Below are 72,089 nucleotides of genomic sequence, written 5' to 3'. Positions count from 1 at the left end.
TTTCTTTACGACTCAATGCATCAGCCACAACATTGGCCTTACCCGGGTGATACAAAAGGTCACAATCGTAATCATTCAACGTCTCAATCCATCTTCGTTGTCTCATGTTCAACTGTTTCTGATCGAGGATATGTTGAAGACTTTTGTGATCTGTGTACACAGTACTCTTGACCCCATACAAATAATGTCTCCAAATCTTAAGTGCAAAAACAACGGCCCCCAACTCTAAATCATGAGTTGTATAGTTCTGCTCGTGAATCTTCAACTGACGTGATGCGTACGCAATAACCTTCTTTCGTTGCATCAAAACGCAACCATAGCCTTGTCGTGATGCGTCACAATAAACAACAAAATCATCATTACCCTCCGGTAGAGACAATATCGGAGCGGTAGTCAGTTTCTTCTTCAAAATCTGAAAAGCATTCTCCTGTTCATCCTTCCACTCATACTTTTTCCCTTTATGCGTTAAAGCAGTCAGAGGTTTCGCTATACGAGAGAAATCCTGGATGAACCTTCGATAGTAACCTGCCAATCCTAAGAACTGACGAATTTGAGTAGGAGTTTTCGGGGTTTCCCACTTTTCAATCGCCTCAATTTTAGCAGGATCAACTTGTATTCCTTGTTTGCTAACAATGTGACCAAGGAACTGAACTTCTCTTAACCAAAAAGCACACTTAGAGAACTTAGCGTACAACTCTTCTTTCTTTAACAAATCAAGTACTAACCTCAAGTGTTCTTCGTGCTCTTCATCACTCTTAGAATAGATAAGAATGTCGTCGATGAAAACAATAACGAACTTGTCCAGATAGGGTCTACACACACGATTCATGAGGTCCATGAACACAGCAGGTGCATTTGTCAATCCGAACGGCATAACAAGAAATTCAAAGTGACCGTAACGGGTGCGAAAAGCAGTTTTTGAAACATCAGATTCTTTAACACGCAACTGATGATAGCCAGAACGAAGATCAATTTTTGAATAAACAGAAGAACCCTGAAGCTGATCGAACAGATCATCAATTCTCGGAAGAGGATAACGATTTTTAACAGTGAGCTTATTCAGTTCACGATAATCAATGCATAAACGAAAAGAACCATCCTTCTTCTTAACAAACAGAACAGGAGCTCCCCAAGGGGACGAACTAGGACGAATAAAACCTTTGTCTATCAACTCACGGAGTTGACTTGACAATTCTTGAAGTTCAGAAGGCGCAAGACGATAAGGAGCACGTGCTACAGGAGCAGCGCCAGGAACAAGATCAATTTGGAATTCTACCGCGCATTGCGGCGGAAGGCCAGGTAAGTCATCGGGAAACACCTCGGGAAAATCCCTAACTATATGAACGTCATCAACGTTCTTTACTTCCTTACTAGGATCAACAACATGAGCAAGGATAGCATGACAGCCCTTGCGGAGATGTTTACGAACTTTCATACAGCTAATAAGGTTTAACTGTGTGCATTTCTTATCTCCAAAGACCATCAGTGGCTCTCCAATCGCATCAGTAATACGAACAGCCTTATCATAACAGACGATCTCGGCACGGTTCGCGGACAACCAATCCATACCAATAACAATATCAAAACTACCAAGTTCAATCGGTATCAAATCTATCTCGAAATCCCTACCACCCAGATTAATGTTACACTTACGATGTACAGTCTTAGCAGTAAGTTCCTTACCATTAGCTACTTCAATAACATAAGTATTGTCTAAGAGAGCTAACGGCGTTTTGATTCTCGGACTTAATTTACTCGACACGAAACTTAAATCAGCCCCTGAATCAAATAACACATAAACTGATAAATCGTTGACTGAGAACGTACCAGTAACAAGCTTAGGATCTTCCTCCGCATCCTTAGCATTATTGTTGAACGCTCGGCCGCGTGCAGTCTCTGCAGTCTTCTTGTTGGGACAAGCATCTCGGAAATGCCCCGGCTTCCCACACTCATAACAAACCCTCGGATTACCTCCATTATTCGATTTCCCATTACCGTTACCGTTACCACCTCTATTACCAACATTATTATTATTACCACCAGTCGCGGGAGTAGCAGACCCCGGCAAAAGCACTGTACAATCTTTAGCAATGTGCCCTTGCTTAGAGCACCTCTTACAAGTAACTGTGCAGTAACCATCATGAACTTTATAGCAACGAGGACACACACGCTGATTCCTGTTGTTAGCACCTGAGGTATCCTGTTTCTTCTGCTGATTTTGGTTTTGATTGCGGTTGTTATCCCACTTTCGTTTCCCATTATCAGCCTTCTTGACAACCTCCTCACTACTTTCGACAACTGTAGTCTTGCTTCTTCTCAACACCTTGTCATTAAGTTTGTGGGCCATAGACATAGCTGCCTCAATAGTCTGGGGTTCACTGGACTCAACCCCGTGTTCAATCTTCTCGGACAAACCATCAATGTAAGCCTCAATTTTGCGGTCCTCATCCGCATAAACCCTAGGACACAGCAAAGTTAACTCGAAAAACCTTCGTTCATAGGCATCTAACTCGGTGCCATGCATTTTCAAATTCTTGAGCTCAACCTCTAGCTTCTTAAGCTCACCCCGAGGTCTATAGCGGGTGATCAATCTTTCCTTAAAATCATTCCAGGCCAAACCATAAGCTACATCGCTTCCCAAACTACTAACCAGATTGTTCCACCATGTCAAGGCACTATCCTTGAGAGTGCAACTAGCGAAACTAACCTTGTCCTCTTCACGGACCCGACTGACCCTGAAAATAGATTCGATTTTCTCGAACCAACGAGTAAGCCCTATTGGTCCTTCCGTACCACTGAATTCTTGGGGTCGACCAGCCATAAAAGTTTTGTGGGAGCATCCCACGTTGTTGTTCACATTGGCGTTAACATTAGCATTTGCTGCCATAGCAGCAGCAATTCCTTCATTGATCAGGCGTTGCATACGCGCTTCAGTGGACTCTCTTGGAGGCATGATCTTCAAAATAGAATAACACATCCGTTAGTACCAAAAATAATACTAGTGTCATAAAGGAATAGATCAAAACACGAAAAGACTAACCATTAAGATATTAGTCAACTAACACTATGAGTAATAACATGACAGTTATGATTGTTATAGAAATAACCATCACATGCATACATATTTTATGATAACATCATATAACATACATAGCACCTACATACATGAACATATATTACGCATAATATAACATGCCAAGAGCCACAACATCAGAAATAAAACATGATAATGATAATAGATGTCATAAAAATAACCATCCATACATAATGAAAAATATCCCATAACAAGATCTTAATAAAATCCTCGGCAAAACGCCGTACATAACCCAAAATGTATGTATAAATAGGACATTAAGTCTGATGAAATAGATAATCAATATGAATAATCACATCACATTCGCTTAGAGCGGGTGTGATAAGCTGGTCCAGCATGAGTCTCAGCAGGATCCTCATACTTACGCAACTTCCCTTTCACATCATCCAACTCTTCCTTCAACACACGAACAGTGCTCTCGAGAGCCTCGAACTTAGCATTAACTTCTCGATCACGCTTGCGGTTCGCATCCTCAACCCTATGCTTGAAAGTGATAAAGTTACCCATGTCGGCACGGATCTCGTCCATAACTTCATTATGTGGCAAGGTGCGCAAACAATCACTAAGGGCGTTAATACGTGTCACCTCATTATAAGCCCGGTTCATATGAGTAATGGTAGAAAAATAGTAATGAACAGGATCATCGATCTCCGGTTGATTAGCACGACGTCTAGCAGGAGACGGAGGAGCAGGAGCAGCAACAGAGTTATCGCTCGAGGTCGACATCTGCAAACAGCAAAACCGCAAACCATATACCAAAAGATATGAAAGCTAATAATATAACTTATACGAAATGAAATGCATAATAATGCTATAGCAAAAAGGTCGGGCTGTAGACTAGACTCTAATGCACCCTAATAACCACGGGTTGACCACATTAAGACCGCCTAGTTCCCTACAACCTGGCTCTGATACCACATGTGACGACCCCGTCAAAACACTTAACGGATCCGTCAGTTGGTCCCATAGCTTGATCGGACTTAAATGAATTAAATAAACAAAGTTGCATTCTTTTATTTCAAAATGTTACCCAAAAAGGAAACAAACCAAATTAAGTAGTTTGAAAACCAACCAACCATAATATTAAACCAAAAGTTGACACAAAACATTGCCAACAACCCACAATTTAAATTATCCAAAATAGAATGCAAACTTAAGTTTCATAAATAGTTTCATAAAATCTGCCCAAATGCATGCAGACTCTTCTAACGACAGCGGAAGCATCAAATAACTCAAGTACCTGTGAAAACATGCAAGTAAACTGTCAACACAAAGGTTGAGTGAATTATAGGTTTAAATAAATAAGTAAACTTTAGACCACAAGATTTAAAAATGTTAGAAAACATTAAACATTATTCCATTATCAATGAGCCACCTGGTAACCACTTAACCCTTTATTTACCCTTGCCAAACACAATAAAAATATACACTTGGACAGTGTATCTACAACAAATTACGAAGTACTAAACATTCCGATTATAAATTGCTAGCGCGACTAGCTCGAAATGGGGTTGTCAAACCCGATAGATCTATCCGTAGGATTCGCGTTCACCGGTAGAAACCAATGATTACAGTTACCAGACTAGGGAATATTTTTGTCCAACTCACAATGAATAATTAAATTTAACTGTTACTTGTGTCTAAACGTAAATAAAAATCTGCATGTAATCACATCCCAAAAATATACTTTGAAAAGTATGTAAAAACGGGACTATAACTCACCTTAAATAGCAACTGAAGAAATCTCACAAACAAGCGAACAGCAAGTAAAGTAATGTGATCAAGAAAGATCACAACGCCGACCTATAAATAAAGCAGGTCGAAATAAATAACTAACTTAGGCCAAGTCTTAGTATGATAGCTATTGTACATGTTGCAAGTAGGCATAGAACATTACTCAGCAAGCATCGGTTTGATTGGAACAGCATAAGGACACACACTTTCTATTTTTAGAAAGTTTCTATTTTTAGCAGGTTTCCATTTTTGGAAAGTTTCTATTTTTAGAAAGTTTCTATTTTTGGAAAGTTTCTATTTTTGGAAAGTTTCTATTTTTGGAAAGTTTCCAAATTTAGAAAGTTCTATTTTTAGAAAGTTTTGAAGTTAGGAAAGTTTCCTTATTTAGAAAGTCAACTGAAGTCAACTGGAAGTCAAAGTCAACCGAAAGTCAACTTAAAAGTCAACCTTGGTCAAACATAATCAATATTAATTTTAAAAGTGTAAGTTATAATAATAACATAGGTTATAATGTTATTTAAAGTCAAATGTGTATAATAAAGTCTTAACATAAGTTTAATTAAATAAAAATGAATTATTAAAGTTAATATAAGTTGAAATGTTATAATTAGTATAACATAAGTATTTAATTAATTAATTAAATATCAATCATAATATAAATATTATTAATTTATAATGAATTTTAAATCATATCATAGGTATTATTAATTAATAATGAATTATTAATCATATCATAAGTTTCTAATTAAAATTATTAAATCATAAGTATTTAATAATTAAGTCATAATTAAATAATAATTAAGTCATAATTAAATAATAATTAAGTCTTATAATAATTAAATAATTATTTAATATTTATTATAAGTCTTTTAATAATTTCTCAAAAACAAATTTAATACTTATCATAAGTATTTTCCTTTAATAATAAAAGTATTACTAATCATAAGTTTAATTAAAATGTTAATTAAATTATAATTAATAATTAAATGATATAATAAATATTTATATCATATGTTTTAAATAATAATAATTACTTCTTTTATCATAAGAAATTAATTAATAATGAATTCCATAAATTTTATCATAAGTTTAATCATTAACCATTAGTTTTAAGTTTAAAAGTTCGTCGGGTCGTATCTTGAGCCCCGGGTGTCGGTTTCGGGCAAGCCACATATGCAACTTCACCTACTCAAACCACCCGACACAATTATGAACTCAAAAACACTCCAAGAACAGTCCCTAGGTCGTGGATATCAGCCATGACAACATTTGGGAAATCAATTTACTCAAAACGGTAATTCGGGCACAACGGGTGAACCGTGGCTCGGATTTAGGTGACCCGAACATAAAAATTCGTCTCACCATCAGTCCTAACCAAATGACACACCCTAAAGACACCAAGGATGGTCACAAAGTCGGACCCAACCTTGTTCATGCCAAGAACACCTTTCAATCTTTAACAAAAACCAAATTAAGCATATCTAGGGCTCCGGGAATCGAAACGACATGAATCCGGAGTCTAAAATTAATGTCTTGACGAGAGGAACTCATTTATGTACTTTATTTTAACATTCATATCAGTTATATAGTCAGAATATACGAATCAAACTGCTGTCCAAAATTTACAAACCGAAATCATACGCAAACGAGTAATTCTACGCATCCAAACAACATTACAACAACTAATATACATCATACTAATAATATAAACTCAAAATACAGAAATATAAATAAATATGAAAAGTTCTAGGGTTAGGGTTTATACCCTAATCGAGAATCAAAGAATATAGATGTGTAGAGAAAGACGAGAGGAATCCGATTATGCAAGCCAATTGATGATCCAAGCAATAAAAAGTGGTGAAGATGGTGATGTATGGTGGTGGTGGCGACGGCCTAGAGGGGAGAGGGAGAGAGGAGAGCTCAAAATAGAATTAGGTTTTGTGTTTTTGTAAAATGAAGTGGAAAAAGAAAAATCAAGGGAGTATACTCCCTCCCTTGGTGAACTTCGGCCGAATGGGGGTCATGGGGGTGGGCCCCATGGCCCAATTTTGCTAAATGGTGAAATCCTTGTGGCCCGAGATCCCGTACGAAGCCCGAAACGCGAAAACACGCTTACGCGATTAAAAATCCGGAAAGATAACAAACGCGCGACGAAAAATAAATATAAATACACCTAATAATAATATGACCTTAAAATATCATATTTAAAATATTTAGGATTTAAAAATCCCGAAAGCTCGACCGTTGGTTTAAAAACCGAAAAGATTCGCCGGATGGAAATCCGCGGAACGTAGGAACGTATAATTTAAAATATGAATACATATATCCACATAACACATAATAATTATTATATATATATTATTACAAAAATAATAATATAGGTCATGGAAATGACGTGGCACACTAACAGTTAACGGTCGTTAAATAATTAACGGAAAAAGATAACGGAAAAAGTAGGGTCGTGACACATGATTGATGAAATCTTGTCTAGAGTCGGTCAGAATTCTTCGGCACAACTATTTAAGGCGAGATCAGTTTGTAAGACATTCGAAGAACGTTCCAAGAATGCCTTGGTTTATAAAAGGCTTTCGTTCGAAAGATGGGGGATATCACATTGGGAAATCCATAAGTTACGATGTGTTTACTTTGACGCATATATTGCGGGGGAACCCAAATGCTATTTTACGCAATGGGTTAAGAAATTATTTTGACTCAATATATCCGAATATTGGACTTCGTGATTTAGAAAAAGCGGCTAACATGCAACATAAAGAAGCATGTTATGCTTACGGATTAGTAATGTTCGCTTCTCACCAAAGTGAGAACAAGAACATCGGGCTACAACTATTAAACAAAACGTTTCCACAAGTGACGGAGTCGGTAATTGGGGTAAGAAATGAGGTTTTTAGATTGTTACGGGACTGTTGGACATTACGTAACCCTCGTCCCTTTGACGACGTTACAACACGCTGTCTTATCAACGGCCATAACGGTTATGTTCCACAAGACCAAGGATGGGAAGTAATCCTAGTAAAACCAGAATGCATGACTTGTTTCTGGACGTATGAATTACGTGTCTTTATTGCCTTTGCTGAACGACTTGTGTACTAGCTAGAATTATCTTCACAACCATCTTGTATCAAATTTATTGTGTGCTATATTTCATGCTATATGTAAAATAAGCGGTATTGTAAGTTTGTAAAATATTGTGTAAAAGTTTGAACGCGAAATATTATTATAATCAGTTTTTCATATAGAATTGTAGTAGTTGAATTGTATATTAGCTACTAAGTATGAACTTAACGGGTAGGTACTACCCGAATTTAAACTTATAAAACGCTAATATGAAGAAAAAGCTTTTATAAATGAGTTCATATTATGCTACGAAATACTATTAACTACTCTTAATATTCTGTATGATTAACTTGTTCCATTTGACTATTTTGAAGGAAATGGCACCGACTACTCGACACACCGTGAATATGAATGAAGAGGAATTCCGTACTTTTCTAGCTTCAAACATAGCTGCAGTACAGGCTGCGCTACATACCAACAATAACCTTGGATCTAGCAGTACAGGAAATCGTGTAGGATGCACCTACAAAGAATTCACTGCCTGCAAACCTTTGGAATTTGATGGAACCGAAGGACCGATCGGATTGAAACGGTGGACCGAAAAGGTCGAATCGGTGTTTGCCATAAGTAAGTGTACTGAAGAGGACAAAGTGAAGTACGCTACGCATACCTTCACAGGTTCTGCGTTAACATGGTGGAATACCTATCTAGAGCAAGTGGGACAAGACGATGCGTACGCACTACCGTGGTCAGCATTCAAGCACTTGATGAGCGAGAAGTACCGTCCCAGAACCGAGGTCAATAAGCTCAAGACAGAACTTAGAGGGTTACGAACCCAAGGATTTGATATTACCACGTACGAAAGACGATTCACAGAATTGTGCCTATTGTGTCTGGGAGCATTCGAAGATGAGGAAGAAAAGATCGACGCGTTTGTGAAAGGATTACCGGAAAGAATCCAAGAAGATATAAGTTCACACGAGCCCGCCTCCATACAACAGGCATGTAGAATGGCTCACAAACTAGTGAACCAGATTGAAGAAAGAATTAAAGAACAGACGGCTGAAGAGGCCAATGTGAAGCAAGTCAAAAGAAAGTGGGAGGAAAACGGTGATAAGAATCACCAATACAACAACAACAGCAATTACAATAATAATCGCAACAATTATCCCAACAATCGCAACATCAATCGCAACTACAACAAACGTCCCAACAACAACAACAACAACAACAACAACAACAACAACAACAACAACAACAGCAACTACAACAATCATCCCAACAACAATAATAACCGCAACAACAACAACAATCAGAAGCAGCTATGCCAAAGGTGTGAAAAGTATCACTCGGGGTTCTGCACCAAATTTTGCAACAAGTGTAAAAGAAATGGTCATAGCGCGGTAAAGTGTGAGGTCTACGGACCAGGGGTTAATAGAACGAAAGGAACAAATGGTGTCGGAACGAGTAATGGCGGAGCAAGTAGTGTCGGAGCAAGTTATTCCAATGTAGTTTGTTATAAATGTGGAAAACCGGGCCACATTATTAGAAATTGCCCGAACCAGGAGAACACGAATGGACAAGGCCGCGGAAGAGTTTTCAATATTAATGCGGCAGAGGCACAGGAAGACCCGGAGCTTGTTACAGGTACGTTTCTTATTGACAATAAATCTGCTTACGTTTTATTTGATTCGGGTGCGGATAGAAGCTATATGAGTAGAGATTTTTGTGCTAAATTAAGTTGTCCATTGACGCCTTTGGATAGTAAATTTTTACTCGAATTAGCAAATGGTAAATTAATTTCAGCAGATAATATATGTCGGAATCGAGAAATTAAACTGGTTAACGAAACATTTAAGATTGATTTGATACCAGTAGAGTTAGGGAGTTTTGATGTGATAATCGGTATGGACTGGTTGAAAGAAGTGAAAGCAGAGATCGTTTGTTACAAAAATGCAATTCGCATTATACGAGAAAAAGGAAAACCCTTAATGGTGTACGGAGAAAAGGGCAACACGAAGCTACATCTTATTAGTAATTTGAAGGCACAAAAACTAATAAGAAAAGGTTGCTATGCTGTTCTAGCACACGTCGAGAAAGTACAAACTGAAGAAAAGAGCATCAATGATGTTCCCATTGCAAAAGAATTTCCCGATGTATTTCCGAAAGAATTACCGGGATTACCCCCACATCGATCCGTTGAATTTCAAATAGATCTTGTACCAGGAGCTGCACCAATAGCTCGTGCTCCTTACAGACTCACACCCAGTGAGATGAAAGAACTGCAAAGCCAATTACAAGAACTTTTAGAGTGTAGTTTCATTCGACCAAGCACATCACCGTGGGGAGCTCCTGTTTTGTTTGTCAAGAAGAAAGATGGTACATTCAGGTTGTGTATCGACTACCGAGAGTTGAACAAACTTACCATCAAGAACCGCTACCCACTACCGAGAATCGATGACTTATTTGATCAACTACAAGGCTCGTCTGTTTATTCAAAGATTGACTTACGTTCCGGGTATCATCAAATGCGGGTGAAAGAAGATGATATTCCAAAGACTGCTTTCAGAACACGTTACGGTCATTACGAGTTTATGGTTATGCCGTTTGGTTTAACTAATGCACCAGCTGTGTTCATGGACCTTATGAACCGAGTGTGTGGACCATACCTTGACAAGTTTGTCATTGTTTTCATTGATGACATACTTATTTACTCAAAGAATGACCAATAACACGGTGAACATTTGAGAAAGGTGTTAGAAGTATTGAGGAAGGAATAATTGTACGCTAAGTTTTCAAAGTGTGCATTTTGGTTGGAAGAAGTTCAATTCCTCGGTCACATAGTGAACAAAGAAGGTATTAAGGTGGATCCGGCAAAGATAGAAACTGTTGAAAAGTGGAAAACCCCAAAAACTCCGAAGCATATACGTCAATTTTTAGGATTGGCTGGTTACTACAGAAGATTCATCCAAGACTTTTCCAGAATAGCAAAACCCTTGACTGCATTAACGCATAAAGGGAAGAAATTTGAATGGAATGATGAACAAGAGAAAGCGTTTTAGTTATTAAAGAAAAAGCTAACTACGGCACCTATATTGTCATTGCCTGAAGGGAATGATGATTTTGTGATTTATTGTGACGCATCAAAGCAAGGTCTCGGTTGTGTATTAATGCAACGAACGAAGGTGATTGCTTATGCGTCTAGACAATTGAAGATTCACGAGCAAAATTATACGACGCATGATTTGGAATTAGGCGCGGTTGTTTTTGCATTAAAGACTTGGAGGCACTACTTATATGGGGTCAAAAGTATTATATATACCGACCACAAAAGTCTTCAACACATATTTAATCAGAAACAACTGAATATGAGGCAGCGTAGGTGGATTGAATTGTTGAATGATTACGACTTTGAGATTCGTTACCACCTGGGGAAGGCAAATGTGGTAGCCGACGCCTTGAGCAGAAAGGATAGAGAACCCATTCGAGTAAAATCTATGAATATAATGATTCACACTAACCTTACTACTCAAATAAAGGAGGCGCAACAAGGAGTTTTAAAAGAGGGAAATTTAAAGGATGAAATACCCAAAGGATCGGAGAAGCATCTTAATATTCGGGAAGACGGAACCCGGTATAGGGCTGAAAGGATTTGGGTACCAAAATTTGGAGATATGAGAGAAATGGTACTTAGAGAAGCTCATAAAACCAGATACTCAATACATCCTGGAACGGGGAAGATGTACAAGGATCTCAAGAAACATTTTTGGTGGCTGGGTATGAAAGCCGATGTTGCTAAATACGTAGGAGAATGTTTGACGTGTTCTAAGGTCAAAGCTGAGCATCAGAAACCATCAGGTCTACTTCAACAACCCGAAATCCCGGAATGGAAATGGGAAAACATTACCATGGATTTCATCACTAAATTGCCAAGGACTGCAAGTGATTTTGATACTATTTGGGTAATAGTTGATCGTCTCACCAAATCAGCACACTTCCTGCCAATAAGAGAAGATGACAAGATGGAGAAGTTAGCATGACTGTATTTGAAGGAAGTCATCTCCAGACATGGAATACCAATCTCTATTATCTCTGATAGGGATGGCAGATTTATTTCAAGATTCTGGCAGACATTACAGCAAGCATTAGGAACTCGTCTAGACATGAGTACTGCCTATCATCCACAAACTGATGGGCAGAGCGAAAGGACGATACAAATGCTTGAAGACATGCTACGAGCATGTGTTATTGATTTCGGAAACAGTTGGGATCGACATCTACCGTTAGCAGAATTTTCCTACAACAACAGCTACCATTCAAGCATTGAGATGGCGCCGTTTGAAGCACTTTATGGTAGAAAGTGCAGGTCTCCGATTTGTTGGAGTGAAGTGGGGGATAGACAGATTACGGGTCCGGAGATTATACAAGAAACTACCGAGAAGATCATCCAAATTCAACAACGGTTAAAAACCGCCCAAAGTCGACAAAAGAGCTACGCTGACATTAAAAGAAGAGATATAGAATTTGAAATTGGAGAGATGGTCATGCTTAAAGTTGCACCTTGGAAAGGCGTTGTCCGATTTGGTAAACGAGGGAAATTAAATCCAAGGTATATTGGACCATTCAAGATTATTGATCGTGTCGGACCAGTAGCTTACCGACTTGAGTTACCTCAACAACTCGCGGCTGTACATAACACTTTCCACGTCTCGAATTTGAAGAAATGTTTTGCTAAAGAAGATCTCACTATTCCGTTAGATGAAATCCAAATCAACGAAAAACTTCAATTCATCGAAGAACCCGTCGAAATAATGGATCGTGAGGTTAAAAGACTTAAGCAAAACAAGATACCAATTCTTAAGGTTCGATGGAATGCTCATAGAGGACCCGAGTTCACCTGGGAGCGTGAAGATCAGATGAAGAAGAAATACCCGCATCTATTTCCAGAAGATTCGTCAACACCTTCAACAGCTTAAAATTTCGGGACGAAATTTATTTAACGGGTAGGTACTGTAGTGACCCGAACTTTTACATGTTTATATATATTAATTGAGAGTGATATTTACATGATTAAATGTTTCTAACATGTTAAGCAATCAAACTTGTTAAGACTTGATTAATTGAAATAGGTTTCATATAGACAATTGACCACCCAAGTTGACCGGTGATTCACGAACGTTAAAACTTGTAAAAACTATATGATGACATATATATGGTTATATATATAGTTAACATTATATTATGATAATTAAACATATCATTAAGTATATTAACAATGAACTACATATGTAAAAACAAGACTACTAACTTAATGATTTTGAAACGAGACATATATGTAACGATTATCGTTGTAACGACATTTAATGTATATATATCATATTAAGAGATATTCGTACATCATAATATCATGATAATATAATAATTTAAAATCTCTTTTGATATTATAAACATTGGGTTAACAACATTTAACAAGATCGTTAACCTAAAGGTTTCAAAACAACATTTACATGTAACGACTAACGATGACTTAACGACTCAGTTAAAATGTATATACATGTAGTGTTTTAATATGTATTTATACACTTTTGAAAGACTTCAATACACTTATCAAAATACTTCTACTTAACAAAAATGCTTACAATTACATCCTCGTTCAGTTTCATCAACAATTCTACTCGTATGCACCCGTATTCGTACTCGTACAATACACAGCTTTTAGATGTATGTACTATTGGTATATACATTCCAATGATCAGCTCTTAGCAGCCCATGTGAGTCACCTAACACATGTGGGAACCATCATTTGGCAACTAGCATGAAATATCTCATAAAATTACAAAAATATGAGTAATCATTCATGACTTATTTACATGAAAACAAAATTACATATCCTTTATATCTAATCCATACACCAACGACCAAAAACACCTACAAACACTTTCATTCTTCAATTTTCTTCATCTAATTGATCTCTCTCAAGTTCTATCTTCAAGTTCTAAGTGTTCTTCATAAATTCCAAAAGTTCTAGTTTCATAAAATCAAGAATACTTTCAAGTTTGCTAGCTCACTTTCAATCTTGTAAGGTGATCATCCAACCTCAAGAAATCTTTGTTTCTTACAGTAGGTTATCATTCTAATACAAGGTAATAATCATATTCAAACTTTGGTTCAATTTCTATAACTATAACAATCTTATTTCAAGTGATGATCTTACTTGAACTTGTTTTCGTGTCATGATTCTGCTTCAAGAACTTTGAGCCATCCAAGGATCCGTTGAAGCTAGATCCATTTTTTCTATTTTCCAGTAGGTTTATCCAAGGAACTTAAGGTAGTAATGATGTTCATAACATCATTCGATTCATACATATAAAGCTATCTTATTCGAAGGTTTAAACTTGTAATCACTAGAACATAGTTTAGTTAATTCTAAACTTGTTCGCAAACAAAAGTTAATCCTTTTAACTTGACTTTTAAAATCAACTAAACACATGTTCTATATCTATATGATATGCTAACTTAATGATTTAAAACCTGGAAATACGAAAAACACCGTAAAACCGGATTTACGCCGTCGTAGTAACACCGCGGGCTGTTTTGGGTTAGTTAATTAAAAACTATGATAAACTTTGATTTAAAATTTGTTATTCTGAGAAAATTATTTTTATTATGAACATGAAACTATATCCAAAAATTATGGTTAAACTCAAAGTGGAAGTATGTTTTCTAAAATGGTCATCTAGAAGTCGTTCTTTCGACTGAAATGACTACCTTTACAAAAACGACTTGTAACTTATTTTTTCGACTATAAACCTATACTTTTTCTGTTTAGATTCATAAAATAGAGTTCAATATGAAACCATAGCAATTTGATTCACTCAAAACGGATTTAAAATGAAGAAGTTATGGATAAAACAAGATTGGATAATTTTTCTCATTTTAGCTACGTGAAAATTGGTAACAAATCTATTCCAACCATAACTTAATCAACTTGTATTGTATATTATGTAATCTTGAGATACCATAGACACGTATACAATGTTTCGACCTATCATGTCGACACATCTATATATATTTCGGAACAACCATAGACACTCTATATGTGAATGTTGGAGTTAGCTATACAGGGTTGAGGTTGATTCCAAAATATATATAGTTTGAGTTGTGATCAATACTGAGATACGTATACACTGGGTCGTGGATTGATTCAAGATAATATTTATCGATTTATTTCTGTACATCTAACTGTGGACAACTAGTTGTAGGTTACTAACGATGACAGCTGACTTAATAAACTTAAAACATCAAAATATATTAAAAGTGTTGTAAATATATTTTGAACATACTTTGATATATATGTATATATTGTTATAGGTTCGTGAATCAACCAGTGGCCAAGTCTTACTTCCCGACGAAGTAAAAATCTGTGAAAGTGAGTTATAGTCCCACTTTTAAAATCTAATATTTTTGGGATGAGAATACATGCAGGTTTTATAAATGATTTACAAAATAGACACAAGTACGTGAAACTACATTCTATGGTTGAATTATCGAAATTGAATATGCCCCTTTTTATTAAGTCTGGTAATCTAAGAATTAGGGAACAGACACCCTAATTGACGCGAATCCTAAAGATAGATCTATTGGGCTTAACAAACCCCATCCAAAGTACCGGATGCTTTAGTACTTCGAAATTTATATCATATCCGAAGGGTGTCCCGGAATGATGGGGATATTCTTATATATGCACCTTGTTAATGTCGGTTACCAGGTGTTCACCATATGAATGATTTTTTATCTCTATGTATGGGATGTGTATTGAAATATGAAATCTTGTGGTCTATTGTTACGATTTGATATATATAGGTTAAACCTATAACTCACCAACATTTTTTGTTGACGTTTAAAGCATGTTTATTCTCAGGTGAATACTAAGAGCTTCTGCTGTTGCATACTAAAATAAGGACAAGATTTGGAGTCCATGTTTGTATGATATTGTGTAAAAACTGCATTCAAGAAACTGATTTTGATGTAACATATTTGTATTGTAAACCATTATGTAATGGTCTTGTGTAAACAGGATATTTTAGATTATCATTATTTGATAATCTACGTAAAGCTTTTTAAACCTTTATTTATGAAATAAAGGTTATGGTTAATATTAATTAATAATCGTACTAATCTGTATTTTTTACGTACTCCGTATCCGTATTTTTTTATTGCGGTAAAGAATTTGGAAGATGTGTTTGTTTGTTTGTTGTCGGTTCCTAATTTAGAGATCGCTGGAGCAGCCTGGATCCGACGACGACTTCTATTCCATTGCTGCAAATCACCAATTAAATTCAATTCGATTCACTCTCTTTATTCAATTCAATTCTAATCAAATCGAACTTCCAAAAACTGACCAATCAATTAAAAACCTCTTTCAGATCGATCGTGATTCGTTAAAAACAGATCTTCCTATTACGATTATGCGTTTATGACTTCGAATTCAATTTACTTTCACCAGTAAAGTAATTATTATTCGTAACTTTTAAAATAATTTATAATAGGAAAGAAGAAGAAATGGATCAATTCGAGTTGTATTTCAAAAGAGCAGATTTAGATGAAGATGGACGTGTTAGTGGTTCTGAAGCAGTTTCCTTCTTTCAAGCCTCTGGTTTACCTAAACCTGTTCTTGCTCAGGTTACCGATTCTAACTAACTAACTCATTTCTCAATTTTGCCCTAGTTTGATGTAACTTTATCATCATCACGATGATGATCATAGGTGTAAGTAAGTGTATAATCTTCGTGTATATATCTCCATATATATATATGTTCTATAAATCTTTTAGTAGTTTACATTTTGTTCGATGTTTGTGAGCTACTAGAATTCTGGTGGTGATACAGTTATTAGATATGTGTATGTATATACTCGCAATTCTAATTGCAATGTAAGATAGAGGTTAGTAAATGACCTTTTGTAGGTTAGAATACTGATGTAGTTTCATTTCTCGGATGCTTGTAATCTGTTTGGATGTGGATTATTTAACTTATTTATTCCAGATTTAGAATGGTCTATTTCAATACCGATTATAGTGGTTTTAAGTGTTGACAATAATTTTTGAGTGAGTGAGGGAAGTGCATATGATTGTGAGTTATTTGATTTAATCTAGGAAGGAGTTCTATTAGAAAATTGAACTTTGAGATTAAATAAAATTTCGAGCAACTGGTTATTTGATTACCTGGTTTCGGTTTTAAGTTTTGGTAGTCAATATTCACTTCTGACATACACAATTACACATGCCTTGAGTTGATACTTAATACTAATATACTATTGTGCTTTCTCATAAGCTGTAGTATGTTTAGTTGCATGAAATTGTCAAGAATTTACATTACTAGGAGCTTGAGATAAAAATTTATTCTAGGCTTATGCTTTGTTTGTGTTATGTGAATATATATTTATATGTATATATGTCATTAATTTGGGGTTGGAATATCCAGAATTTTTTCTAATATTGGCTACTACTTATAATGTCTTGTTTTTGTGCTCTAAGTTATCCCTACACATTTATTATCTCTATTGTTTGTTTTAATTTAATGTCAATTTCATGCTTATTGAAGTAGCGTGTACAAATAACTTGCAAACAAGTCCGTATACACTTCTTGATATTGTATGTATTCATGTTTTTAGAAGTTCTAGGGTGTGTATTAAACTCTCTCTTAGTATCTAATGTGCACATATGTTGATATTAGAGTACACACAATAGATACTTTCATTCACACATTAAAAAAGTTAATACAAATATTAGACATTTTTATAAAGTTCAATACATACAATAGAACTTATAAAACAGGAAGTCATACAATAGTAAAAAGTGTGAACTATATACATTTCCATACCACTAAACATAAGTAAAATAGTACTGTTTGTTAATGCAATAGAAAAAGAGACAATTGACAAGTTACTAAAAATCTGATATGTTGAGACATCAGAGTAGAGTTCTTTTGGATAAAGAGATATGGGATTAGAGTTCTCCACTCAAGCTAAAAAATTTGGAAAATGGAAATCCACATAAGCGAATAACCCTATGGGAGTGTTGCGTAGTCTTTTTAGTTGGTTTTTGTAACCTCATTTTATCTCTATACTGCTATACATTGCTACATGCACTTTTTTTTTTAGAACAGCGATTTTGGGATCACCCGAGGGGGACTTAACCACCCGTTGCGATCATCTCCCGTTTCGACTATGTCGATGCAGTGATATTAACCCGCCCCCTATCGCTGCCCGGGAGGAAACCTTGAACCGATCCAAGGGCACGGCCAAGTAAAACCCCCCTCCCCTTTACCCCCCCAACACAATGTGGGAAAGGTGCCATGGGTGGATCCTTACATGGCAGGGATAGAATTGCATTAATTGTTGCCCTGGAGTGGAGTCGAACTCCTGACCTCAAGTGTGTTAGAGGTTGGACACTCATATTAGTTATCTAAGATGTTTACTGAGCATTTTTGTTACACAATGTTGTTATGTCTCATATAACCTGCAATTTGCAATTTGCATCGATGCTCGAAAATTGCAGGCTAAATATATTTATGCCATTTTTACTTTGAGGATTGTAATTATATTAAGAAGATAAGGTTGCATAGTATATGCTACTGCATTTTTTATAGCAGTTTCATCTCTATATTCATTAAAGGTCCGTTCTTAATGTCAATTTGTTACTCATTCTGTAGATATGGACAATTTCTGATCAGAACGGAACAGGCTACCTTGGGCGAACAGAGTTTTACAATTATTTGAAGCTTGTAACTGTTGCACAAAGAAAGCGAGACCTTACTCCAGATCTTGTGAAGGCAGCTTTATATGGACCTGCTTCAGCTCAAATTCCTCCTCCCCAGATTGATCTTGGGGCCTTGCCTGCTTCCCAGTCAACTTTAAATGGGGGCCCACCTACTACACAGACCGGGGTCATTTCCCCTCCAGTATCTCAAGGTAATGGTACAAGTGGGCCCCAAGTCGCGAGACCATCTCAGTCTCCACATCCTAACACATCATTTCAATCGCAACATGGAGCCAATCATGTAATGCCAGGTGGCGGCATGATGTCAGCTTCTCGTTTTCCGGGTTCAACTAGCTCTGCACCTGGTGTACCTTCTCAACCTCCTACTAATGGAATTAATCCTTCCATGCCAATGGATGTATTTGGGCTTACATCATTAGGATCAGCTGTCCCTGCACAGCCTAGACCACAGGGACTTGTTAACCCAGTTCAAAATACTTCGCCCAAATCAAATGGGTCTAATATGCAACCTATTGTGACTGGAGCCAAAGATATTAGCACCACTGTTGCAGGAAATGGTTTTGCATCAAGCGAACCTTTTTCTGTAGCTGTTGGAACCCAATTACCAATTAAGTCAAGTCAACCGTTTCAAAATAATGTTTCTCACCAACCTACTATCGTTCAAAACCAGCAAATGCAGTCAACTTTTAGAAATGGTCAACAAGTTATGTCACATAATTCTTCTACATTGCCTGTGAGAGCTGAAAGTGTTTCTTCTGGTCAATCATCACAAGCGTGGCCAAAGATGACACAGCCAAGTATTCAAAAGTATACCAAGGTTTTTATGGAAGTTGACAAAGATCGAGATGGAAAAGTTACTGGTGAACAGGCAAGAAATTTGTTCTTGAGTTGGAAGTTGCCAAGAGGTTGGTTAAATTTCATTTTCTCTTTAGTATGTTTTGCAGTTATGAGCCTAACTTCAACACACACCACCTTAGATGAAATGAGATATTCTATTGTTTTCTTTTTTTCTAAAAAGTAGAATGCCCATAATAAGTTGTCCTGATTGACTTTAAGATTGAATCTATTTTCAACTACAACAGTTGATGCAAGTCGTATATATTTGCATCCACCCGAGACCATATTTGACACCCAAAAGTAGTTAGTGAATGGAACACAAAGATAAACTTAACCGTTAAAGAGTAGAGTTATAAGTCTATTTATTCTTGCCAGCAAAAGAAGAATTGTCACTCAATAAGCTAAATTTTTATGGTAGAAATAGTGGATGGAAGCAAAGAAGCTTTCATTTGTGCTATAACATGATTCAGCTAATACAAATTGCCGATTGAATAACTTTCAAATACTGTATATATAGTTAATATAGTTATTTCCGATTGAATTTTTTTAGAATCTAGACCAATTTGCACTACAAGAAAACACCAACACATGTAGAAAACATGACATAAACAAGTAACTATGAAGAAATTTTTCATTACTTGCTCTAGCCTCTAGGCAAGAACATATAGCTATCTTGGTTTAAAAAGGCGATAGATTATCTAAGGCCTAAGGGCCCGAGGCCAAGGCGCTAAGGCAAGAGTCTGACATAATTAAAATGCTTATAATGCATAAATTACCCATGAATTGCTGCTTCATAACATTTTTTAAAACTGAAGTTAAAGCCCTTTTGAAGTCCAAAATCGAAAAAATGACGTGAAAACCTAGAATCTCAATAAATCAATAATCCAGTCTCAATATTACATAACGGGCTCAAATAAAACTATATAGCCTCTTGCTTCTTATTACAATGGGCTGGCCATGCAAGTAATACTAGAAACAAGGTTCACTATAAGTGTATGCCTTATACTGTTATACAAAGCTGCTTTTAAAAACACCTAGATATTGTGTTTTACGAACAAAGTTTAAAGACATATTTATAGCAATTTCTAGCACACCTTTTTTCCAGAAACTGAGTTTTTTTTACCGGGCACATAAACTTTAATATCAGATTTCTATAAAACAAAAGGATTACGTATTTATTATTTTCTATCATACCCTTAGTCCAGAGAGTTGGGTTTTGTTACTTAATCACATAAACCTGAATATTGGGGCTGAGCTACTGGCACGAAGAGATTAATACCCACTTCCTTTATAGTGTTACCATGCTTTAGTTTAGTAAGCAATGACACTATATGAATACCCAGCTTTTACTTAAAAGATACTTGTTTTAGTCTCACCGACCTTAATGTTTTTTGGCATTTTGGATTATAACTCTGAATTTTTGGTATTACTGAAGACAGTCATAAACGGGTTATCCCGTGATTGGTTCCGACCCTTGCACTGCCCACCTCTAAGTTTTGAATCCGGGACTTCTTGTAAGAATATAAGGACACCAACCACTAGGCCATCTTGTGATGGTTTAGATATAGTCCATGTCATATATTTAGCTTGGTGAAGCTAAGACATTTTTCTTATTGGTGAGTAATCTTACCTTTTAATTTTTTTGTTGTTGTTGTTGTTGTTGTTTCTAACATTTTTTGAATGGTTAAATGAAATAACTCCTTTACCCTCTAAAAGACTTAATTATGTTTATATTTGTTTCAGAGATATTAAAGCAAGTCTGGGACTTGTCTGATCAGGACAATGACAGCATGCTTTCTTTAAAGGAATTCTGCATTTCTTTATATCTTTTGGAGCGGTTCAGGGAAGGCCGCCCTCTTCCGAAAGTGCTACCACCCAACATCTTTGAAGGGACACCGTTGCCGCCCCCATCTGGTCAAGCACCTGGTGCATACGGTGCCCCATCATGGAGACCTCAACAAGGTACATTTCGTCTGTTCAATATTCATACAAATGATATTATTTGTAGATTAATAATCAAATTTGTTCGAAGAGATGATTCAGGAGGTTATATACATTTGGGTGACTTTTGACCTGCTTAACCATTTGATCTCTTATGGAGTTGAAGTTAAACAAGAATTGACCCACATGTAACTATATAAGTGAATGGGTGTGGTGTACTCTTTCTTTATTGTGTATCAGTTAATATAATGGAATGCGTTCAAACTTTTTTGTAGGTGTCCAACAAGCACATGGAATGACAGGGCCACGGCAGGTTACGCCTGCTGCATCAAGACCACCTCGTCCAGTTCCAGTTCCACTTCCCGAGGCTGATGACCTGCCTAAACAACGTAAGCAGACAGTTCCTGTATTGGAGAAGCATCTAGTGGACCAACTTAGCAACGAGGAGCAAAAATCATTAAACTCTAAGTTTCAGGAGGCAACAGAGGCAGATAAAAAGGTAAAACCTGAAATTCTAGCTCTTAGCAAAGATCCTTACGTTGTAAAAGTGTCACATTATAATCTCCCGGTTATCTTCAGAGCGAGTATATTTTAATGCTCATATTTTTGACTACCTGGTTTCTCTTCTTCGAAACAGGTTTTGGAACTTGAAAAAGAGATATTGGAAGCTAAGCAAAAGATTGAGTTTTACCGAAACAAGATGCAGGAAATTGTGAGTTTTCTTTACACTTTATATAGTTTCTAGCCGTAATGTGTGTATTTGAACAATAATAAATAGATGATACCAACTTGATTTAGCATTAGCATTAGATATGAAAGATGGTTCTAGTTTCTGGATCTATAATTGTTAGGATGGTGTTTTGTGGCTGTGGATTTTATGTTGTTTGATGTGCTGAATGAAGTTCTTCTTTAAGGCAAAAAGATCTGGCAGGCAGGCACTACTGTTGAATCAATATCCTTCACTGAACTTTTTTTAATGTTTTGTTTACATTGCATTAATCTTTCCGGTCGAAGGAGTTCATTATATGTTTGTTGGAGACTTTTTGAATGAAATGAAGTTATATGGTTTCTAGATATCATTCATGTATTGTTTAGTTCCAAAGGGACAATGATCTTGCTACATGAACTTTGGTTGCATTTGTTTGGTTTTAAGTAATATACATCTGAAATTGTTTGTATAAGATTGTGACCCATAATTATGTTTTGTTATTCAATTACAGGTGTTGTACAAAAGCAGATGTGACTCTAGATTAAACGAGATCACAGAAAGGGTTTCCGCTGATAAAAGAGAAGTATGCCAATGTTCATGTTTGATTAAATGAACGCGCCTAACTGTTTTAATATTGATTACTGTGCAAATAATGTTTCAGGTTGAAGCACTGTCCAAGAAATATGAAGACAAATACAAGCAAGCTGGAGATGTAGCTTCTAAGTTGAGTATTGAAGAGGCCACTTTTCGCTATATTCAGGTTTATTCATAAGCTACTTTAATGATTTATTTTATTTTATCCTCAAATAATTCTCTTCTTCATTCTTATCATTTCTCCATAGTTATATGAAGCTGATGTGATATTTGATTTAATGTAATTAGGATAAAAAGATGGAGCTTTATCGAGCAATAGTCAAGTTAGAGCAGGATGGAAAACCTGATGAAATTCAGGTATCTTGTACTCTGATTAATTGTTTTATCGTTATTATTTGTTTTTCTTATTGACACTTATATGCCCGTGCTTCCTTAATAGGCCCGTGCTGATCACATTCAGGCAGATCTTGAGGAGCAAGTAAAAACATTAAATGAGCGCTGCAAAATGTATGGATTGCGTGGGAAGCCAATATCTCTGGTTGAGCTGCCATTTGGTAATCCCACATTTACCTATATAAATATAAATATAATGAATTTATTAGTAATACGAGGAGATAAAGCTGTGTAACTCTATACAACTCTTGCTATCACAGGCTTTTACACATATTCCCATTTACAACTTACACATACATATATATCGTTAAAGACATCAACATGTGTAATATCATGTATCGTCTTCTCAAGAGCGAATATCATAGTACCATCAAACATTGTCTGGGAATCTTTTGGCCATTTTAAACTTTTACGAGTTGTCTAGTTTAGTTGATAACCACTCTAAAGCAGTAAAACAATTAGTTAAATTGATCTGATATCAGCCCAATATTTTTCTGACATAGTAATTAATCAATACTCTGCAGTATATCAATACTCTGCAGTATATCTTATATATACACCATTTGTTCATAAACATGAATTTTACTGTTCCAAATAGGGGCAGGATCAATGGGGAAGTAACCAATCGGGGGAAGCGGGAAGCGGGGGGAAGCAAATTTTTTTTTTTTTTTTTCCGTTTTTTTTTTTGGAATTTTTTTTTTCCGGCATCAAGATCACATGAAAATATGAACATTTAGAAGAGACACTTCGTGATGAATGTTATTATTTAGGCGGGAAAATCGATAAAAATAACATTCAAGATAATATTGTTCGTGAAGAATATGAACGTTTTTTTTTCTTCATGTTTTGTGAAGTAAAATTTAGCCCGATTTAGAGTTTAGGGTTTAGGGTTTGGTGTGGAATAAACCCAAAACACCAAACCCTAAACCCTAAACCCTAAACTCTAAACCGTTCGTGTTAAAAACTCAATCTAAATCCTAAATCTAAACCCTAAACCCTAAATTTCTAAACCCTAATATCTAAACCCTATAAACCCTAATATCTAAACCCTAATATCTAAACCCCAATAGCTAAAACCTCAACATACGCTCGAAAAACACGATAATTGTTATATATTACTTCTTCGAGCGTTTTCCCGCTAAAATAAAAACATTTGTCACAAAGTGTCTCTATTAAATGTTCATATTTTCATCTCATCTATAATGTTCGTGAATAAAGTTTTTTCAAAAAACGAAAAAAAAAAAAAAAAAGTTTTTGCTTCCCCCCGCTTCCCCCCGATTGGTTACTTCCCTCTTGATCCTACCACGTTCCAAATATTTGTATTATGCATGCATACTGTATCCTAATGGTCTTCCTTGTTCACTAGACATCATGTATATGAATGACATTATAATAACGCAGTGTGCTAGAACTGTGACTACCTCTCAGGGCTTTAGCATTATCTTTGAATCTAAATTCTAAATAACACCTTTTCACCTCCAATAGCTATGTACAATACAATTTATCTACCAGTGTTCTAAAATTTATTTTACTTTTTTCGATACTTTCATTAGATGATGTTTATGATTGTATCTCCTTATTCTCTATAAAATTGTTCAGGTTGGCAGACTGGTATTCAACAAGGAGCAGCTGATTGGGATGAAGATTGGGATAAGTTTGAAGATGAAGGTAAACAGATTATCACGTATGATTTGGTCGTCGCAAATTATCGGCGAAAGTTGTAAAAAGTTTATGGAACTTGCAGGGTTTACATTTGTGAAAGAGCTCACACTTGATGTGCAAAACATTATAGCACCTCCCAAGCCAAAGTCCTTGCCGCCTGTTCAAAATAAACATACTTTCGGAGACAACGGCACAACTACAGATGCTAATCATCAACCTGAGAAGTTGACAGCGGCTGGGGATGGGACACTAGATGACGAATCAGATGATAAAAAGCGGACCGGGTCCGTTAAAAGTCCACCCGACAGCCCAGCTGGTATGAAGGCACCAGAAACTCCACCTAAGAAGATATTCAATGAAAAGTCTACTAGTGAAGATGGTTCACCCCATGCCGTAAAGACCCACAGGTATTTGATTATTCGTGGTGCATCTTCATATTTGTTTTTATTTCTAGATTTGGTCTACTCCAAGGTTGCAAAAATTGCTACATGGGGAGTACTCGTTCAGGACTTTCTAGGGAGTACTCAGATGTTGACCAAGTTTGACTCTGACTGATTTTGACAAAGTAATCCCGATTTTTACTGAGTTTTGACCGATTTTCCGAATAATCCTGAGTTTTGGCCGAGTAGTTTCCCGTTGCAAAAACGAGTACTCTCCGCACCGGGTAATTCCGAGTTCTGCAACACTGGTATACTCTGTGAGAGAACTATGGAGTGGCTAGAAAATTCTATTGCTTCCCCTCCAATTTTCGTAGTTAATAGAGGTGTCAAAGATTATTAAAAGTGTCAAAATGGGTTGGTTGCGTACCAGGTGGGTTGACCTGAAAGACTGTGACCTAGCTTTCAACATTTTTTTAGAGATTTTCTGTGTTAAACATGATTACAAGATATATTTTGTTATCATAATACACCGTTATATTCTACTATTATTTAAATAAACTGATTTAGTAGGTTGGCTGTAGTGTATACTTAGGGCTACTTTCAACGAGTTTCCTTTTCAATTCAGCTTTTTATTTCTACCCATAGATGAAACTCGAATCAACTTATTCAATCAATATCGATATTACCATCTCCGTGCTTTGGCATAAAATCACAGAAATAATTTCCGCTTCCTTCTAAGTAAAAAAGTAAATATAAGTATAATTCAATTTACATACTTAATTCCTTAATAGATTTGTTTGGCTACATTAGCTTGTTGGTTTAAATTGGCGCCCTCTAATAATATTCATGTCACTTTTGCAGTGAGTATTCAGATGGTCACTCGGGTGAGAAAGGTTTTGATGATGTTGATACAAGTTATGATACAGACGCAAATTGGGATTTCAATGCCACAACAAAACATAAGGTATATAAAACTTCTGGATCATATTCCTTTTTTGTCCATCATCTATTAAAATTTTGACCTGACTTTTTGACTCACTTTTTAGCGTTGACCGACTAATTACACATTTTTTGGGCTAACAATACAGGCTAGTCACCAAACCGACTAGCCGCCCGAGACGGCCGCCGTTTACAACAATGGGATTATATTTATATTTATATATTCTTAACATTGATGATGCTTGTATGATGTTGAAATTATGTTTCTTGGGGTTTTATTCATTCATGCTTCTAAATTACTCTTTTGTAGGATACCGATCGATCAAGTAAGCTTGAACTTCCTCTCTTTGATTCTGACGGATGGGGGGGTCTAAATCCTATTAAAACAGAGCTTCCAAAAAAGAGCACATTCGTATTTGATTCTGTTCCCGGCACACCCGCTTATAGTTACGCTGGCTCCCCACCTGGAAACAATTTGTTCCAAAATCCCACCCCGTTTTCCTCAACGTTTGCAGATTCAGTCCCTAGCACCCCTGCTTACAGTTACAACGGCTCCCCTAGAGGAACAACATTCCAACAACCGTTTGCTTCGGTTTTTGCAGATTCAGTCCCCAGTACACCTATGTATTCTACCAACTCACCTCGAAGGTACAGTGATGGACCCGATGAACAATCGTTTACCAATAATTTCTCGAGGTTCGATTCTTTTAGCAGCAATAATCCTAGTGATGGTGGACTTTTCCCGCCCCGTGACTCGTTTTCGAGATTTGATTCTTTCCGTAGCACGGCTCAAGATTCTGAGTACGATCAGCCGCAAACGCTTGCGAGATTTGATTCCATGCGAAGTACCGCAGATTCTGATTTTGGTCATTCACTGTTCCAATCTAAGGATCCATTCTCAAGATTCGATTCCATGCAAAGTAGGAATGATTCGTCTGATTTCAATCATGGTTTTTCGTCATTGGATGATGGTGACCCGTTTGGGTCTAGTGACCCGTTCAGATCACATGATCCGTTTAAGACGGGAGTTGAGAGTGAAACACCAAGAAGAGATTCAGTAGACGGTTGGAAAGCATTTTGATCGATTTTAGTATTCATGCTCGGTTTTGGGTGGTTATGTAGGTATATATAGATAAAGTTTGTTCGGTTTATTTGCGTGGTTTGATCGCTTGATTTGGAAATTGGAGATTGTATTTTAGATATGATCCTTTTCTTACACCCTTTGTTTGCATCTTGTTAATAATCCAATTCCTATTTCACCTTGTAAATTTTTGTGAGATTTATATTACCTATATGTATTCATATCTATTATTACTTTTAATTTAATAATAAAAGATGTATATAAGTAAAAAAAAAAAATATGTAAAAAGTAAAGGGTAGACTGAAAAGTAAATAAAAAATACACTATAAGTTCAGTGTAATCATGATTTTTCTTAAACTCTATTTTTATTAGGGGACAATTAAATTGGGATGGAGATTATTTATTTTATTAGAGGATATAAATTATACAATATAATAAAAATAAGTCTTAAAAAATAAATAATGATGATAATGATTACATAACCCGGCGTGTTTAGTTAAGATGATCTAACGTAACCGTGCTTAATTAGACCATTTTTAACCATCACTTTGACGTCAAAAAGGGTGATGTGGCTAGGTCAAGAAATGAAGTTTTTTAATGGAGAGACTTAAATTTGTGATGGGTGATGTGGTTAATATTATTGGAAGTTGGCTATAATATATATAATTTAATAATATATAAAAATTAATAGAGAAATCTGATTGGTCCACAAGAGCTGGAGCCGGTTGAGTGCTTACAGATATTCAAAGGCATAGATAACATCATAGTGCACGATGACGGCTATGTGTCACCAAATCCTAAGTATCCGGAACAATGGATCTAGGTCGGAACAACTCTGAGCGCTAACGCAAATGACACACTCTGCAAACTTCTAGCAGCAAATATTGATGTCTTTGCTTGGGGGCCATCCGACATGACCAGGATCCCACGCGAGATAGCACAACACCGGCTAAACGTGAACCCAAACATCACGCCCGTTGTCCAGAAAAAAAGAGCAATGACACTAGAACGAAGCAAATTCCTGGACGACGAGGTACAACGTCTGGTCGACGCCGGAATAATGAAGAAAGTGAAATATCAGACATGAGTAGCAAATCCCGTGATGGTAAAAAAGGCAGACGGCTCTTGGCGCATGTGTGTCGACTACAAAGACATCAACAAAGCTTGCCCAAAAGACAACTACCCCTTGTCGAAAATCGACTGAAAAGTTGAATCGCTGGCGGGTTTCAGGTTTAAGAGCTTCCTGGATGCGTACAGAGGCTACCAACAAATACCAATGGCAGAAGTTGATGAAGAAAAAATCACATTCTTCACAAACAAAGACATCTACCAAAATGCCATTCGGATTAAAAAAATGCTGGAGCAACGTATCAACAAGTGATCGACAAGGCATTCCAGGATCAAATCGGACGAAACATCGAAGCGTACGTAGACGAAATCGTCATCAAAAGTGACTCAGAAGAGCAGATGATTTTAGATATCATCGAAACATTCGAGTCACTACGCAAAATCAATATGAAGCTAAATCCGTCAAAATGCTCTTTTTGGATGGAAGAAGGTCGGTTCTTGGGGTTCACGGTTACCCCGAGAGGAATCAAGGCAAACCCAAAGAAAATTCAAGCAATCGAAAACATACAATCGTCCAGGAATAAAAAAGACGTGCAAAGCCTAAATGGGAAACTAGCGGCACTAATGAGATACCTGTCAAGCGCTGCCGATAGATCTTTGCCTTTCTTCCAGACATTAAAGGGTTGCTTGAGCAAGAAAGACTTCATCTGGACGGAGGGTGCCGAGAAAGCCTTCCAGGATATGAAAGCATTCCTAAAAGAACTACCCACACTAACGGTGTAGTGACCCGAACTTTTCCATGTTTATATATATTAATTGAGATTGATATTTATATGATTAAATGTTTCCAACATGTTAAGCAATCAAACTTGTTAAGACTTGATTAATTGAAATATGTTTCATATAGACAATTGACCACCCAAGTTGACCGGTGATTCACGAACGTTAAAACTTGTAAAAACTATATGATGACATATATATGGATATATATATAGTTAACATGATACTATGATAAGTAAACATATCATTAAGTATATTAACAATGAACTACATATGTAAAAACAAGACTACTAACTTAATGATTTTTAAACGAGACATATATGTAACGATTATCGTTGTAAAGACATTTAATGTATATATATCATATTAAGAGATATTCATACATGATAATATCATGATAATATAATAATTTAAAATCTCATTTGATATTATAAACATTGGGTTAACAACATTTAACAAGATCGTTAACCTAAAGGTTTCAAAACAACACTTACATGTAACGACTAACGATGACTTAACGACTCAGTTAAAATGTATATACATGTAGTGTTTTAATATGTATTCATACACTTTTGAAAGACTTCAAGACACTTATCAAAATACTTCTACTTAACAAAAAATGCTTACAATTACATCCTCGTTTAGTTTCATCAACAATTCTACTCGTATGCACCTGTATTTGTACTCGTACAATACACAGCTTTTAGATGTATGTACTATTGGTATATACACTCCAATGATCAGCTCTTAGTAGCCCATGTGAGTCACCTAACACATGTGGGAACCATCATTTGGCAACTAGCATGAAATATCTCATAAAATTACAAAAATATGAGTAATCATTCATGACTTATTTACATGAAAACAAAATTACATATCCTTTATATCTAATCCATACACCAACGACCAAAAACACCTACAAACACTTTAATTCTTCAATTTTCTTCATCTAATTGATCTCTCTCAAGTTCTATCTTCAAGTTCTAAGTGTTCTTCATATATTCTACAAGTTCTAGTTACATAAAATCAAGAATACTTTCAAGTTTGCTAGCTCACTTTCAATCTTGTAAGGTGATCATCCAACCTCAAGAAATCTTTATTTCTTACAGTAGGTTATCATTCTAATACAAGGTAATAATCATATTCAAACTTTGGTTCAATTTCTATAACTATAACAATCTTATTTCAAGTGATGATCTTACTTGAACTTGTTTTCGTGTCATGATTCTGCTTCAAGAACTTCGAGCCATCCAAGGATCCGTTGAAGCTAGATCCATTTTTCTCTTTTCCAGTAGGTTTATCCAAGGAACTTAAGGTAGTAATGATGTTCATAACATCATTCGATTCATACATATAAAGCTATCTTATTCGAAGGTTTAAACTTGTAATCACTAGAACATAGTTTAGTTAATTCTAAACTTGTTCGCAAACAAAAGTTAATCCTTCTAACTTGACTTTTAAAATCAACTAAACACATGTTCTATATCTATATGATATGCTAACTTAATGATTTAAAACCTGGAAACACGAAAAACACCGTAAAACCGGATTTACGCCGTCGTAGTAACACCGCGGGCTGTTTTGGGTTAGTTAATTAAAAACTATGATAAACTTTGATTTAAAAGTTGTTATTCTGAGAAAATGATTTTTATTATGAACATGAAACTATATCCAAAAATTATGGTTAAACTCAAAGTGGAAGTATGCTTTCTAAAATGGTCATCTAAACGTCGTTCTTTCGACTGAAATGACTACCTTTACAAAAACGACTTGTAACTTATTTTTCCGACTATAAACCTATACTTTTTCTGTTTATATTCATAAAATAGAGTTCAATATGAAACCATAGCAATTTGATTCACTCAAAACGGATTTAAAATGAAGAAGTTATGGGTAAAACAAGATTGGATAATTTTTCTCATTTTAGCTACGTGAAAATTGGTAACAAATCTATTCCAACCATAACTTAATCAACTTGTATTGTATATTATGTAATCTTGAGATACCATAGACACGTATACAATGTTTCGACCTATCATGTCGACACATCTATATATATTTCGGAACAACCATAGACACTCTATATGTGAATGTTGGAGTTAGCTATACAGGGTTGAGGTTGATTCCAAAATATATATAGTTTGAGTTGTGATCAATACTGAGATACGTATACACTGGGTCGTGGATTGATTCAAGATAATATTTATCGATTTATTTATGTACATCTAACTGTGGACAACTAGTTGTAGGTTACTAACGAGGACAGCTGACTTAATAAACTTAAAACATCAAAATATATTAAAAGTGTTGTAAATATATTTTGAACATACTTTGATATATATGTATATATTGTTATAGGTTCGTGAATCAACCAGTGGCCAAGTCTTACTTCCCGACGAAGTAAAAAATCTGTGAAAGTGAGTTATAGTCCCACTTTTAAAATCTAATATTTTTGGGATGAGAATACATGCAGGTTTTATAAATGATTTACAAAATAGACACAAGTAAGTGAAACTACATTCTATGGTTGAATTATCGAAATCGAATATGCCCCTTTTTATTAAGTCTGGTAATCTAAGAATTAGGGAACAGACACCCTAATTGACGCGAATCCTAAAGATAGATCTATTGGGCCTAACAAACCCCATCCAAAGTACCGGATGCTTTAGTACTTCGAAATTTATATCATATCCGAAGGGTGTCCCGGAATGATGGGGATATTCTTATATATGCATCTTGTTAATGTCGGTTACCAGGTGTTCACCATATGAATGATTTTTATCTCTATGTATGGGATGTGTATTGAAATATGAAATCTTGTGGTCTATTATTATGATTTGATATATATAGGTTAAATCTATAACTCACCAACATTTTTGTTGACGTTTTAAGCATGTTTATTCTCAGGTGATTATTAAGAGCTTCCGCTGTCGCATACTTAAATAAGGACGAGATTTGGAGTCCATGCTTGTATGATATTGTGTAAAAACTGCATTCAAGAAACTTATTTTGTTGTAACATATTTGTATTGTAAACCATTATGTAATGGTCGTGTGTAAACAGGATATTTTAGATTATCATTATTTGATAATCTACGTAAAGCTTTTTAAACCTTTATTGATGAAATAAAGGTTATGGTTTGTTTTAAAATGAATGCAGTCTTTGAAAAACGTCTCATATTGAGGTCAAAACCTCGCAACGAAATCAATTAATATGGAACGTTTTTAATCAATAAGAACGGGACATTTCAGTTGGTATCAGAGCGTTGGTCTTAGAGAACCAAAATTTTGCATTAGTGTGTCTTATCGAGTTGTTAGGATGCATTAGCGAGTCTGGACTTCGACCGTGTTTACTTGAAAAATGATTGCTTAACAAATTTTGTTGAAAACTATATATTTTTAACATGTGAATATTATGTGATATATTAATCTCTTAACGCGTTTGATATTATGTGATAAATGTCTACCTCTAGAACAAGTCCCACTGACTCACCTAATAATAATGAAGAGTCAAATGTAAATTGGAATGATTCGTGGACTGATTCACAAGTTCCCGAAGAGGAACCGGAAGAAGAGTCTGAACCGGAAGAAGAATCGGAACCGGAAGAAGAATCGGAACCGGATGAAGAAATAGAACCGGTGGGGGAAATAATAAAACGGTTAAGTAAAAGAAAATCCTCAAACAACCGACCAAGGTTAATTATGGTCAATGGTGTTTCCGCCAAGGAAGCAAAATATTGGGAGGATTACCAATTCTCTGATGAATCGGATTCCGACGAGAATTCCGATGATGTTATAGAAATTACCCCAACTAAATTTAAAAAGGCAAAAGAAAATAATAAGGGAAAGGGCATAAAAATAGAGAAATCTAATTCCAACCCCGATGAACTTTATATGTATCGTCAACCCCCGAAGTCCTTAAGTTGTAATAATGACCCGGGAACCTCTAAACCACCAGGTTTTTCTAAACCAATGTGGAAAACGATGGCTCATATTAGGGGAACATCATATATCCCTAGAAACTTGGCAAAACGAACCAAAACTAAAGAAGAAGAAACAAGCGAGTCGGAATAAGATAGTTGTATTCGTGTGGTGTAATATATGTAATATAGTGTGCTTATGCTTTATGATATATGTAAAAATTGCTTGTATTAATAAGTATTTTTTTTATGAATCTAACTCTTGTCTATTTTACAGTATAAAAACACAAAATGGATAGACAACCCAATATTTTAAGAGACCTACCCGGAGACATGATTGATGAAATCTTGTCTAGAGTCGGTCAGAATTCTTCGGCATAACTATTTAAGGCGAGATCAGTTTGTAAGACATTCGAAGAACGTTCCAAGAATGCCTTGGTTTATAAAAGGCTTTCGTTCGAAAGATGGGGGATATCACATTGGGAAATCCATAAGTTACGATGTGTTTACTTTGACGCATATATTGCGGGGAACCCAAATGCTATTTTACGCAATGGGTTAAGAAATTATTTTGACTCAATATATCCGAATATTGGACTTCGTGATTTAGAAAAAGCGGCTAACATGCAACATAAAGAAGCATGTTATGCTTACGGATTAGTAATGTTCGCTTCTCACCAAAGTGAGAACAAGAACATCGGGCTACAACTATTAAACAAAACGTTCCCACAAGTGACGGAGTCGGTAATTGGGGTAAGAAATGAGGTTTTTAGATTGTTACGGGACTGTTGGACATTACGTAACCCTCGTCCCTTTGACGACGTTACAACACGCTGTCTTATCAACGGCCATAACGGTTATGTTCCACAAGACCAAGGATGGGAAGTAATCCTAGTAAAACCAGAATGCATGACTTGTTTCTGGACGTATGATTTACGTGTCTTTATTGCCTTTGCTGAACGACTTGTGTACTAGCTAGAATTATCTTCACAACCATCTTGTATCAAATTTATTGTGTGCTATATTTCATGCTATATGTAAAATAAGCGGTATTGTAAGTTTGTAAAATATTGTGTAAAAGTTTGAACGCGAAATATTACTATAATCAGTTTTTCATATAGAATTGTAGTAGTTGAATTGTATATTAGCTACTAAGTATGAACTTAACGGGTAGGTACTACCCGAATTTAAACTTATAAAACGCTAATATGAAGAAAAAGCTTTTATAAATGAGTTCATATTATGCTACGAAATACTATTAACTACTCTTAATATTCTGTATGATTAACTTGTTCCATTTGACTATTTTGAAGGAAATGGCACCGACTACTCGACACACCATGAATATGAATGAAGAGGAATTCCGTACTTTTCTAGCTTCAAACATAGCCGCAGTACAGGCTGCGCTACATACCAACAATAACCTTGGATCTAGCAGTACAGGAAATCGTGTAGGATGCACCTACAAAGAATTCACTACCTGTAAACCTTTGGAATTTGATGGAACCGAAGGACCGATCGGATTGAAACGGTGGACCGAGAAGGTCGAATCGGTGTTTGCCATAAGTAAGTGTACTGAAGAGGACAAAGTGAAGTACGCTACGCATACCTTCACAGGTTCTGCGTTAACATGGTGGAATACCTATATAGAGCAAGTGGGACAAGACGATGCGTACGCACTACCGTGGTCAGCATTCAAGCACTTGATGAACGAGAAGTACCGTCCCAGAACCGAGGTCAATAAGCTCAAGACAGAACTTAGAGGGTTACGAACCCAAGGATTTGATATTACCACGTACGAAAGACGATTCACAGAATTGTGCCTATTGTGTCCGGGAGCATTCGAAGATGAGGAAGAGAAGATCGACGCGTTTGTGAAAGGATTACCGGAAAGAATCCAAGAAGATATAAGTTCACACGAGCCCGCCTCCATACAACAGGCATGTAGAATGGCTCACAAACTAGTGAACCAGATTGAAGAAAGAATTAAAGAACAGACTGCTGAAGAGGCCAATGTGAAGCAAGTCAAAAGAAAGTGGGAGGAAAACGGTGATAAGAATCACCAATACAACAACAACAGCAATTACAACAATAATCGCAATAATTATCCCAACAATCGCAACATCAATCGCAACTACAACAAACGGCCCAACAACAACAACAACAACAACAATAACAGCAACTACAAAAATCATCCCAACAACAATAATAACCGCAACAACAACAACAATCAGAAGCAGCTATGCCAAAGGTGTGAAAAGTATCACTCGGGGTTCTGCACCAAATTTTGCAACAAGTGTAAAAGAAATGGTCATAGCGCGGCGAAGTGTGAGGTCTACGGACCAGGGGTTAATAGAACGAAAGGAACAAATGGTGTCGGAACGAGTAATGGCGGAGCAAGTAGTGTCGGAGCAAGTTATGCCAATGTAGTTTGTTATAAATGTGGAAAACCGGGCCACATTATTTGAAATTGCCCGAACCAGGAGAACACGAATGGACAAGGCCGCGGAAGAGTTTTCAATATTAATGCGGCAGAGGCACAGGAAGACCCGGAGCTTGTTACGGGTACGTTTCTTATTGACAATAAATCTGTTTACGTTTTATTTGATTCGGGTGCGGATAGAAGCTATATGAGTAGAGATTTTTGTGCTAAATTAAGTTGTTCATTGACGCCTTTGGATAGTAAATTTTTACTCGAATTAGCAAATGATAAATTAATTTCAGCAGATAATATATGTCGGAATCGAGAAATTAAACTGGTTAGCGAAACATTTAAGATTGATTTGATACCAGTAGAGTTAGGGAGTTTTGATGTGATAATTGGTATGGACTTGTTGAAAGGAGTGAAAGCAGAGATCGTTTGTTACAAAAATGCAATTCGCATTATACGAGAAAAAGGAAAACCCTTAATGGTGTACGGAGAAAAGGGCAACACGAAGCTACATCTTATTAGTAATTTGAAGGCACAAAAACTAATAAGAAAAGGTTGCTATGCTGTTCTAGCACACGTCGAGAAAGTACAAACTGAAGAAAAGAGCATCAATGATGTTCCCATTGCAAAAGAATTTCCCGATGTATTTCCGAAAGATTTACCGGGATTACCCCCACATCGATCCGTTGAATTTCAAATAGATCTTGTACCAGGAGCTGCACCAATAGCTCGTGCTCCTTACAGACTCGTACCCAGCGAGATGAAAGAACTGCAAAGCCAATTACAAGAACTTTTAGAGCGTGGTTTCATTCGACCAAGCACATCACCGTGGGGAGCTCCTGTTTTGTTTGTCAAGAAGAAAGATGGTACATTCAGGTTGTGTATCGACTACCGAGAGTTGAACAAACTTACCATCAAGAACCGCTACCCACTACCGAGAATCGACGACTTATTTGATCAACTACAAGGCTCGTCTGTTTATTCAAAGATTTACTTACGTTCCGGGTATCATCAAATGCGGGTGAAAGAAGATGATATTCCAAAGACTGCTTTCAGAACACGTTACGGTCATTACGAGTTTATGGTTATGCCGTTTGGTTTAACTAATGCACCAGCTGTGTTCATGGACCTTATGAACCGAGTGTGTGGACCATACCTTGACAAGTTTGTCATTGTTTTCATTGATGACATACTTATTTACTCAAAGAATGACCAAGAACACGGTGAACATTTGAGAAAGGTGTTAGAAGTATTGAGGAAGAAAGAATTATACGCTAAGTTTTCAAAGTGTGCATTTTGGTTGGAAGAAGTTCAATTCCTCGGTCACATAGTGAACAAAGAAGGTATTAAGGTGGATCCGGCAAAGATAGAAACTGTTGAAAAGTGGGAAACCCCGAAAACTCCGAAACACATACGCCAGTTTTTAGGACTAGCTGGTTATTACAGAAGGTTCATCCAAGACTTTTCCAGAATAGCAAAACCCTTGACTGCATTAACGCATAAAGGGAAGAAATTTGAATGGAATGATGAACAAGAGAAAGCGTTTCAGTTATTGAAGAAAAAACTAACTACGGCACCTATATTGTCATTGCCTGAAGGGAATGATGATTTTGTGATTTATTGTGACGCATCAAAGAAAGGTCTCGGTTGTGTATTAATGCAACGAACGAAGGTGATTGCTTATGCGTCTAGACAATTGAAGATTCACGAACAAAATTATACGACGCATGATTTAGAATTAGGCGCGGTTGTTTTTGCATTAAAGACTTGGAGGCACTACTTATATGGGGTCAAAAGTATTATATATACCGACCACAAAAGTCTTCAACACATATTTAATCAGAAACAACTGAATATGAGGCAGCGTAGGTGGATTGAATTATTGAATGATTACGACTTTGAGATTCGTTACCACCCGGGGAAGGCAAATGTGGTAGCCGATGCCTTGAGCAGGAAGGACAGAGAACCCATTCGAGTAAAATCTATGAATATAATGATTCATAATAACCTTACTACTCAAATACAGGAGGCGCAACAAGGAGTTTTAAAAGAGGGAAATTTAAAGGATGAAATACCCAAAGGATTGGAGAAGCATCTTAATATTCGGGAAGACGGAACCCGGTATAGGGCTGAAAGGATTTGGGTACCAAAATTTGGAGATATGAGAGAAATGGTACTTAGAGAAGCTCATAAAACCAGATACTCAATACATCCTGGAACGGGGAAGATGTACAAGGATCTCAAGAAACATTTTTGGTGGCCGGGTATGAAAGCCGATGTTGCTAAATATGTAGGAGAATGTTTGACGTGTTCTAAGGTCAAAGCTGAGCATCAGAAACCATCAGGTCTACTTCAACAACCCGAAATCCCGGAATGGAAATGGGAAAACATTACCATGGATTTCATCACTAAATTGCCAAGGACTGCAAGTGGTTTTGATACTATTTGGGTAATAGTTGATCGTCTCACCAAATCAGCACACTTCCTGCCAATAAGAGAAGATAACAAGATGGAGAAGTTAGCACGACTGTATTTGAAGGAAGTCGTCTCCAGACATGGAATACCAATCTCTATTATCTCTTATAGGGATGGCAGATTTATTTCAAGATTCTGGCAGACATTACAGCAAGCATTAGGAACTCTTCTAGACATGAGTACTGCCTATCATCCACAAACTGATGGGCAGAGCAAAAGGACGATACAAATGCTTGAAGACATGCTACGAGCATGTGTTATTGATTTCGGAAACAGTTGGGATCGACATCTACCGTTAGCAGAATTTTCCTACAACAACAGCTACCATTCAAGCATTGAGATGGCGCCGTTTGAAGCACTTTATGGTAGAAAGTGCAGGTCTCCGATTTGTTGGAGTGAAGTGGGGGATAGACAGATTACGGGTCTGGAGATTATACAAGAAACTACCGAGAAGATCATCCAAATTCAACAACGGTTAAAAACCGCCCAAAGTCGACAAAAGAGCTACGCTGACATTAAAAGAAAAGATATAGAATTTGAAATTGGAGAGATGGTCATGCTTAAAGTTGCACCTTGGAAAGGCGTTGTTCGATTTGGTAAACGAGGGAAATTAAATCCAAGGTATATTGGACCATTCAAGATTATTGATCGTGTCGGACCAGTAGCTTACCGAATTGAGTTACCTCAACAACTCGCGGCTGTACATAACACTTTCCACGTCTTGAATTTGAAGAAATTTTTTGCTAAAGAAGATCTCACTATTCCGTTAGATGAAATCCAAATCAACGAAAAACTTCAATTCATCGAAGAACCCGTCGAAATAATGGATCGTGAGGTTAAAAGACTTAAGCAAAACAAGATACCAATTGTTAAGATTCGGTGGAATGCTCGTAGAGGACCCGAGTTCACCTGGGAGCGTGAAGATCAGATGAAGAAGAAATACCCGCATCTATTTCCAGAAGATTCGTCAACACCTTCAACAGCTTAAAATTTCGGGACGAAATTTATTTAACGGGTAGGTACTGTAGTGACCCGAACTTTTCCATGTTTATATATATTAATTGAGATTGATATTTACATGATTAAATGTTTCCAACATGCTAAGCAATCAAACTTGTTAAGACTTGATTAATTGAAATATGTTTCATATAGACAATTGACCACCCAAGTTGACCGGTGATTCACGAACGTTAAAACTTGTAAAAACTATATGATGACATATATATGGATATATATATAGTTAACATGACACTATGATAAGTAAATATATCATTAAGTATATTAACAATGAACTACATATGTAAAAACAAGACTACTAACTTAATGATTTTTAAACGAGACATATATGTAACGATTATCGTTGTAAAGACATTTAATGTATATATATCATATTAAGAGATATTAATACATGATAATATCATGATAATATAATAATTTAAAATCTCATTTGATATTATTAACATTGTGTTAACAACATTTAACAAGATCGTTAACCTAAAGGTTTCAAAACAACACTTACATGTAACGACTAACGATGACTTAACGACTCAGTTAAAATGTATATACATGTAGTGTTTTAATATGTATTTATACACTTTTGAAAGACTTCAATACACTTATCAAAATACATCTACTTAACAAAAATGCTTATAATTACATCCTCGTTCAGTTTCATCAACAATTCTACTCGTATGCACCCGTATTCGTACTCGTACAATACACAGCTTTTAGATGTATGTACTATTGGTATATACACTACAATGATCAGCTCTTAGCAGCCCATGTGAGTCACCTAACACATGTGGGAACCATCATTTGGCAACTAGCATGAAATATCTCATAAAATTACAAAAATATGAGTAATCATTCATGACTTATTTACATGAAAACAAAATTACATATCCTTTATATCTAATCCATACACCAACGACCAAAAACACCTACAAACACTTTCATTCTTCAATTTTCTTCATCTAATTGATCTCTCTCAAGTTCTATCTTCAAGTTCTAAGTGTTCTTCATATATTCTACAAGTTCTAGTTACATAAAATCAAGAATACTTTCAAGTTTGCTAGCTCACTTTCAATCTTGTAAGGTGATCATCCAACCTCAAGAAATCTTTGTTTCTTACAGTAGGTTATCATTCTAATACAAGGTAATAATCATATTCAAACTTTGGTTCAATTTCTATAACTATAACAATCTTATTTCAAGTGATGATCTTACTTGAACTTGTTTTCGTGTCATGATTCTGCTTCAAGAACTTCGAGCCATCCAAGGATCCGTTGAAGCTAGATCCATTTTTCTCTTTTCCAGTAGGTTTATCCAAGGAACTTAAGGTAGTAATGATGTTCATAACATCATTCGATTTATACATATAAAGCTATCTTATTCGAAGGTTTAAACTTGTAATCACTAGAACATAGTTTAGTTAATTCTAAACTTGTTCGCAAACAAAAGTTAATCCTTCTAACTTGACTTTTAAAATCAACTAAACACATGTTATATATCTATATGATATGCTAACTTAATGATTTAAAACCTGGAAACACGAAAAACACCGTAAAACCGGATTTACGCCGTCGTAGTAACACCGCGGGCTGTTTTGGGTTAGTTAATTAAAAACTATGATAAACTTTGATTTAAAAGTTGTTATTCTGAGAAAATGATTTTTATTATGAACATGAAACTATATCCAAAAATTATGGTTAAACTCAAAGTGGAAGTATGTTTTCTAAAATGGTCATCTAGACGTCGTTCTTTCGACTGAAATGACTACCTTTACAAAAACGACTTGTAACTTATTTTTCCGACTATAAACCTATACTTTTTCTGTTTATATTCATAAAATAGAGTTCAATATGAAACCATAGCAATTTGATTCACTCAAAACGGATTTAAAATGAAGAAGTTATGGGTAAAACAAGATTGGATAATTTTTCTCATTTTAGCTACGTGAAAATTGGTAACAAATCTATTCCAACCATAACTTAATCAACTTGTATTGTATATTATGTAATCTTGAGATACCATAGACACGTATACAATGTTTCGACCTATCATGTCGACACATCTATATATATTTCGGAACAACCATAGACACTCTATATGTGAATGTTGGAGTTAGCTATACAGGGTTGAGGTTGATTCCAAAATATATATAGTTTGAGTTGTGATCAATACTGAGATACGTATACACTGGGTCGTGGATTGATTCAAGATAATATTTATCGATTTATTTATGTACATCTAACTGTGGACAACTAGTTGTAGGTTACTAACGAGGATAGCTGACTTAATAAACTTAAAACATCAAAATATATTAAAAGTGTTGTAAATATATTTTGAACATACTTTGATATATATGTATATATTGTTATAGGTTCGTGAATCAACCAGTGGCCAAGTCTTACTTCCCGACGAAGTAAAAAATCTGTGAAAGTGAGTTATACTCCCACTTTTAAAATCTAATATTTTTGGGATGAGAATACATGCAGGTTTTATAAATGATTTACAAAATAGACACAAGTACGTGAAACTACATTCTATGGTTGAATTATTGAAATCGAATATGCCCCTTTTTATTAAGTCTGGTAATCTAAGAATTAGGGAACAGACACCCTAATTGACGCGAATCCTAAAGATAGATCTATTGGGCCTAACAAACCCCATCCAAAGTACCGGATGCTTTAGTACTTCGAAATTTATATCATATCCGAAGGGTGTCCCGGAATGATGGGGATATTCTTATATATGCATCTTGTTAATGTCGGTTACCAGGTGTTCACCATATGAATGATTTTTATCTCTATGTATGGGATGTGTATTGAAATATGAAATCTTGTGGTCTATTATTATGATTTGATATATATAGGTTAAATCTATAACTCACCAACATTTTTGTTGACGTTTTAAGCATGTTTATTCTCAGGTGATTATTAAGAGCTTCCGCTGTCGCATACTTAAATAAAGACGAGATTTGGAGTCCATGCTTGTATGATATTGTGTAAAAACTGCATTCAAGAAACTTATTTTGTTGTAACATATTTGTATTGTAAACCATTATGTAATGGTCGTGTGTAAACAGGATATTTTAGATTATCATTATTTGATAATCTACGTAAAGCTTTTTAAACCTTTATTGATGAAATAAAGGTTATGGTTTGTTTTAAAATGAATGCAGTCTTTGAAAAACGTCTCATATAGAGGTCAAAACCTCGCAACGAAATCAATTAATATGGAACGTTTTTAATCAATAAGAACGGGACATTTCAAACGGCGCCAATACAGGGAGAAACCCTCACAGTGTACCTTGCTACTTCCTCCGAGGCAATCAGCTCGGTGCTAATCGCCGACAGGGGTAAAACTCAAATGCCGGTAAAGTATTACAAAATGGGGAAGTAAACTACCCGGCAATGGAAAAGTTAATTTATGCTCTGGTACACACGACAAGGTGGTTACGGCGATATTTTCAAGCACATCCGATACAGGTCCTCACGGACCGACAGATCAAACACGTCCTGACAAGGTCGGAGATTTTCGGAAGGATGGCAAACTGGGCAATTGAACTCGGTGAGCATGAAATCTACTTTCTCCCAAGGAATTCAGTAAAGGGCCAACTTATGGCCGACTTCCTGGTAGAGCTCCCTTCCGATATGATCAAACAAGGTGAAACTCCCGTCTCAAGCAGGGACACGAACGAATTCTGGTAACTATATACAGACGGGGCATCTAGCGATGAAGGAGCCGGCATATGTTTGCTCCTCGTATCCCCAAGTGGAGAAGAGATAACCTACGCCATTCGGCTAAAGTTTGCCGCCTCAAATAACGAGGCCGAGTACGGAGCACTATTAGCCAGTTTACGCCTAGCAAAGAGTATCGATGTACAACAACTCACGGCTTACGTTGACTCATAACTAGTAGCAAGCCAACTAAACGGTAGTTTCGAAGCAAGAGACAAATCAATTCAAAAATACCTAGAGCTTGCAAAATCGCTAGTAAAAAACTTCTTAGCATTTGAAATCAAGCAAATACCCCTCAACCGTAACAAGAAGGCAGATGCTTTAAGCAAGCTTGCCTCCCTGCTATACGATTACTTCACCAAAAAGGTCATGGTGGAGGTACTAGAAAGAAAGTCAACCAACGAAGATACCCTCATGGAAACAATCACAGAAGAAGAAGATTGCTGGATGACACCTTTTATACGATACCTCACCGGTGGTACCCTCCCGGAAGACAAACTAAAAGCTCGTAGGATCCGGATGCGCACACCAATGTATCACTTCAAAGATGGCATCCTATATAGAAAATCATTCACCGAGCATTATTTGAGATGCGTTGGACCAATGCAGGCCAAAGAAATCATACAAGAAATGCATGAAGGAGCCTTCTCGACACACTCTGGCTACAGAACAATAGTCAGCAGGATAAAAATAATGGGTTATTTCTGGCCACACATGTACCGGGACACATACGATTTGATCGTGAACTGCGAGGCATGTCAAATACATGCCCCCGTCAACAGATCCCTTTGACGTAACATGATCCCGATACACGCTGCTTGGCCATTCTGGAAATGGGGGATCGACATTGTCGGTCCATTCCCAAGGGGTGTCAGGAATGTTAAGTTCCTAGTCGTCGCAATTGATTACTTTACAAAGTGGATCAAAGAAAGACCGTTAAGCACGATAACCGGAAGAAAAATCCTAACCTTCGTATGGGAGGATATCGTTTATCGTTTCGGCTTACCACGCGAAATAGTCAGTGATAACGGAACACAATTTGCACACAATCCATTTAAAGATTGGTGCATAGACATGGATATTCAACAATCGTTCACTTCCGTGGCATATCCACAGGACAACGGATAGGTCGAGGTAACTAATAGGGACATCGTTGCCAGAATAAAGGCTAGACTAGGTATGCACCAACAAGGATGGGTGGACGAACTCCAACATGTACTATGGGCACACCGGACAACACCAAAAGATAGTACAAACGAAACCCCATTCAGTCTGGTATACGACACTGAAGCGGTCATCCCGACTGAAGTCCTTGTCCCGACCAAAAGAATAACAATGTTTGATGAACAACAAAATGACGAGGCATTGCGAGAAAACCTAGACACTCTCGAAGAACGACAAACAATAGCACATATCCGGTAGGCCGAGAAGAAGCAAAAAATCGCAAACCATTACGACAAAAAAGTCAAACTATAGTGACCCGAACTTTTCCATGTTTATATATATATTAAATGAAATTGTTATTTACATGATTAAGTGTTTTCAACATGTTAAGCAATCAAACTTGTTAAGACTTGATTAATTGAAATAGGTTTCATATAGACATTTGACCACCCAAATTGACCGGTGATTCACGAACGTTAAAACTTGTAAAAAAACTATATGATGACATATATATGATTATATATATAGTTAATATGATATTATGATAAGTAAGTATCTCATTAGGTATTTTAACAATAAGTTATATACATAAAATTGAGTTTATTGAATTAAGAAACTTAAAAAACGATATATATAACGATTATCGTTATAACAACTTCTTACTAAATACATATGAATCATATTAAGGTATTGATACACTATGTTTAATCATGACAAATGATAAGTAAACATGTCATTAAGTGTATTAACAATGAACTACATATGAAAAAACAATACTACTAACTTAATGATTTCAAAACGAGACATATATGTAACGATTATCGTTGTATCGACATTTAAATGTATATATATCATATTAAGATATATTAATATATCATAATATCATGATAATATAATAATTTAACATCTCATTAGATATAATAAACATTGGGTTAACAACATTTAACAAGATCGTTAACTTAAAGGTTTCAAATCAACATTTACATGTAACGACTAACGATGACTTAACGACTCAGTTAAAATGTATATACATGTAGTGTTTTAATATGTATTCATACACTTTTGAAAGACTTCAAGACACTTATCAAAATACTTCTACTTAACAAAAATGCTTACAATTACATCCTCGTTCAGTTTCAACAATAATTCTACTCGTATGCACCCGTATTCGTACTCGTACAATACACAGCTTTTAGATGTATGTACTATTGGTATATACACTCCAATGATCAGCTATTAGCAGCCCATGTGAGTCACTTAACACATGTGGGAACCATCATTTGGCAACTAGCATGAAATATCTCATAAAATTACAAAAATATGAGTAATCATTCATTACTTATTTACATGTAAACAAAATTACACATCCTTTATATCTAATCCATATACCAATGACCAAAAACACCTACAAACACTTTCATTCTTCAATTTTCTTCTTCTAATTGATCTCTCTCAAGTTCTATCTTCAAGTTCTAAGTGTTCTTCATAAATTCTACAAGTTCTAGTTTCATAAAATCATGAATACTTCCAAGTTTGCTAGCTTACTTCCAATCTTGTAGAGTGATCATCCAACCTCAAGAAATCTTTATTATTTACAGTAAGATATCTTTCTAATACAAGGTAATACTCATATTTAAACCTTGATTCAATTTCTATAACTATAACAATCTTATTTCGAGTGGAAATCTTACTTGAACTTGTTTTCGTGTCATGATTCTACTTCAAGAACTTTCAAGCCATCCAAGATCCTTTGAAGCTAGATCCATTTGTCTCTTTTCCAGTAGGTTTATCCACAAAACTTGAGGTAGTAATGATGTTCATAACATCATTCGATTCATACATATAAAGCTATCTTATTCGAAGGTTTAAACTTGAAATCACTAGAACATAGTTTAGTTAATTCTAAACTTGTTCGCAAACAAAAGTTAATCCTTATAACTTGACTTTTAAAATCAACTAAACATATGTTCTATATCTATATGATATGCTAACTTAATGATTTAAAACCTGGAAACACGAAAAACACCGTAAAACCGGACATACGCCGTCGTAGTAACACCGCGGGCTGTTTTGGGGTTGATATTTAAAAACTATGATAAACTTTGATTTAAAAGTTGTTCCTCTAGGAAAATGATTTTTCTTATGAACATGAAACTATATCAAAAAATCATGGTTAAACTCAAAGTGGAAGTATGTTTTTCAAAATGGTCATCAAGACGTCGTTCTTTCGACTGAAATGACTACCTCTTATAAAAATGACTTGTAACTTATATTTCTGACTATAAACCTATACTTTTTCTGTTTAGATTCATAAAATAGAGTTCAATATGAAACCATAGCAATTTGATTCACTCAAAACGGATTTAAAATGAAGAAGTTATGGGTAAAACAAGATTGGATATTTTTTGATTTTTGTAGCTACGGGAAATATTAACAATTCTATACAAATCATATCCTAGCTAACTTATATTGTATTATACATGTATTCTAATATATTATGTAATCTTGGGATACCATAGACACGTATGCAAATGTTTTGACATATCATATCGACCCATGTATATATATTATTTGGAACAACCATAGACACTCTATATGCGGTAATGTTGGAGTTACCTATACAGGGTTGAGGTTGATTTCAAAAATATATATACTTTGAGTTGTGATCTAGCCTGAGACGTGTATACACTGGGTCGTGGATTGATTCAAGATAATATATATCGATTTATTTTCTGTACATCTAATTGTGGACAACTAGTTGTAGGTTACTAACGAGGACAGCTGACTTAATAAACTTAAAACATTAAAACGTATTTAAAATGTTGTAAATATATTTTGAACATACTTTGATATATATGTACATATTTGTTATAGGTTCGTGAATCGACCAGTGGCCAAGTCTTACTTCCCGATGAAGTAAAAATCTGTGAAAGTGAGTTATAGTCCCACTTTTAAAATCTAATATTTTGGGATGAGAATACATGCAGTTTTATAAATGTTTTATGAAATAGACACAAGTAATTGAAACTACATTATATGGGTGAATGATCGAAGCCGAATATGCCCCTTTTGCTTGGTAACCTAAGAATTAGTAAACCGATCTACTAATTGACGCGAATCCTAAAGATAGATCTATTGGGCCTAACGAACCCCATCCAAATTACCGGATGCTTTAGTACTTCGATGTTGTTTTATCATGTTCGAAGGATTTCCCGGAATGATAGGGGATATTCTTATATGCATCTTGTTAATGTCGGTTACCAGGTGTTCACCATATGAATGAATTTTATCTCTATGTATGGGATGTATATTGAAATATGAAATCTTGTGGTCTATTATTATGCTTTGTTAATATATAGGATAAACCTATAACTCACCAACATTTTTGTTGACGTTTTAAGCATGTTTATTCTCAGGTGATTATTAAGAGCTTCCGCTGTTGCATACTAAAATAAGGACAAGATTTGGAGTCCATGCTTGTATGATATTATGTAAAAACTGCATTCAAGAAACTTATTTTTGATGTAATATGTTCTTATTGTAAACCATTATGTAATGGTCGTGTGTAAACGGTATATTTTAGATTATCATTATTTGATAATCTACGTAATGCTTTTTAAACCTTTATCGATAAAATAAAGGTTATGGTTGTTTTAAAAATGAATGCAGTCTTTGAAAAACGCCTCATATAGAGGTCAAAACCTCGCGACGAAATCAATTAATATGGAACGTTTATAATCAATATGAACGGGACATTTCAGTTGGTATCAGAGCATTGGTCTTAGAGAACCAAAAAATTGCATTAGTGTGTCTTACCGAGTTTGTTAGGATGCATTAGTGAGTCTGGACTTCGACCATGTTTTTCTTCAAAAACGATTGCTTAACATTTTTATTGTTGAAAACTATATATTATTAACATGTAAATATTATGTGATATATTAATCTCTTAACATGTTTGATATTGTGTGATAGATGTCTACCTCTAGTACAAATCCCATTGATTCACCTAATAATAATGAAGAGTCGAATATATTTTGGGAAGATTCACAAATTCCCGAAGAGGAATCGGAAGAAGAGGAACCGAAAGAGGAGGAACCAGAAGAAGAAGAGGTTCCGGAGGAAGAAATATTGATACCTATAGTAAATCGATTAAATAAAAGAAAATCCTCAACCAACGGACCAAAGTTAATAATGGTCAATGGTGTTTCCGCCGAGGAAGCAAAATATTGGGAAGATTACCAATTTTCCGATGAATCGGATCCCAATGAGGATTCCGATGATGTTATAGAAATTACCCCGACCCAATTTAATAAAGCAAAAGAAAATAATAAGGGAAAAGGTATAAAAATAGAGAAACCCGATTCCAACCCCGATGAACTTTATATGTATCGACAACATCCGTATTTCCTAAAATGTAACAATGACCCGAGAACCTCTAAACCACCAGTTTTTCTAAACCATTATATAAAACGACGGCTCGTATTAGAGGAACACCATATATTCCTAGAAAATTAGGAAAACGAACCAAGTCTGAAGAAGAAGAAACCAGTGATTCAGATTAGAGAGTTGTAATCATGTTGTGTATTATATGTATTGTAGTGTGCTTGTATTTTTTTTTGTTCTATGTAAAAATTGCTTGTATTGTTTGTTAATTATCTTTTACGAATCTAATTCTTGTCTATTTTACAGTATAAAAATAAAATGGACGTTAAGGGTAGACAACCGAATATTTTAGAAGACCTACCAGAGGATATGATTGAGAAAATCTTGTCTAGAGTCGGTCAGAATTCATCAGCACATTTAGTTATGACGAAATTAACTTGTCAAACATTTGAAACACTTTCCAGAAATGCCTTAGTTTATAAAAGGCTTTCCTTTGATAGGTAGGGTATATCACATTGGGGAGACCGTAAGTTACGTCGTGTTTTCTTTAAAGCGTTAAATGCGGAGAACCCAAATGCAATTTTACGCTACGGGTTAAGAACCTATTTTGACTCAACATATCCCAACATAGGATTTCGTGAATTAGAAAGAGCTTCTAACATGCAACATAAAGAAGCATGTTATGCTTACGGGTTAGTGATGTTCGCTTCTTACCAAAGTGAGAAAAAGAATATCGGATTGCAACTTTTAAATAAAACCTTTCCACAAGTGACGGATTCAGTAGTTGGGGTGAGAAAAAAGGTTTTTAGATTATTACGGGGCTGTTGGACATTACGAAACCCTCGTCCTTTTGACGACATTACAACATGCTGCCTAGCCAATGGTCATAATGGTTATTTTCCACAAGACCAAGGATGGGAAGTCGTCTTAGTAAAACCAGAATGCATGACTTGTTTTTGGACTTATGAATTACGTGTTTTTATTTCCTTTGCTGAACAACTTGCGTATTAACTAGATTTATCTTCAAAACTGTCATGTATCATAGTGTACTATATTTCATGTTATATGTAATATATCGAAGTTGTAAGTTTAAAGAATATTTGTATGTGATATATTATTATAATCAGTTTTTCATATGGAATTGTAGTAGTTGAATTGTATATTAGCTAATAAGTATGAACTTAACGGGTAGGTAGTACCTGAATTTAAACTTATAAAACACTAATATGAAGAAAAAGCTTTTATAAATGAGTTCATATTATGCTACGAAATACTATTGACTACTCTTAATATTCTGTATGATTAACTCGATTAAGTTGTCTATTTTGTAGGAAATGGCACCGACTACTCGACACACCATGAATATGAACGAAGAGGAATTTTGTACCTTTCTTGATGCAAACATAGCCGCAGTACAGGCTGTGCTACATACCAACAATAACGCTGAATCTAGCAATGCAGCTAACGGCGCAAGAAATCGTGTAGGATGCACCTACAAAGAATTCACTGCCTGCAAACCTTTGGAATTTGATGGAACCGAAGGACCAATTGGATTGAAATGGTGGACCGAGAAAGTCGAATCGGTGTTTGTCATAAGTAAGTGTACTGAAGAGGACAAAGTTAAGTACGCTACGCATACCTTCACAGGTACTGCGTTAACGTGGTGGAACACCTATCTTGAACATGTAGGACAAAATGCTGCTTACGCACTACCGTGGTCGGCATTCAAGCAATTGATGAACGAGCAATACCGTCCTAGAAACGAAGTCAATAAACTCAAGGCAGAACTTAGAGAGTTACGAACACAAGGGTTCGACGTTACCACATATGAACGACGATTCACAGAGTTGTGCCTATTGTGTCCAGGAGCATTCGAAGATGAAGAAGAGAAGATCGACGCGTTTGTAAAAGGGTTACCAGTAAGGATTCAAGAAGATGTGAGTTCACACGAGCCCGCTTCTATACAGAAGGCAAGTCGAATGGCTCATAAACTCATAAATCAGATTGAGGGAAGAATTAAAGAGCAGGCGGCCGAAGAAGCCAATACGAAACAACTCAAGAGGAAGTGGGAGGAAAACGGTGACAAGAGTCACCAGTACAACAACAACAACAATTACAACCACAATCGCAACAACTATCCCAACAACCGCAATAACAATCGCAATAATAACCGCAATCCTAACAATAACTACAACAAACATCCCAACAACAACAACAACAACAACAACCGTTTCAACAACAATAACAATCCCAACAACAACCTCAATAACAACAACGGCAACAAAAACCAAAAACAGACATGTCATAGGTGTGAAGAAAATCACCAGGGGTTTTGCACGACATTTTGCAACAGGTGTAAAATAAATGGTCATAGCGCGACAAAGTGTGAGGTCTACGGATCAAAGTTTAACAGAACTAAGGGAGCAAATAATGCCGGAACAAGTAATGCCGAAACGAATAGTGTCGGAGCAAGTAATACCAACGCTGTTTGTTATAAATGTGGAAAACCGGGCCACATTATTAGAAATTTCCCGAATCAGGGGAATACTAATGGGCAGGGCCGTGGAAGAGTTTTCAATATTAATGCGGCAGAAGCACAGGAAGACCCGGAGCTTGTTACGGGTACGTTTCTTATTGACGATAAATCTGCTTATGTTTTATTTGATTCGGGTGCGGATAGAAGCTATATGAGTAGAGAATTTTGTGCTAAATTAAGTTGCCCATTGATGCCTTTGGATAGTAAATTTTTACTCGAATTAGCAAATAGTAAATTAATTTCAGCAGATAATATATGTCGGAATCGAGAAATTAAACTGGTTAGCGAAACATTTAAGATTGACTTGATACCAGTAGAGTTAGGAAGTTTTGATGTGATAATCGGTATGGACTGGTTGAAAGAAGTGAAAGCAGAGATCGTTTGTTACAAAAATGCAATTCGCATTATACAAGAAAAAGGAAAACCCTTAATGGTGTACGGTGAAAAGAGCAACGCGAAGTTAAATCTTATTAGTAACCTGAAGGCACAAAAACTAATAAGAAAAGGTTGCTATGCTGTGCTAGCACACGTCGAGAAAGTCAATTCCGAAGAAAAGAACATCAATGATATTCCCGTCGCAAAAGAATTTTCCGATGTATTTCCGAAAGAATTGCCGGGGCTACCTCCACACCGATCCGTTGAATTTCAAATAGACCTTGTACCGGGAGCTGCACCAATAGCTCGTGCTCCATACAGAATCGCACCTCGCGAAATGAAGGAACTTCAGAGCCAATTACAAGAACTTTTAGAGCGTGGTTTCATTCGACCAAGCACATCACCGTGGGGAGCTCCTGTTTTGTTTTTCAAGAAGAAAGATGGTACATTCAGGTTGTGTATCGACTACCGAGAGTTGAACAAACTTACCATCAAGAACCGCTACCCACTACCGAGAATCGACGACTTATTTGATCAGCTACAAGGCTCGTCTGTTTATTCGAAGATCGATTTACGTTCTGGATATCATCCAATGCGGGTGAAGGAGGATGATATTCCAAAGACTGCTTTTAGGATGCGTTACGGTCATTACGAGTTTATGGTTATGCCATTTGGATTGACTAACGCACCAGCTGTGTTCATGGACCTCATGAACCGAGTGTGTGGGCCATATCTTGACAAGTTTGTCATTGTTTTCATCGATGACATACTTATTTACTCGAAGAATGATCAAGAGCACGAAGAACATTTGAGAAATGCTAGAGTTACTGAGAAAAGAAAAACTGTACGCTAAGTTTTCAAAGTGTGCATTTTGGTTGGAAGAAGTTCAATTCCTCGGTCACATAGTGAACAAAGAAGGTATTCAGGTGGATTCAGCAAAGATTGAAACCGTTAAAAAGTGAGAAACCCCGAAAACTCCGAAATACATACGCCAGTTTTTAGGACTAGCTGGTTACTACAGAAGGTTCATCCAAGACTTTTCCAGAATAGCAAAACCCTTGACTGCATTAACGCATAAAGGGAAGAAATTTGAATGGAAGGATGAACAAGAGAAATCGTTTCAGTTATTGAAGAAAAAGTTAACTACGGCACCTATATTGTCATTACCTGAAGGGAATGATGATGTTGTGATATATTGTGATGCCTCAAAGCAAGGTCTCGGTTGTGTATTAATGCAACGAACAAAAGTAATTACTTATGCGTCTAGACAATTGAAGATTCACGAACAAAATTATACGACGCATGATTTGGAATTAGGCGCGGTTGTTTTTACATTAAAGACTTGGAGGCACTACTTATATGGGGCCAAAAATATTATATATACCAACCACAAAAGTCTTCAACACATATTTAATCAGAAACAACTGAATATGAGGCAGCGTATGTAGTGACCCGAACTTTTCCATGTTTATATATATATTAAATGAAATTGTTATTTACATGATTAAGTGTTTCCAACATATTAAGCAATTAAACTTGTTAAGACTTGATTAATTGAAATAGGTTTCATATAGACAATTGACCACCCAAGTTGACCGGTGATTCACGAACGTTAAAACTTGTAAAAACTATATGATGACATATATATGGTTATATATATAGTTAACATGATATTATGATAAGTAAAAAAATCATTAAGTATATTAATAATGAACTACATATGTAAAAACAAGACTACTAACTTAATGATTTTGAAACGAGACATATATGTAACGATTATCGTTGTAACGACATTTAATGTATATATATATATATATATCATATTAAGAGATATTCGTACATCATAATATCATGATAATATAATAATTTAAAATCTCATTTGATATTATAAACATTGGGTTAACAACATTTAACAAGATCGTTAACCCAAAAGTTTCAAAACAACACTTACATGTAACGCCTAACGATGACTTAACGACCCAGTTAAATTGTATATACATGTAGTGTTTTAATATGTATTCATACACTTTTGAAAGACTTCAAGATACTTATCAAAATACTTCTACTTAACAAAAATTCTTACAATTACATCCTCGTTCAGTTTCATCAACAATTCTACTCGTATGCACCCGTATTCGTACTCGTACAATACACAGCTTTTAGATGTATGTACTATTGGTATATACACTCCAATGATCAGCTCTTAGCAGCCCATGTGAGTCACCTAACACATGTGGGAACCATCATTTGGCAACTAGCATGAAATATCTCATAAAATTACAAAAATATGAGTAATCATTCATGACTTATTTACATGAAAACAAAATTACATATCCTTTATATCTAATCCATACACCAACGACCAAAAATACATACAAACACTTTCATTCTTCAATTTTCTTCATCTAATTGATCTCTCTCAAGTTCTATATTCAAGTTCTAAGTGTTCTTCATAAATTCTACAAGTTCTAGTTTCATAAAATCAAGAATACTTCCAAGTTTGCTAGCTTACTTCCAATCTTGTAGAGTGATCATCCAACCTCAAGAAATCTTTTTTTTTTACAGTAAGATATCTTTCTAATACAAGGTAATACTCATATTCAAACTTTGATTCAATTTCTATAACTATAACAATCTTATTTCGAGTGAAATCTTACTTGAACTGTTTTCGTGTCATGATTCTGCTTCAAGAACTTTCAAGCCATCCAAGGATCCTTTGAAGCTAGATCCATTTTTCTCATTTACAGTAGCTTTATCCAGAAAACTTGAGATAGTAATTATGTTCATAACATCATTCGATTCATACATATAAAGCTATCTTATTCGAAGGTTTAAACTTGTAATCACTAGAACATAGTTTAGTTAATTCTAAACTTATTCGCAAACAAAAGTTAATCCTTCTAACTTGACTTTTAAAATCAACTAAACACATGTTCTATATCTATATGATATGCTAACTTAATGATTTAAAACCTGAAAACACGAAAAACACCGTAAAACCGGATTTACGCCGTCGTAGTAACACCGCGGGCCGTTTTGGGTTAATTAATTAAAAACTATGATAAACTTTGATTTAAAAGTTGTTCTTCTGGTAAAATGATTTTTCTTATGAACATGAAACTATATCCAAAAATTATGGTTAAACTCAAAGTGGAAGTATGTTTTCTAAAATGGTCATCTAGACGTCGTTCTTTCGACTGAAATGACTACCTTTACAAAAACGACTTGTAACTTATATTTCCAACTATAAACCTATACTTTTTCTATTTAGATTCATAAAATAGAGTTCAATATAAAACCATAGCAATTTGATTCACTCAAAATGGATTTAAAATGAAGAAGTTATGGGTAAAACAAGATTGGATAATTTTTCTTGTTGTAGCAACGTGAAAATTGGTAACAAATCTATATTAATCATATCCTAGCTAACTTATATTGTATTATACATGTATTCTAATATATTATGTAATCTTGGGATACCATAGACACGTATGCAAATGTTTTGACATATCATATCGACACATGTGTATATATTATTTGGAACAACCATAGACACTCTATATGCAGTAATGTGGGAGTTAGCTATACAAGGTTGAGGTTGATTCCAAAAATATATATACTTTGAGTTGTGATCTAGCCTGAGACGTGTATACACTGGGTCATGGATTGATTCAAGATAATATATATCAATTTTTTTCTGTACATCTAACGTTGGACAACTAGTTGTAGGTTACTAACGAGGACAGCTGACTTAATAAACTTAAAACATCAAAATGTATTAAAAGTGTTGTAAATATATTCATTGAATATACTTTGATATATGTGTATATATTTGTTATAGGTTCGTGAATCGACCAGTGGCCAAGTCTTACTTCCCGACGAAGTAAAAATCTGTGAAAGTGAGTTATAGTCCCACTTTTAAAATCTAATATTTTTGGAATGAGAATACATGCAGGTTTTATAAATGATTTACAAAATAGACACAAGTACGTGAAACTACATTCTATGGTTGAATTATCGAAATCGAATATGCCCCTTTTTATTAAGTCTGGTAATCTAAGAAATAGGGAACATACACCCTAATTGACGCGAATCCTAAAGATAGATCTATTGGGCCTAACAAACCCCATCCAAAGTACCGGATGCTTTAGTACTTCGAAATTTATATCATATCCGAAGGGTGTCCCGGAATGATGGGGATATTCTTATATATGCATATTGTTAATGTCGGTTACCAGGTGTTCACCATATGAATGATTTTTATCTCTATGTATGGGATGTATATTGAAATATGAAATCTTGTGGTCTATTGTTATGATTTGATATATATAGGTTAAACCTATAACTCACCAACATTTTTGTTGACGTTTAAAGCATGTTTATTCTCAGGTAAATATTAAGAGCTTCCGCTATTGCATACTAAAATAAGGACAAGGTTTGGAGTCCATGTTTGTATGATATTATGTAAAAACTGCATTCAAGAAACATATGTCGATGTAATATATTTCTATTGTAAACCATTATGTAATGGTCGTGTGTAAACAGTATATTTTAGATTATCATTATTTGATAATCTACGTAATGCTGTTGAAACCTTTATTGATAAAATAAAGGTTATGGTTGTTTTAAAGATGAATGCAGTCTTTGAAAAACGTCTCATATAGAGGTCAAAACCTCGCAACGAAATCAATTAATATGGAACGTTTATAATCAATATGAACGGGACATTTCAGTTGGTATCCGAGCGTTGGTCTTAGAGAACCAGAATTTTGCATTACTGTGTCTTATCGAGTTTGTTAGGATGCATTAGTGAGTCCGGACTTCAACCGTGTTTACTTGAAAAATGATTGCTTAACAAATTTTGTTGGAAACTATATATTTTTAACATGTGAATATTATGTGATATATTAATCTCTTAACATGTTTGATATTATGTGATAGATGTCTACCTCTAGAACAAGTCCCATTGACTCACCTAATAATAATGAAGAATCATATGTAAATTGGAATGATTCGTGGACTGATTCACAAGTTCCCGAAGAGGAACCGGAAGAAGAGTCGGAACCGGAAGAAGAATCGGGACCGGAAGAAGAATCGGAACCGGAAGAAGAAATAGAACCAGTGGGGGAAATAATAAAACAGTTAAGTAGAAGAAAATCCTCAACCAACCGACCAAAGTTAATTATGGTCAATGGTGTTTCCGCCAAGGAAGCAAAGTATTGGGAGGATTACCAATTCTTCGATGAATCGGATCCCGACAAGGATTCCGATGATGTTATAGAAATTACCCCAACACAATTTAATAAGGCAAAAGAGAACAATAAGGGAAAGGGCATAAAAATAGAGAAATTTGATTCCAAACCCAATGAACTTTATATGTATCGTCAACACCCGTATTTCTTAAGTTGTGACAATAACCCGGGAACCTCTAAACCACCAGGTTTTTCTAAACCAATGTGGAAAATGACGGCTCGTATTAGGAGAACATCATATATCCCTAGAAACTTGGCAAAACGAACCAAAACCGAAGAAGAAGAAACGAGCGAGTCGGAATACGATAGTTGTATTCGTGTGGTGTAATATATGTAATATAGTGTGCTTATGCTTTATGATATATGTAAAAATTGCTTGTATTAATAAGTATTTTTTTTATGAATCTAACTCTTGTCTATTTTACAGTATAAAAACACAAAATGGATAGACAACCCAATATTTTAAGAGACCTACCCGGAGACATGATTGATGAAATCTTGTCTAGAGTCGGTCAGAATTCCTCGGCACAACTATTTAAGGCGAGATCAGTTTGTTAGACATTCGAAGAACGTTCCAAGAATGCCTTGATTTATAAAAGGCTTTCGTTCAAAAGATGGGGGATATCACTGTAGTGGCCCGAACTTTTCCATGTTTATATATATTAATTGAGATTGATATTTACATGATTAAATGTTTCCAACATGTTAAGCAATCAAACTTGTTAAGACTTGATTAATTGAAATATGTTTCATATAGACAATTGACCACCCAAGTTGACCGGTGATTCACGAACGTTAAAACTTGTAAAAACTATATGATGACATATATATGGATATATATATAGTTAACATTATACTATGATAAGTAAACATATCATTAAGTATATTAACAATGAACTACATATGTAAAAACAAGACTACTAACTTAATGATTTTTAAACGAGACATATATGTAACGATTATCGTTGTAAAGACATTTAATGTATATATATAATATTAAGAGATATTCATACATGATAATATCATGATAATATAATAATTTAAAATTTCATTTGATATTATAAACATTGGGTTAACAACATTTAACAAGATCGTTAACCTAAAGGTTTCAAAACAACACTTACATGTAACGACTAACGATGACTTAACGACTCAGTTAAAATGTATATACATGTAGTGTTTTAATATGTATTTATACACTTTTGAAAGACTTCAATACACTTATCAAAATACTTCTACTTAACAAAAATGCTTACAATTACATCCTCGTTCAGTTTCATCAACAATTCTACTCGTATGCACCCGTATTCGTACTCGTACAATACACAGCTTTTAGATGTATGTACTATTGGTATATACACTCCAATGATCAGCTCTTAGCAGCCCATGTGAGTCACCTAACACATGTGGGAACCATCATTTGGTAACTAGCATGAAATATCTCATAAAATTACAAAAATATGAGTAATCATTCATGACTTATTTACATGAAAACAAAATTACATATCCTTTATATCTAATCCATACACCAACGACCAAAAACACCTACAAACACATTCATTCTTCAATTTTCTTCATCTAATTGATCTCTCTCAAGTTCTATCTTCAAGTTCTAAGTGTTCTTCATATATTCTACAAGTTCTAGTTACATAAAATCAAGAATACTTTCAAGTTTGCTAGCTCACTTCCAATCTTGTAAGGTGATCATCCAACCTCAAGAAATCTTTATTTCTTACAGTAGATTATCATTCTAATACAAGTTAATAATCATATTCAAACTTTGGTTCAATTTCTATAACTATAACAATCTTATTTCAAGTGATGATCTTACTTGAACTTGTTTTCGTGTCATGATTCTGCTTCAAGAACTTCGAGCCATCCAAGGATCCGTTGAAGCTAGATCCATTTTTCTCTTTTCCAGTAGGTTTATCCAAGGAACTTAAGGTAGTAATAATGTTCATAACATCATTCGATTCATACATATAAAGCTATCTTATTCGAAGGTTTAAACTTGTAATCACTAGAACATAGTTTAGTTAATTCTAAACTTGTTCGCAAACAAAAGTTAATAATTCTAACTTGACTTTTAAAATCAACTAAACACATGTTCTATATCTATATGATATGCTAACTTAATGATTTAAAACCTGGAAACACGAAAAACACCGTAAAACCGGATTTACGCCGTCGTAGTAACACCGCGGGCTGTTTTGGGTTAGTTAATTAAAAACTATGATAAACTTTGATTTAAAAGTTGTTATTCTAAGAAAATGATTTTTATTATGAACATGAAACTATATCCAAAAAATTATGGTTAAACTCAAAGTGGAAGTATGTTTTCTAAAATGGTCATCTAGACGTCGTTCTTTCGACTGAAATGACTACCTTTACAAAAAAGACTTGTAACTTATTTTTCTGACTATAAACCTATACTTTTTGTGTTTAGATTCATAAAATAGAGTTCAATATGAAACCATAGCAATTTGATTCACTCAAAACGGATTTAAAATGAAGAAGTTATGGGTAAAACAAGATTGGATAATTTTTCTCATTTTAGCTACGTGAAAATTGGTAACAAATCTATTTCAACCATAACTTAATCAACTTGTATTGTATATTATGTAATCTTGAGATACCATAGACACGTATACAATGTTTCGACCTATCATGTCGACACATCTATATATATTTCAGAACAACTATAGACACTCTATATGTGAATGTTGGAGTTAGCTATACAGGGTTGAGGTTGATTCCAAAATATATATAGTTTGAGTTGTGATCAATACTGAGATACGTATACACTGGGTCGTGGATTGATTCAAGATAATATTTATCGATTTATTTCTGTACATCTAACTGTGGACAACTAGTTGTAGGTTACTAACGAGGACAGCTGACTTAATAAACTTAAAACATCAAAATATATTAAAAGTGTTGTAAATATATTTTGAACATACTTTGATATATATGTATATATTGTTATAGGTTCGTGAATCAACCAGTGGCCAAGTCTTACTTCCCGCCGAAGTAAAAATCTGTGAAAGTGAGTTATAGTCTCACTTTTAAAATCTAATATTTTTGGGATTAGAATACATGCAGGTTTTATAAATGATTTACAAAATAGACACAAGTACGTGAAACTACATTCTATGGTTGAATTATCGAAATCAATATGCCCCTTTTTATTAAGTCTGGTAATCTAAGAATTAGGGAACAGACACCCTAATTGACGCGAATCCTAAAGATAGATCTATTGGGCCTAACAAACCCCATCCAAAGTACCGGATGCTTTAGTACTTCGAAATTTATATCATATCCGAAGGGTGTCCCGGAATGATGGGGATATTCTTATATATGTATCTTGTTAATGTCGGTTACCAGGTGTTCACCATATGAATGATTTTTATCTCTATGTATGGGATGTGTATTGAAATATGAAATCTTGTGGTCTATTATTATGATTTGATATATATAGGTTAAACCTATAACTCACCAACATTTTTGTTGATGTTTTAAGCATGTTTATTCTCGGGTGATTATTAAGAGCTTCTGCTGTCGCATACTTAAATAAGGACGAGATTTGGAGTCCATGCTTGTATGATATTGTGTAAAAACTGCATTCAAGAAACTTATTTTGTTGTAACATATTTGTATTGTAAACCATTATGTAATGGTCGTGTGTAAACAAGATATTTAAGATTATCATTATTTGATAATCTACGTAAAGCTTTTTAAACCTTTATTGATGAAATAAAGGTTATGATTTGTTTTAAAATGAATGCAGTCTTTGAAAAATGTCTCATATAGAGGTCAAAACCTCGCAACGAAATCAATTAATATGGAACGTTTTTAATCAATAAGAACGGGACATTTCAGTTGGTATCCGAGCGTTGGTCTTAGAGAACCAGAATTTTGCATTAGTGTGTCTTATCGAGTTTGTTAGGATGCATTAGTGAGTCTGGACTTCGACCGTTTTTACTTGAAAAATGATTGCTTAACAAATTTTGTTGGAAACTATATATTTTTAACATGTGAATATTATGTGATATATTAATCTCTTAACGCGTTTGATATTATGTGATAGATGTCTACCTCTAGAACAAGTCCCATTGACTCACCTAATAATAATGAAGAGTCAAATGTAAATTGGAATGATTCGTGGAATGATTCACAAGTTCCCGAAGAGGAACTGGAAGAAGAGTCGGAACGGGAAGAAGAATCGGAACCGGAAGAAGAATCGAAACCGGATGAAGAAATAGAACCGGTGGGGAAAATAATAAAACGGTTAAGTAAAAGAAAATCCTCAACCAACCGACCAAGGTTAATTATGGTCAATGGTGTTTCCGCCAAGGAAGCAAAATATTGGGAGGATTACCAATTCTCCGATGAATCGGATTCCGACGAGAATTCCAATGATGTTATAGAAATTACCCCAACTGAATTTAAAAAGGTAAAAAAAAATAATAAGGGAAAGGGCATAAAAATAGAGAAATCTAATTCCAACCCCGATGAACTTTATATGTATCGTCAACCCCCGAAGTCCTTAAGTTGTAACAATGACCCGGGAACCTCTAAACCACCAGGTTTTTCTAAACCAATGTGGAAAACGACGGCTCGTATTAGGGGAACATCATATGTCCCTAGAAACTTGGCAAAACGAACCAAAACCGAAGAAGAAGAAACAAGCGAGTAGGAATAAGATAGTTGTATTCGTGTTGTGTAATATATGTAATATAGTGTGCTTATGCTTTATGATATATGTAAAAATTGCTTGTATTAATAAGTATTTTTTTTATGAATCTAACTCTTGTCTATTTTACAGTATAAAAACACAAAATGGATAGACAACCCAATATTTTAAGAGACCTACCCGGAGACATGATTGATGAAATCTTGTCTAGAGTCGGTCAGAATTCTTCGGCACAACTATTTAAGGCGAGATCAGTTTGTAAGACATTCGAAGAACGTTCCAAGAATGCCTTGGTTTATAAAAGGCTTTCGTTCGAAAGATGGGGGATATCACATTGGGAAATCCATAAGTTACGATGTGTTTACTTTGACGCATATATTGCGGGGAACCCAAATGCTATTTTACGCAATGGGTTAAGAAATTATTTTGACTCAATATATCCGAATATTGGACTTCGTGATTTAGAAAAAGCGGCTAACATGCAACATAAAGAAGCATGTTATGCTTACGGATTAGTAATGTTCGCTTCTCACCAAAGTGAGAATAAGAACATCGGGCTACAACTATTAAACAAAACGTTCCCACAAGTGACGGAGTCGGTAATTGGGGTAAGAAATGAGGTTTTTAGATTGTTACGGGACTGTTGGACATTACGTAACCCTCGTCCCTTTTACGACGTTACAACACGCTGTCTTATCAACGGCCATAACGGTTATGTTCCACAAGACCAAGGATGGGAAGTAATCCTAGTAAAACCAGAATGCATGACTTGTTTCTGGACGTATGAATTACGTGTCTTTATTGCCTTTGTTGAACGACTTGTGTACTAGCTAGAATTATCTTCACAACCATCTTGTATCAATTTTATTGTGTGCTATATTTCATGCTATATGTAAAATAAGCGGTATTGTAAGTTTGTAAAATATTGTGTAAAAGTTTGAACGCGAAATATTATTAAAATCAGTTTTTCATATAGAATTGTAGTAGTTGAATTGTATATTAGCAACTAAGTATGAACTTAACGGGTAGGTACTACCCGAATTTAAACTTATAAAACGCTAATATGAAGAAAAAGCTTTTATAAATGAGTTCATATTATGCTATGAAATACTATTAACTACTCTTAATATTCTGTATGATTAACTTGTTCCATTTGAATATTTTGAAGGAAATGGCACCGACTACTCGACACACCGTGAATATGAATGAAGAGGAATTCCGTACTTTTCTAGCTTCAAACATAGCCGCAGTACAGGCTGCGCTACATACCAACAATAACCTTGGATCTAGCAGTACAGGAAATCGTGTAGGATGCACCTACAAAGAATTCACTGCCTGCAAACCTTTGGAATTTGATGGAACCGAAGGACCGATCGGATTGAAACAGTGGACCGAGAAGGTCGAATCGGTGTTTGCCATAAGTAAGTGTATTGAAGAGGACAAAGTGAAGTATGCTACGCATACCTTCACCGGTTCTGCGTTAACATGGTGGAATACCTATCTAGAGCAAGTGGGACAAGACGATGCGTACGCACTACTGTGGTCAGCATTCAAGCACTTGATGAACGAGAAGTACCGTCCCAGATGAAACGCCCCGTCCTAATCCATCCGGATGAAGTCCATATTGATTATAAATGATTCATAATAGTTGATTTCATCGCGAGATACTTGACCTCTAAATGATATATTTTGCAAACATTGCATTCGTTTTTAAAAGACAAACTTTCATTTCATCGAAAGTTGACAGGTATGCATACCATTTCATAATATCCAAATATAAGTGACCTAATCCGTCATTTACTTAATAATCTCTAATGAACTTCAATGACTCGAATGCAACGTCTTTTGAAATATGTCATGAATGACTCCAAGTAATATCCTTAAAATGAGCTAATGCACAGCGGACGATTTCTTTCAAACCTGAGAATAAAAATGCTTTCAAGTGTCAACCAAAAGGTTGGTGAGTTCATTAGTTTATAGTAATCATTTCATTTTCATCATTTTAATAGACCACAAGATTTTAAGTATTATAATAAACGTGCAGAAGTCCCATTCCAACTGCACAAACAAAATACCATTCATATGAAGAACACCTGGTGAGGATTCAAAATATAATAGTAACCATCTGTGACGGTCTTTCACCCTATGGCTAAATACATGTGCCTTCAAAATATAGAACCTCTGTGCCGGTCTTTACACCCCACGGCTGAACACATGTTTATAAAATATAGGACAACCGGTGCCAAAATGTCATAAATAATAAACCATCCACCCGGCTCGGGAGCTCATACGCTCTAATGGAAACCGGGGACTAATGCGTGTCATAATAATCAACCCCAATCCCAGATAATTCTATCATAGAATGCAGTTAAGGTACTTGTGTCTATTGCGTCAAACATTTATAAAAGCGCATGTATTCTCAGTCCCAAAAATGTAAAGAGTAAAAAGGGAATCAAATGAAACTCACCATACTGTATTTTGTAGTAAAAATACATATGACGTCATTTAACAAGTGTAGGGTTGACCTCGAATTCACGAACCTATATTATTCATATATTTATTAAAACATATACTTGTAATCGAACAAATATATATTATTATTAGTGATATAATTTTTAATTTATATATTTCATTATTAATATATAAAAATTTAACTTTTGTTATATTATATGTATCAAATATTTTATATGTATATATTTCATTTGTTTGTTAAAATTAATAATTATATTAATACTAAGGTAATATTAGGAGTGATTAAAATAATGATAATGATAATAATATTACTAATAATACTTACTATAAAAATAATGATTTTACTAACAATACTAACATTTATTTTAATAACTATAATGATAATAATGATAAGAATAATAATAATGATAAGTAAATAAATTAGATATCTACCTCAAAGATGATGTCCTAAAAAAAAATGCTCAAGCCTGGGTTTGAACCCGCGACGTCCCGCTAACCCGATGACAACCTAAACCATTATCGTTATCAATATCATGAACATCATTATCATTATGTCATCATCTCTACCATCATACACCACCATAATCTTCATCTAACATCATAATAATGAAATCTTCATCATAATCATATGCATAATCATCACCTTCTCGTTATACATCATGTCATAATCATTTCATTATCAATATCACAACCATGATACACATCATCATCGTTCACATCATTTCATCATTATCCTAGAACATATATATGAACAACACTATAAAATCATAATCTTAATATCGCCTCTAACATCATCAAATCATCATCAAATAATCGATTATGGTTTCGTACAACAAACGAGTTCAATTGAATGATGCATGGGTTTTGTATATTGATTAGTCCAAACTTGAATGAATTCATTTAATAGTCCATTAGTTTAGATAATTGGACCCACCATCTTGCCCAAGAGTAGCCCAACACAACAAAAGACTTTCGGCCCATATTCAAATGTTTAGATCATGGAGATAAAACGAAAAAATATTGTTCAGCTATAGTTCAGCTAGACCCCATGGATCCAAACAGTTTTTGCAAGCCCCACAAGTTTATTTTTAATTTGAATCGGTATTAGTGGTTTGGTGGGGTTTGTCAGGGAATTGAAACACAATTGTATCAATCATGCCAAAACGTCACCATCTATATTAACATCGTGCATTATATATCATCCTGAATTTGCTGTCATACACTCATCATAATCATAATCATCCTACTTTGTTATCATCATCATCATCATATTGATTGTTAACATCATTCGAGCCATGATTATAATCATAACTGCATCATTCTTAAACTAATTACTAACCTAATCTTTATGCTATTATTATCATCTTAATTCTAATATCCCACAGCAAAACACAAACCCAATAATTAAAATAATACGGCCCAACAGAATTATGATCATGGCAGTCCAAAAGCACTCGTGTAAATATATCTTTGCTGTATACATATGTTATCAGTTTAATAAACAGATACGTCCACCATGATTTCCCATTATGGATTCTTTCAAATAAAATAATCAACCACTAACTTATCAATATGCTTAATTGTCGACTTTTAAAACCTAACTCGCCCCACATGTAAAAAGTGTTTGATTTTTGATTTCTTTTATAATCATGGTGCTAACTCAATATCATTTGTTAAATTACGTACCAAATACAAGAATCACGGAGTAGTTGTGTTTCAAATGGTCTTCGTGGCTTTTGCAGAAGATAGAGAGAAGAGAGAGATGGAGGTGATTGCCGATGGTTATGGTAACCGGTGGTGATTGTCCCAGCTATTTAGCAGTAGAGGTTGGTGATGATTGTCGACTGGTTATCATGACTAAACAGATACATAAAAACAATAGTTATCAAGCGTATAAGTGGTGGTGGTTAAATGGGTTCAACGTTGTAGTGACCCGAACTTTTCCATGTTTATATATATTAATTGAGATTGATGTTTACATGATTAAATGTTTCCAACATGTTAAGAAATCAAACTTGTTAAGACTTGATTAATTGAAATAGGTTTCATATAGACAATTGACCACCCAAGTTGACCGGTGATTCACGAACGTTAAAACTTGTAAAAAACTATATGATGACATATATATGGTTATATATATAGTTAACATGATATTATGATAAGTAAACATATCATTAATTATATTAACAATGAACTACATATGTAAAAACAAGACTACTAACTTAATGATTTTGAAACGAGACATATATGTAACGTTTATCGTTGTAACGACATTTAATGTATATATATCATATTAAGAGATATTCGTACATCATAATATCATGATAATATAAAAATTTAAAATCTCTTTTGATATTATAAACATTGGGTTAACAACATTTAACAATATCGTTAACCTAAAGGTTTCAAAACAACACTTACATGTAACGACTAACGATGACTTAACGACTCAGTTAAAATGTATATACATGTAGTGTTTTAATATGTATTTATACACTTTTGAAAGACTTCAATACACTTATCAAAATACTTCTACTTAACAAAAATGCTTACAATTACATTCTCGTTCAGTTTCATCAACAATTCTACTCGTATGCACCCGTATTCGTACTCGTACAATACACAGCTTTTAGATGTATGTACTATTGGTATATACACTCCAATGATCAGCTCTTAGCAGCCCATGTGAGTCACCTAACACATGTGGGAACCATCATTTGGCAACTAGCATGAAATATCTCATAAGATTACAAAAATATGAGTAATCATTCATGACTTATTTACATGAAAACAAAATTACATATCCTTTATATCTAATCCATACACCAACGACCAAAAACACCTACAAACACTTTCATTCTTCAATTTTCTTCATCTAATTGAACTCTCTCAAGTTCTATCTTCAAGTTCTAAGTGTTCTTCATAAATTCCAAAAGTTCTAGTTTCATAAAATCAAGAATACTTTCAAGTTTGCTAGCTCACTTCCAATCTTGTAAGGTGATCATCCAACCTCAAGAAATCTTTGTTTCTTACAGTAGGTTATCATTATAATACAAGGTAATAATCATATTCAAACTTTGGTTCAATTTCTATAACTATAACAATCTTATTTCAAGTGATGATCTTACTTGAACTTGTTTTCGTGTCATGATTTTGCTTCAAGAACTTTGAGCCATCCAAGGATCCATTGAAGCTAGATCCATTTTTCTCTTTTCCAGTAGGTTCATCCAAGGAACTTAAGGTAGTAATGATGTTCATAACATCATTCGATTCATACATATAAAGCTATCTTATTCGAAGGTTTAAACTTGTAATCACTAGAACATAGTTTAGTTAATTCTAAACTTGTTCGCAAACAAAAGTTAATCCTTCTAACTTGACTTTTAAAATCAACTAAACACATGTTCTATATCTATATGATATGCTAACTTAATGATTTAAAACCTGGAAACACGAAAAACAACGTAAAACCGGATTTACGCCGTCGTAGTAACACCGCGGGCTGTTTTGGGTTAGTTAATTAAAAACTATGATAAACTTTGATTTAAAAGTTGTTATTCTGAGAAAATGATTTTTATTATGAACATGAAACTATATCCAAAAATTATGGTTAAACTCAAAGTGGAAGTATGTTTTCTAAAATGGTCATCTAGACGTCGTTCTTTCGACTGAAATGACTACCTTTACAAAAACGACTTGTAACTTATTTTTCCGACTAGAAACCTATACTTTTTTTGTTTAGATTCATAAAATAGAGTTCAATATGAAACTATAGCAATTTGATTCACTCAAAACGGATTTAAAATGAAGAAGTTATGGGTAAAACAAGATTGGATAATTTTTCTCATTTTAGCTACGTGAAAATTGGTAACAAATATATTCCAACCATAACTTAATCAACTTGTATTATATATTATGTAATCTTGAGATACCATAGACACGTATACAATGTTTCGACCTATCATGTCGACACATCTATATATATTTCGGAACAACCATAGACACTCTATATGTGAATGTTGGAGTTAGCTATACAGGGTTGAGGTTGATTCCAAAATATATATAGTTTGAGTTGTGATCAATACTGAGATACGTATACACTGGGTCGTGGATTGATTCAAGATAATATTTATCGATTTATTTCTGTACATCTAACTATGGACAACTAGTTGTAGGTTACTAACGAGGACAGCTGACTTAATAAACTTAAAACATCAAAATATATTAAAAGTGTTGTAAATATATTTTGAACATACTTTGATATATATGTATATATTGTTATAGGTTCGTGAATCAACCAGTGGCCAAGTCTTACTTCCCGACGAAGTAAAAATCTGTGAAAGTGAGTTATAGTCCCACTTTTAAAATCTAATATTTTTGGGATGAGAATACATGCAGGTTTTATAAATGATTTACAAAATAGACACAAGTACGTGAAACTACATTCTATGGTTGAATTATCGAAATCGAATATGCCCCTTTTTATTAAGTCTGGTAATCTAAGAATTAGGGAACAGACACCCTAATTGACGCGAATCCTAAAGATAGATCTATTGGGCCTAACAAACCCCATCCAAAGTACCGGATGCTTTAGTACTTCGAAATTTATATCATATCCGAAGGGTGTCCCGGAATGATGGGGATATTCTTATATATGCATCTTGTTATTGTCGGTTACCAGGTGTTCACCATATGAATGATTTTTATCTCTATGTATGGGATGTGTATTGAAATATGAAATCTTGTGGTCTATTGTTACGATTTGATATATATAGGTTAAACCTATAACTCACCAACATTTTTATTGACGTTTTAAGCATGTTTATTCTCAGGTGATTATTAAGAGCTTCCGCTGTCGCATACTTAAATAAGGACAAGATTTGGAGTCCATGCTTGTATGATATTGTGTAAAAACTGCATTCAAGAAACTTATTTTGTTGTAACATATTTGTATTGTAAACCATTATGTAATGGTCGTGTGTAAACAGGATATTTTAGATTATCATTATTTGATAATCTACGTAAAGCTTTTTAAACCTTTATTGATGAAATAAAGGTTATGGTTTGTTTAAAAATGAATGCAGTCTTTGAAAAACGTCTCATATAGAGGTCAAAACCTCGCAACGAAATCAATTAATATGGAACGTTTTTAATCAATAAGAACGGGACATTTCAGTTGGTATCCGAGCGTTGGTCTTAGAGAACCAGAAAATTTGCATTAGTGTGTCTTATCGAGTTTGTTAGGATGCATTAGTGAGTCTGGACTTCGACCGTGTTTTCTTTAAAAATGATTGCTTAACATTTTTGTTGAAAACTATATATTTTTAACATATGAATATTATGTGATATATTAATCTCTTAACGTGTTTGATATTATGTGATAGATGTCTACCTCTAGAACAAGTCCCATTGACTCACCTAATAATAATGAAGAGTCAAATGTAAATTGGAATGATTTGTGGACTGATTCACAAGTTCCCGAAGAGGAACCGGAAGAAGAGTCGGAACCGGAAGAAGAATCGGAACCGGAAGAAGAATCGGAACCGGATGAAGAAATAGAACCGGTGGGGGAAATAATAAAACGGTTAAGTAAAAGAAAATCCTTAACCAACCGACCAAAGTTAATTATGGTCAATGGTGTTTCCGCCAAGGAAGCAAAATATTGGGAGGATTACCAATTCTCCGATGAATCAGATTCCGACGAGAATTCCGATGATGTTATAGAAATTACCCCAACTGAATTTAAAAAGGCAAAAGAAAATAATAAGGGAAAGGGCATAAAAATAGAGAAATCTAATTCCAACCCCGATGAACTTTATATGTATCGTCAACCCCCGAAGTCCTTAAGTTGTAACAATGACCCGGGAACCTCTAAACCACCAGGTTTTTCTAAACCAATGTGGACAACGACGGCTCGTATTAGGGGAACATCATATATCCCTAGAAACTTGGCAAAACGAACCAAAACCGAAGAAGAAGAAACGAGCGAGTCGGAATAAGATAGTTGTATTCGTGTGGTGTAATATATGTAATATAGTGTTCTTATGCTTTATGATATATGTAAAAATTGCTTGTATTAATAAGTATTTTTTTTTTATGAAACTAACTCTTGTCTATTTTACAGTTTAAAAACACAAAATGGATAGACAACCCAATATTTTAAGAGACCTACCCGGAGACATGATTGATGAAATCTTGTCTAGAGTCGGCCAGAATTCTTCGGCACAACTATTTAAGGCGAGATCAGTTTGTAAGACATTCGAAGAACGTTCCAAGAATGTCTTGGTTTATAAGAGACTTTCGTTTGAAAGATGGGGGATATCACATTGGGAAACCCATAAGTTACGATGTGTTTACTTTGACGCATATATTGCGGGGAACCCAAATGCTATTTTACGCAACGGGTTAAGAAATTATTTTGACTCAATATATCCGAATATTGGACTTCGTGATTTAGAAAAAGCGGCTAACATGCAACATAAAGAAGCATGTTATGCTTACGGATTAGTAATGTTCGCTTCTCACCAAAGTGAGAACAAGAACATCGGGCTACAACTATTAAACAAAACGTTTCCACAAGTGACGGAGTCGGTAATTGGGGTAAGAAATGAGGTTTTTAGATTATTACGGGACTGTTGGACATTACGTAACCCTCGTCCCTTTGATGACGTTACAACACGCTGTCTTATCAACGGCCATAACGGTTATGTTGCACAAGACCAAGGATGGGAAGTAGTCCTAGTAAAACCAGAATGCATGACTTGTTTCTGGACGTATGAATTACGTGTCTTTATTGCCTTTGCCGAACGACTTGTGTACTAGCTAGAATTGTCTTCACAACTATCTTGTATCAAAGTTATTGTGTGCTATATTTCATGCTTTATGTAAAATAAGCGGTATTGTAAGTTTGTAAAATATTGTATAAAAGTTTGAACGCGAAATATTATTACAATCAGTTTTTCATATAGAATTGTAGTAGTTGAATTGTATATTAGCTACTAAGTATGAACTTAACGGGTAGGTACTACCCGAATTTAAACTTATAAAACGCTAATATGAAGAAAAAGCTTTTATAAATGAGTTCATATTATGCTACGAAATACTATTAACTACTCTTAATATTCTGTATGATTAACTTGTTCCATTTAACTATTTTGAAGGAAATGGCACCGACTACTCGACACACCGTGAATATGAATGAAGAGGAATTCCGTACTTTTCTAGCTTCAAACATAGCCGCAGTACAGGCTGCGCTACATACCAACAATAACCTTGGATCTAGCAGTACAGGAAATCGTGTAGGATGCACCTACAAAGAATTCACTGCCTGCAAACCTTTGGAATTTGATGGAACCGAAGGACCGATCGGATTGAAACGGTGGACCGAGAAGGTTGAATCGGTGTTTGCCATAAGTAAGTGTACTGAAGAGGACAAAGTGAAGTATGCTACGCATACCTTCACAGGTTCTGCGTTAACATGGTGGAATACCTATCTAGAGCAAGTGGGACAAGATGATGCGTACGCACTACCGTGGTCAGCATTCAAGCACTTGATGAACGAGAAGTACCGTCCCAGAACCGAGGTCAATAAGCTCAAGACAGAACTTAGAGGGTTACGAACCCAAGGATTTGATATTACCACGTACGAAAGACGATTCACAGAATTGTGCCTATTGTGTCCGGGAGCATTCGAAGATGAGGAAGAGAAGATTGACGCGTTTGTGAAAGGATTACCGGAAAGAATCCAAGAAGATATAAGTTCACACGAGCCCGCCTCCATACAACAGGCATGTAGAATGGCTCACAAACTAGTGAACCAGATTGAAGAAAGAATTAAAGAACAGACTGCTGAAGAGGCCAATGTGAAGCAAGTCAAAAGAAAGTGGGAGGAAAACGGTGATAAGAATCACCAATACAACAACAACAGCAATTACAACAATAATCGCAACAATTATCCCAACAATCGCAACATCAATCGCAACTAAAACAAACGGCCCAACAACAACAACAACAACAACAACAACAACAGCAACTACAACAATCATCCCAACAACAATAATAACCGCAACAACAACAACAATCAGAAGCAACTATGCCAAAGGTGTGAAAAGAATCACTCGGGGTTCTGCACCAAATTTTGCAACAAGTGTAAAAGAAATGGTCATAGCGCGGCGAAGTGTGAGGTCTACGGACCAGGGGTTAATAGAACGAAAGGAACAAATGGTGTCGGAACGAGTAATGGCGAAGCAAGTAGTGTCGGAGCAAGTTATGCCAATGTAGTTTGTTATAAATGTGGAAAACCAGGCCACATTATTAGAAATTGCCCGAACCAGGAGAACACGAATGGACAAGGCCGTGGAAGAGTTTTCAATATTAATGCGGTAGAGGCACAGGAAGACCCGGAGCTTGTTACGGGTACGTTTCTTATTGACAATAAATCTGCTTACGTTTTATTTGATTCGGGTGCGGATAGAAGCTATATGAGTAGAGATTTTTGTGCTAAATTAAGTTGTCCATTGACGCCTTTGGATAGTAAATTTTTACTCGAATTAGCAAATGGTAAATTAATTTCAGCAGATA

The 72,089-nt window shown here is 35.1% G+C and overlaps 1 protein-coding gene across 1 annotated transcript; it reads left to right on the top strand.

The window, feature by feature from the left end:
• The first annotated feature begins 16,173 nt into the window (after positions 1-16,173).
• On the top strand, positions 16,174-27,436 carry LOC139869441 (uncharacterized). The gene is made up of 13 exons (XM_071857756.1): positions 16,174-16,585; positions 18,616-19,588; positions 21,264-21,482; positions 21,737-21,960; positions 22,099-22,173; positions 22,682-22,753; positions 22,832-22,930; positions 23,053-23,121; positions 23,204-23,318; positions 24,757-24,825; positions 24,902-25,226; positions 26,061-26,163; positions 26,449-27,436. The coding sequence occupies exons 1-13, from the start codon at positions 16,466-16,468 to the stop codon at positions 27,217-27,219; spliced, it is 3,234 nt and encodes a 1,077-aa protein (XP_071713857.1). The 5' UTR covers positions 16,174-16,465; the 3' UTR covers positions 27,220-27,436.
• Positions 27,437-72,089: the final 44,653 nt, after the last annotated feature.

This window comes from Rutidosis leptorrhynchoides, chromosome 9, assembly GCF_046630445.1.
Source record: "Rutidosis leptorrhynchoides isolate AG116_Rl617_1_P2 chromosome 9, CSIRO_AGI_Rlap_v1, whole genome shotgun sequence".
NCBI classification, from domain to species: domain Eukaryota; kingdom Viridiplantae; phylum Streptophyta; class Magnoliopsida; order Asterales; family Asteraceae; genus Rutidosis; species Rutidosis leptorrhynchoides.
This window is presented reverse-complemented; position numbering and strand designations above follow the sequence as displayed.

Excerpts from the sequence above, each read along its gene's own strand:
- LOC139869441 (XM_071857756.1), top strand. The coding sequence starts at position 16,466 with ATGGATCAATTCGAGTTGTATTTCAAAAGAGCAGATTTAGATGAAGAT. Across the intron at positions 21,483-21,736 it reads ATCATGGAGACCTCAACAAG|GTGTCCAACAAGCACATGGA; the intron begins GTACATTTCGTC and ends ACTTTTTTGTAG. Across the intron at positions 22,754-22,831 it reads TTTCCGCTGATAAAAGAGAA|GTTGAAGCACTGTCCAAGAA; the intron begins GTATGCCAATGT and ends ATAATGTTTCAG.